The sequence below is a fragment of the Capra hircus genome, chromosome 11 (assembly GCF_001704415.2).
Source record: "Capra hircus breed San Clemente chromosome 11, ASM170441v1, whole genome shotgun sequence".
In the NCBI taxonomy this organism is placed as follows: Eukaryota; Metazoa; Chordata; class Mammalia; order Artiodactyla; family Bovidae; genus Capra; species Capra hircus.
This window is the reverse complement of record NC_030818.1, coordinates 30230829-30293318: the sequence shown is the minus strand read 5'-3', so window position 1 is coordinate 30293318 and position 62490 is coordinate 30230829. Positions and strand designations below refer to the sequence as shown.

Here is a 62490-nt window from a genome sequence, read left to right as displayed (position 1 = left end):
ACTTGCACACTGCTGTGGGAAGGTGCACCTGCTTTACAAAACTTTATTGTGGTTCCACAAACACACACAAAAAAACCAAAGCTGAACACAGAATTATCATATCATCTGGTAATTTCACTTCTAGGTGTCTACCCAAAAGAACTGAAAGTAGGGATTTAAACAGATATTTGTACACCAATGTTCACAGCAGCGTTATGTACAAGACCCAAAAGGTAGAAACAACTGAAATGTTCATCAATAGATGAATAGGTAAACAAAAGAAAAAGAAAGAGAAAAACAAACAAAACCCCAAGTCAGCAGACAAAAAGAAATAAAGTCATAGCACAAATAAATGAAACAGAGACTAAAAAACAATAGAAAAGATCTAAAACTAAGATCTGGTTCTTTGGAAAAACAATGCTTTCAAAAAATAGCCTTTAAAAACATTCTGAAATTAAAACTTTTATCCTTCATCTGTATGACTCCAGCTTTGTAATACTGGAAGGGAAAGTATATGTGTGTAGGAGTATGAAACCGCCTACATCTGTATTACCAACCCCCAAAAGACAGAGAAAGCACAAAAATGTTATAAAACAACATTTATTCTGTAATACTTTATCAGAGTGAATTGCATCTCTTTGGTAAAAATAAACTTTATAAACAATTTAATAATCAGAGATTAGATACAAAAACTAAACATTTGTTAAGTTGTTTTTAATATGAGCAAAGACTGGCAACTAAGAAGTGGTTCACTTAGACTGGTCATCTACTTACTGGCAGTTATAACTCAAACTCAGGGTAATTTTTATGCTACATTAGAAAAAAGGATAAGGACACAATTTAATAACTCAAATTTCTTAAATCAGAAACCATTCTTACACTTTCACTTAAAAATAAATAATAGTTACAATGAATTGGCAATTACACATTTTTATACACTATTTAATGGCAACATAATACTTTAAAATTAAGCACTTAATAAGAAATGTACAACAATTTTGACAATGGCATTGGTAGTCAGATGCAAAAAAAAAATGTGTGCTTTAAGAAAAAATGGCAGGTATAACATTAAAATACTTTGTATTTCAGAAAATAAATATTCTGACTACATCATTAATGTACTGAAGCAAACTCTGTTTAAATCAAAGCTTATATAACATTTCAAACCAAAGAAAACTATAAAGTATATATATGTAGACCAGAAAGCCTCAGTTTCTTAATTAAATGCTATGGTCTTCACAAAAGGTTGTTAAGCTACTGTAGTATTTAAGACAATAGTCTTTACAGCTTTGTGAAGTATTCACAACCATTGCTTAAATTGGTGAGAAAGGCCTCCTGGTCTACCAAGACACACACACACACACACACACACACACACACACTCCCCCCTAACACTTTCTCTAGCTTTGAATTTGTGCTAACATATAATTAACTGACCACCTAGTATGACCCTTTACACAATGCCTCAGAGAATAGGAAAAGAAAAAAATATGTATATTCTAAACTTTACTATATACAAAGAAATCAAAGTTAAGAGAAGTCATGTTGGTTATAAGAAGGATAGGAAAGGCTCAAGGTGGAAAAAAGGAGGTGATCCATCAATTCATTTTCCATGTAATGTTTTCTTTCTCTGAATTTGAAAAGTAAAATAAAACATGAACTAATTGAGTTATACATTGCACAAATAAATTTCAAAAATATATATTCATGAAACACTGATTCTATTTGGCATGTGAAAGATGAAGATTAATTGTTAAAACTTCTACTAGGGATCTGTCACAAACTGAGATTGGCTGTAACAATTTATATTGACTCAATGAAAATTATACATTAGCTTAAGTCACAATTTTAAAAGACTGAACCTTTCCAGGATTTCCAGGTTGTTTTTTATTACAGTAAAATTTGCTAGTAATATATTCTTAGAAATACAATTTCCAGTCCATAGGACTAGAAATGACCTCCCTTAATTGGGTGGTTATTAGCCATGTTTTTATCTCAATACACCTGAGGAATGGGATTATGTATATGGAAGTAATAAAGGGGGATGGTAATTAAGGTTCTTCCCCTTAAAAATAACTGCCTTGGAAAATCAGCACATGGAAAGTGATACAATGAATTCTATATAAGAATTCAATAAAGCATCCTGTAACTTATTCCTGTTAGCATTTAGTGTGAAAGTTTACTGACTTTGCTAGTGATGAACATAATTTTTAACTTTTAAATTTGTGGTAAGAGTACATGAAGAGGGAAAGAAAATCAAGTTTAAAAGTTATTGCTATTTATATTAAGACAAAAATAACTTTAAAGATCTTTATTTGAACTGAGAATGACTTTCTCCCTTCCTTATATCTTAGATCATTTTCCTTTACTTACAAAGACTAATGATCTAATGGACAAGAACCAGAGAGAACATTTGTAGTACAGAATTTCAGTTAGCAAAATAAAGTGAAACCAGATCATTAAAACACTGTTAATAAGGTCTATCCAGAGGACCACAGTAAACAGCTTAAAAATATTTCGTTATTAAATGATTTTTATAATCTGTGTACTATTTGTGTGTATGTGTGTGTGTCTGTGTGCTAGTCTTTCAGTCGTATTTGACTCTGCAACCCCATGGGCTGTAGCCCACCAGGCTCTTCTGTCCATAGAATTATCCAGGCAAAAATAATGGAGTGGGTAGTCATTCCCTTTTCCAGAGGATCTTCCCAACCCAGGGAGTGAAGCTGGGCCTCCTGCCTTAAAGGCAGATTCTTTACCACTGAGCCACCAGGGAAGCCCCATGTACTATTTATACTGTGATAAAAACAATTTAATAATTTTTGGTGTTATATTCACTGTGTATAGTAAAAGATGTTAACTTAGGTTAGCAATTTTATGCAGCAGATGTGATATATATGAAGAACAAAAAATTCAATACCTCATCCTGCATACTTGTTATCAACAAATTGAAAGATTATTACTTTCAACAGCAGCAATTCTATTACTGTGGCTACCCAGGTTCAACTACAATTAACATGGAAACAGGACAGATTAAGTTGTTATCCCTGGCTTAATGTCTTGACAACTGAAAAAAACATTTTCAGTATGCTTCTCATTTGACAGTTTTGCCCAAATAAGCTCTACAAGTTAAAAGAAAAATGTCTTTTTTTAAAATGCTTTATCATCATAGAAACAGCTAAAAGTAACAAACCAAAATCATAAGCTTATGTGTGTATGTATGTATATGTATATATGAAATTATCAGAAAATAAAAACAAGGTCATTTATGAAACAGGATGTAGCATGTGATAAGACTGAACTTTTAGAAAGCCGCTTTTGCCATTGTAAAAAAATACATTATGAATAAGTTTAACTTTATTAGTATCCTTTGTCCTTTTTGAATGATATAGTCAAGCTATATAAATGATATGAAAAAATGTGTATCATATAAGCAGATTTGTTCAAATACTGAAAAAGGCCTTGGGCAATACACATTTGGAAGAGTAACAAAATCTTTTAGGATGGATTTAATGGCACGTAATTACACTGCCTCCTTAAAAGGATGTATAAAATTTTATACAAATTTTAAAATCCATGAAGGCATTTTATCTCTACAGTTTTGTTAAATCCTTTAACGTAATTGGGTGCACATACAATTTAATTCATACAAAGCTTGAATAGAAGTTTTTTCCTAAATGATCTACCTTTATTTATGATGACATAAATAACACATATTCAAATGTTTATATTAGATTATACTCCATTCATGTAATTTTCAGAATGTAGTACATTTAACAAGCCAATGAAAGATCCTCTTATTGCAAAAGTGTGCCTAAATGGGACTCCATGGCTATATCCTTTCATTGGATACTTTCTCCTCAACAAAGACAGCTAGTGGCTAAAATCAAAATAATGGTTGCAAAGCACTTTGGCTCCAATAAATGGCTCCAATCAACACTATGGAATATCTAGGAAGTTAAAAATTTTGAAAAAATAATACTGTAACTGGAATTGAAGTTCTTAGATGAAATTACATCACAAAATTGCCTTTTCTAAATCTCAGAACTTTTTGCTATCTCTTTGCCAATGTATGCAAAAGGAACTTTCTAGACATTTAGGATCTTTTCCAACTTATATTCAACTTTGTTCATGTGTCAACAAAAAATACTTAAAAACAAAAATTAAGACAAAATAAAATATTCAAATCTCATCCTACTGGATTACACATGTCAAGAGAGGAGTATGGGAGAAAGAAAGCAGCAAAATTTCTAGCTGGATCGGCAACTATAGTTAATTACAGATAGGAAAAGAAAATGAAAAAAGAAGTTAGAGTTGCCAGTTCTTACACTTGGACATATTAACAGAACAAAAGACAAGTTTAAGACAGAGGCTCTGGACTTTTTTTTTAACATAAAAGTTCCAATCTTGAAGACACTTATCACAAAAATTATGCATTTAGGATTTCACATCATATTGATGATTGGGCATGATCCTAACAGCAACTATTTAATAAAAATTCAAAAAACAAAAATATTTTGAAATAAACAAGTAATTAGCACCCCTCCCCCACCCTAAAACAAAAGAAGTCCATTATGGCTTTGATATCCCTTGTAAAGAATTAAGTAGAAGAGTATTGCCACATTTAAAAATAATTTCACACTAGTAAGTATTTCTATTTTTTCCGCTGCTTTTGATTCTGTGTCTTTGCAGTACTTATTAGGGAACCTAGACATGTACGAATACCAGCAAGGTGGAGCAGAGATCCAGCTGCCTCTTTGAGCTCCTCATCAATTTCTTGACATGCTTGTTTTCGCATCTTTTTGTCTGGCTGCCCCTTTTCAGTCGTATCTGCACAAGCCTGCGATGCATAGCCACTGTCTCCAAGTGGATCATCTTCATAGTCAACATCTGTGTCTTCTTCACTGCGAAATCCTTCACTGCCATCACTTCCTACATGGCTACTCTTTGGGATAAATTCATACACCTCATCCACAGAAGACAGAGAGGACACACTAGACCTGGACGCGCAACGCTGCGCTGCCATGCTACTTGCACTGTAATTGTGGTCTTCTTTTGGATCAATGCTGGTGGCTAAAGAATCACTCTCATGTAATCGCACAGCACTGGGATGACTGAACGCATTGCTATAACTTCTCTTTTTTTGCATTGCTGTTTTAAGAGGCAGAGGCTTCTCACCTGTGGAAAATAAAGCTTCCATCAGTAAATCAAATGCATCTGACTACAGAAACAGGCCATTTAAAACTATTATATCACTCCTGAATAAGTGCGTTAGACTGGTGATGTTTTGTGGGTCTTTAAATTTTATGCAGACCATCATCCTGTAGGAATCAATCTAAAATATTTTTAAACCATTTAATGGTATATCTTGACCTTCCCATGGAAAATACAATTATTTTGAGCTGCTTGCAGAAAATGCCTCAATATTAATGTGTCACTGGTTAGCTAACAATTTACTTGTTGATATTTAGGTTGTTGCCAGTTTTTCACTATTACAAGTAATACTGCAATGAAAATCCTCTACATGCCTTTTCTTACACATATGGAATTTTTCTAGGAGAGATAAAAAGAAACAGAATTATAAGTAAAAAATATGTATGTTTTAAATTTTAGTTGGTGTTTCCAAATTGCCTTCCAAAATAGTTGTATCAATTTATATCCTACATTGCATGACAACACCCAACTTCTATACTTAACCTCTAACATTATCAATCGTTTTAATTTTTCATAATCTCATGACAAAAAGATATTATCTCAATATTGTTTCATTTTACATCTCCTTGATTTCTAGAGAAGCTGTATCTTTTCAGATGTGCGCTATCCATCTGTGTATTTCCTGCTCCGAGCCCTACCTATTCATATATTTTGTTGAACTGTTTTCTTATTTCTTACTTACAGAATCTTTTTATGTTGTGCACGTATGTATACTCAACATTATTCCTTTGTCTGCTATATACAGTGAAGAAATACGTCATCCCAGTACTATGCTTGTGTTACTTTTCTTACAGGTATCTGCTGTTGTCAGAGCTCTAAATAAGACTTTGATGTTTAATTAAATTTACACAAGCTTTTATGGATCTTGCACTTTGTATGTCAAAGATAGCTTTTCTCATTTCAAGGTTATAAGCATACTTTCTATGTTTTCTTATTCATAGCTTTCATTTTTACTTTTATTCATTTCTTTAGAATATTTATTTTTCTTTATTTATTTGGCTGCAGCAGGTCTTAGCTGCAGAATGTGGGATCTTCAACCTTTCGTTGTGGCATGTGAGATCTTTTGTTGCAGCATATGGGATCTAGTTCCCTAACCACGGATTGAACCTGGGTCCCCTGCATGGGGAGCACAGAGTCTTGTCCACTGGACTACCAGGGACATCCCCATTTTCACTTTTAAATCTTTAAGCTTAATTTCTAAACATGCTACTTATTTCTTCATTTCTTGGTCAATGTAACAAGAATTATCATAGCATTAACCTCAATTTCACAACTGCTCACATAAATTAAAAGAAAATAAAACAGAGACTATTTAGATGAAAACACAACCTAGTTAGAAAGAAGTAATTTTGCCTGTCCTAAATGACATCTGAAAGGTGCTCATGAAAAAGAAAAGCATGTTTGCTTACATTCCAAAATTCCTTGTTCTATAGAAGTATTTAAAAGCATCATTGCAGTGGCAGCATCAATATCAGATTCTAAAAAAGGAAAAGAGTGATAATATTAATGTTCTTTATAAAAAAGAGGCTATTATAGTATATGCAAACAAAGGTAACCAACATTAAGGTTTTGGTGTATTTTCTAGTAAAAAAGTGTATAATGTATATAACATATGTAATTTATACACACACATGTATATGGATATCATATATATATAGACACAAACACATACAGATAAATGTACAAAATGAGACTTATTATTTCGTAATCTCCTTTTGTTCACTTAAAATTATGAACAATATTGTGTAAAGGAGAATTGAGAGGCACTAGAAATAATGAAAGTTTTCTTTAATTATTCACAATGAAAATAAGAACCTGACCTGCATTTCAATAAGGATTGCCCTTAAACAGATTAAATTAGCTAAGAACACACATAAATATTAGCACTGTCTTTAGTCATAATTACATGCAAGCCTGTAAGTACTACAATTATGGATATTCCCTAAGAAAAATGGATTTTAATAGGCTGGTAAAAACAGCAGGTTCTATTCCAGAGGTCATTACACTCTCATATCTACTTCAGCACTAGCAGTTCCTCTACATCTTGGCAATCTGTTAGCCTTTATAACCATAATCAAATAAAAGTAAAATGGTACAATCTAAAATGTGAAGGAAAAGTTAGAAAATGTTTACAAATTTTAAAGGATAGGTTATAAAGGATAATTTATATAATAATTTATATATCCTTTAATTATAAAGGCTAGGTTTAAAACAAGACTCAAAAACATTCCATTTCTGCCCCAAAGGTGGAAAATTTTTATTATCCCCAAATCTTACATTCTATTTATATCTAATTATAAAATTATCTTAGATAATAAAGCCATGTGGATAGTTAATACTTTCCTCCTCATCTTGACCACAAACTCTGTAAAGGCAGGAAATGTTATGACCTTAAAAAATAGGTTTAAGTAAATCAGAAGATTGTTGCTATGAGAGCACATATTCTTCTCCTTTGAATACAGTGCAATCTCATTAATCACAGTTTCTATATGAATGTCTTTCCAATTAGACTGTCAGCTCCCTTAAGGTAAGAGTCATGTCTTATTCTCTATATTCCATAATACCTGGAACACACAGTAGTTCCCTGATAAATGAGTGAAGAATATACTGTATCTCTGCCACATCTCCTTTCTTTAGATTAAGCTGATTATCACCAAATTACTAAGCCTTTGGCATGTTCTAAGTATTATTAACTCATCTCAGTCTCATAAGTTTATGATGTGGTACTATTAGTATTTCCATCTTAAAGATGAGAAAATGGACAAAGAGGGATCTCTAGGAATGATAGAGATGGGATTTAAACCTGTGCGGTCTACCTCCAGAATCCAGGCAATTTGTAATCTCATCATCCCTCAAAACTTACCAAGTATCTATAATTAGAGTAGGAAATTTTGCAGGAAATTATAGAGTATAATGGAAATTCTCTGTTACTCATTCAATAAATTGAGTGTCCTATCTCACATTCCAGGCTGAAAACAAAACAGGAAAATCCCTGACTCTCAGAACACAAAGAAATACAACTTTTGAGAGACAAACACTAGGGAGAAGAAAATTGGAGGGAAGCAAGACAGAGAATGTGGGGAAAGGTAGTTGCAACTTTAAATACAGAGGTTAGGGAAGGCCTCAAGGAAAGGTAATAGTTGAGCAAAAACCTCAGGAAGGTGAAAGAAAGGAAACTATGAAGATATTCAAAGAAAAAGCATTTCAGGCAGGGAAAAAAAAAAAAAATCAGGTTAAAAAGAACTTGAATCAATGATTCCCAGATGCCACAGCCATAGACGCTAGTAAGACAAAGACCTTTCCAATTCCCATCTTTTAGAATGAGACTTGACTATAATAGAGTTCAGTATTCTAACATGTCTTTAAAGAAAAAAAGCTAGTACAGCTCTAGCCCATATTGTATCTCTGTGTGAACTGGAAAAAAAGCAACTGGCCTCCAGGTGAATGCTTCTCTAAACCAGGGCACACAGCTTGAGGACTGGGTATAGTCCAGTCCTTCTGACATCAGCCCACTCATTGTCTCAGCCAGGTGTCCTTTGTGCAGGGTGCAACCTGGCTGGCATTATACTAACAGAGAGACTTCTGTTCCATGAAATAATTTTGTTTTCTTTTAATTTAAAAAAAAATTTACTTTTTTTTTTTTTAAAAAGGGAGAATGGTGGTGAGGGAAAGAATCTAATACTGGAATGCATTATAACAAGTAAACAATTTCAGGAAATTTATTAATGAAGCACCTATAAATGTAATGAAGCACCTATAAAAGATTTTTAACTTTAAAAATTAGTATATCTTTATAGTGTGTATAGGGGCTTCTCTGGTGGCTCAGAAGGTTAAGAATCTTGTCCACAATGCGGGAGACCGGGTTTCGATCCCTGGGTTGGAAAGATCCCTTGGAGAAGGGAAAGGTAACTCCATATTCTTGCTTGGAGAATTCCATGGACACAGGAGCCTGGAGGGCAATAGTCCATGGGTCTCAAACAGTCAGATACGATTGAGCAACTAACACTTTCACTTTCTGTAACAGTAGAAATGACAGGAAAATTGTTCTTTAAATACAATTTCTTGTAGGAATTTGTTACAGCCAAATTAATTTGAATAGTCCAACATGAAATTACTTCTTTGCAAAAGGATTTTATCTACATCTGACTTTGTTTGATTTAGAACATTCGTTAAATATGCTTCCAACAACATCTTGTCAATTAACTTAAAAAAAGTTTAACTTCAATGTTAAAATAAGCACCAGAGAAATGATCCCATCTGGTAATCAAGAACACCTGATTATCCAACATGGCATTGGAAGTGTGGAGTCCTAACCACTGACCCACCAGGGAAGTCTCCTATCCAACACTGTAAATCAACTATACTTCAATAAACACCACCGCCACCTAATTATCAACTTCAATAAACACCACCACCACGTAATTATCAACGATTTGTCCAAAGTACATTCTTGAACTTCTTGGAACAAAAGCAACAAAACGGTGTAGATTTTACAGTGCTTATTTATAGTACCAAATCAGTTTTGGTATTAAAATTAAACTTAAGGCTTACTTATTGTCACAGCTGAAAACACTTTATAATGTTTTTTTCATTAATAAGTATAGGGTTGGTTTGTTCAGGTTTTTCCATAACATCTTACTGAAAAATCTGAAAAAACTTTTTGGTCAACTCAATACATTTGCAGTTTTAAAGATGGCTCTGTGTTCTCAATAAACATACTATTAGCTATATTATCTAACACATTCAGAATAGAAATTTCATTTTTTTATAAAGCCTTTTGTATATATTTTCTCTGACACTATTTAATCCAATAATTTACTTCCAGCTTAAAGTCATTTGTCATGAGAGCCATGAGAGCCATCCAAACAGTGAGTTAAATAATCACAAAAATGACCTGTTAAAAGTCATATTAAACAGTTCCCTTTTTATCCTTCGTAGTTCTGACTAGAGTTCCAAATTTGCTACTGATTTAGTAACTGGTTCAAATAAATCTCTGTCAAAACTGTTAACTTATGCTTCCTAGTTTATATTTTCTTAGCCTTGATGCTAAGAAATTATTAACAACAACAGAGAAAATTAAAAAGACTCAGTTTTAACTATGCGAAAGTAAGAGTTATAATAAGCCAAGTTTCTATTACCTGATTCTCAGTCGATTTGCTTAAGGAACGATGTAAGAACCACAGTGGCATAATTTAAATGATTATAAGCCAAGTATTAACTACAGCAGGATTTACTGCCTTTATCAAAACCAGTATACACATTTACAGAGCACCCAAACAAGGAAGCTGTTTCTCATGATTCTTAAAAGTAGGAGAGTGATTTCAATAAATTACTAGTATGTGAAGCTGTTTGAACTACCAGTTTACTTTCACTTTAATTAAGATACAAATTATGCAAATTTGTAAACTTAAATTTGAACTTAGATTTGCATTTAGTTCCTACCTTCATCATTAACTATCTGAATTTTATATTTGCTTGTAATACACTACATATACTTTAGTGCTTAAGTATAAATACTAAAATTTACTAATCAGAATATGGTTCCATTTTTGTCTTCTTTGTTCACTGATGCATCCTTGGTGCCTAGAGCAGTGACTAGCACACAAATGCACTCAATAAATATTTTTCAACACATGAATTTGCTACAAACCCACACCAAATCAAAATATTGACCAAAAAAGGTTTTGTTCTGCTATCTCACTATGAGATTTCTCTGCCTCCTGCTGCCTGTTATACAATACTGTAACACTGCTATTGGCCAGATGAGTCACGAGAGTTTAAAAAGGATAATTCTATGAAGTGACCGATGAATTTTATATTTGATTCTACTATTATTTTCTTGGGCTCCAAAATCACTGTGGACAGTGACTGCAGCCATGAAATTAAAAGACACTTGCTCCTTGGAAGAAAAGCTATGACAAAACTAGACAGCATATTAAAAAGCAGAGACATTACTTTGTCGACAAAGGTCCATATAGTCAAAGCTATGGTTTCTCCAGTAGTCATGTACCGATATGAGAGCTGGACCATAAAGAAGGCTGAGTGCTGAAGAACTAATGCTTTCAAACTGTGGTGCTGGAGAAGACTCTTGAGAATCCCTTGGACTTCAAGGAGATCCAACCAGTCAATACTAAAGGAAATCAGTCCTGAATTTTCACTGGAAGGACTGATGCTGAAGCTGAAGTTCCAATACTTTGGCCACCTGATGTGAAGAACTGACTCATTTGAAAAGACTTCTGATGCTGGGAAATACTGAAGGCAGGAGAAGAGGAAGACAGAGGATGAGACGTTTGGATGGCATCACTGACTCAATCGACCTGAGTTTGGGCAAGCTCTGAGAGATGGAGAAGGGCAGGGAAGCCTAGCATGCAGCAGTCCATGGGGTCGCAGAGTCGGATATGACTGAGCAACTGAACAACAACAATAAAGTTAGAGCCAAGAGTGAAATTTCAGTGATACTTACAAAACACAAAACTGACAATGTCACCCTATTCTTTAAAGACCTTCAGTAGTTCCCCTAACTCCTCATATCTGGTAGGAGTGCAGGCTCTGAAATCAGAGTTCCTTCTGTACCATTTGCTAGTTGTGTAACCTTAAGAAACTTACTTAATCTCTCCAAAATTCAATTTCCTTATTTGTAAAAGGGGGTAACAAAACCTCAAAGAGTTGTTGTAAGAATTAAATGAAATAATGCAAGCAAAACACTAAAGTCAGGAACTCAATGTAAACTAATGTTACAGTTACAGGAAGAAGTTCCAACTCATTATGCTAAAGAAGCTCTCCTTGATTTGGCTGCTGCTGCTGCTAAGTCACTTCAGTCGTGTCCGACTCTGTGCGACCCCATAGCCGGCAGCCCGCAAGGCTCCGCCGTCCTTGGGATTCTCCAGGCAAGAACACTGGAGTGGGCTGCCATTTCTTCTCCATTCATTTTGCTAATACCTGCTTAAACTTTTTCATTCGCCTTGCCCATGCTAAACGATCACATCTATAGCTGCCGGACCAAGGCTACTTAGTCTTCTACGTGCTTAGGTTTCAGCCATGCTTACCAACCTGCAGTTCCTAGCAACTGTCCCAGACCAAACCTCTAACCAAGGTTAAGTATCCGTCCAACTTTCGAGGCCCAGAGCTCAGGCATCACACTTTCTTCTTGAAGAGGCCTTTCCCAACCTACCTCTAAGCTTAATTTGCTACCCACTTCCTTTTCTCCCAGTGTATTCTGTACAATTCTAATCAATTAAACAATAATTAATTCTTTAATTAGACTGTATATTTTCTGAGACTAGGGCCTGGGTCTCTTTCTGCATATCCCAAGGCACCCAGAGTTCAGTGATTAGCACAATGGATGAATTCAACAAGTACTTGAATGTTTAATCAATTTATTGCTCTATTTTTCAAACTTTTCCCTAGAAATAATATCAAGAGTTAAGAAAAAGCAAATTTCCTCAGAATCTACGTATATGTGCTAAATCAACCTGATTTAAATATAAAATTTCTTCAAGTTTTTGTGTGGTACAGTATTTCATTTTCTCCTAAAACTTATGAGAGATGATGGATAATACATACAACTCATTAGATGAAAAAGTACCTATGCTCTCCTTGTGGAAGCTGATCCCCAAAGGAAGAAGCAGAATTCGGATGGAATAGAACAAGAACAAGAAGAAATTCTAAATAAACCCCAGAATTCAAGACAGAAAACGTTCTCAAAATGTGCATATGAGCTAAAGCTTAATAGACTAAGGGTCAGAATTTACTGAAGTAATAAAAAGAAAAAGGAAGTTTCAGCAATACCTAAACATAAAGAGAGCACATTTACTCATGTAGGTAACAGGAAAATGGGTACTTGCCTTATGTTCAGTCACAATATTATCTGAAGCAGACTCCTAATTCCATTAACTTCTTTGCAGAGTTCTCTTAAACTTTTCACACTCTTTCCCTCCCTTATTTTTACAGACCATCATCGTATGTTTCCTAGGCTTGGCTTAGTATAGATTTAAAGAGCCAAAATGTCTCTGATACACAGAAAGGCTTTTCATCTGATAATTTTTATTTTTATAGATCAGAGTAACACCTGCAAGCTCCAAAGTAGCAATGTGAGGAAAACTTATGTTAGTATATCACTAACCTATAATATTAACTATGAGTAGAGGAAAAAACAACTAATTCAAAATTTTGATCTACTTTTTAAAAGTCAACCAAGTTCAAATGTTAGCTTTTGAAAGCTTCCTAAATTATAGTTCTTTACACCGAATCTATAAAAGAATTATGGAACACCATCCCTAACTCAAAGGCCATAACAAAACGAGTGGCGGCCAGATTGGGCCCATGGGCCACAGTTTGTCAACTATTCCAGACCGACAGACTTGAAAAGATGATTCGGTACTTATCGCATTACTAAGAAATATTTCCCTATTTTCAAGGAAAAGTATACAATAAAAGGAAAATGAAAACAGGGATATAAAACAGTATACACAGTAAAATCTAAGTACTTGGAGAAAAAGTGTGTTTGAGAGGTGAGCGGTGGTATGTGCATGTATGGGCATGCATGCAAACATATCTACTCTTGTGTAAGGACCAAAGCAATTATATTAAAAATGTTAACAGCAGAGGGGCAAGATAGATAGGGTAAGAGATTAAGAGGTATAAACTACTATGCAAAAAATAACTAAGCTTCAAGAATATACTGTACAACACACGGAATACAGTCACTATTTTATAATTATAAATGGGGTATAACTTGAAAAACTGTGAATAACTAACTATGTTGTACACCTGAAACATACAATATTGTACACCCAGTATAGCCCAATTAAAAAGTTAACAGCAGAATAAAGGGTAAGTTTTAGTTTCTTTTTTATAAATGTTTTTTATTTTTTAAAACTTCTATAATGAACAGGCAATATTTTTATAATTAAAAAAATTAAATAAAAATTCTGATTTTAACCTGAGTTCTTATGATTTAAAATACTGATCTTTCACATACCTTTGAGAGTTCGCACCTGGTTCTGCTTGAGTACAGAGCTTAAGTAGTGAGGTGATAAAGAACCACTGAAAAAAGAGATAAGACAAGCACACTCATTAAAAAAATTTTTTTATTTCACATTTTATAAAACTTAGTTACAAATACAACTAGTTTTTACAATAAAAAACAGTTTTTTTACCTTGTTTTCTTTGCTAATACTATTCAGTTTAGCAAGAGTCTGCCAAAGCAGAAAGAGCATAAGATCCAAGTTTAAATCACAACTATTTGGGCGTTCTTAGGCAAAATAATTAACCCTTTAGTTTCTTCATCTGTAAAACAGGAATAATTAAAACTCCCACATAGGGTTGTTGTGGTAATTAAATATGAACATTAAATTTAAAATGCCCAAAACAACAGACAATACATAATAGTTACTGTTTGATTCTACACTGGATGCCTACATTTGATAAGATATTAATATAGGTGTTACTACAGAAATGAAAGTGTTTATCAAAACAATGTTTAAAAAGAAGACTGTATGGTGATGACAAAAAAAGAAAAAGTTCCTGATTTAATTAAAAATATCAATTACAAATTAAATTTTCTATATTTATGAAAGAGACCAGCAGTTTCTTTTTTTTAATTTCAAAAATTTTTAAATATTTTTGGAACAAACGTTCCTCTTCTCTGGAATTTGTGATAGTATTTAAAAAAAAAATCTGTTTGGCTAACTAAATTAAAACTCTATTTCTTAGTCACAGTTTCATATACACTATAGTTCATTCTCTTCCTCAGACTTAACCAATTATGGCATGAAAGGACTACACAAAGGCATGTCAGATGGAACTGTCATTTTCTCCAACAATAATATAGAGAAAATGTTTCTAAAAATATTTTAAAGTCAAAGATTACAACCTCTATGCTGCTGTTTATCTACCTGTTTTTAAACCACAAAATCATCTCTATTTAACATTTAAACATATAAAGAATGAAAACATGAAAATGTTTCATATCAAAGGCACAGGGAAGTATATTTTTGATGGTATACAAAAAAACTGTGCCAATTCTCCCATTTGATTTTTAATAAAAAATGGCATTGCTAAATAAAACATTAAAGTAGTATCAACAGAGCTCACCATTAGTTTCCCAACTACTGTTCTTTTAAACTAGGACATCTCTTAAGTACCAATACTAAGGAAAGTATCAATTCCCAAACAATGAGAATATAAACTCTGAAAACATCTTTGCAGAGTTGCATTTCATAAGGATAAACTAGTTCTTGTTATAATGATCCTTCTAATCTACTAATATGGTTAATAAGTTTAAAATCTCAATAAGTATTATGTATATATAATGCAGAAATTTCAACTTTAGGCTAATTTTTTAAACTGTATCAGCTACAAACACTCATCTAAAAGTTATATAATACTTTAATTCCTTAAACACTACATGAAATGTTGGTAACTGCTGCAAATGGGAGTTCACTCTTCTACTTTTGTGAATGCTTCAAATTTTTCATTTATTATTTTACTAAAAAGCTTTAAAAAACTTTTTATAGACTACCCTTAAAAGTATTTTGACAAAACTGTCATTTTCAACTCAAATGAATATATATAATAGAGTTTAAAAATAAAGATTCTAAAGGCTTCTTTCAAAGGCAACAGTCAGATTTAAAGTCATCATTTTCAGATTTGACTTAAAATGGGAAAGCTATAAGATCAATTTAATGATCACGGAGTTAGAAAACAAAAGGCCAAGGAAAAGCATATTTGCCAACAGAAACAAATCAAATAAAAATCCAAAGCATTATTTTACTTGACATTTCAAAATTTGAGACTTGAACATAATTTTCAAATATTAAACATGCTGTGAAGGGAAAAAATCTTAAAATAGAAAAATTAATATAAGTATATATATATATAAATGCTGCAAACAAACTACCTTATTTAAAAAATTTTAAATATACTTCTACTTTCTTGTGTCTTTAGGTCAGTACTAGTACTGCAGACAATGTAAACGATCTGATCTTTACAAAAAGGTTTCAGGTTATACCTCAATTCATATTATCACTATCTTCAGAGTTTAGTTAGAATATATTATTAATTATTAATACATTTTCCAGAATTTATGCTCTCAATTATGCAACATCTCAGTTCCTAATAAGCAAAAATGCCTTAGTCTAATGTCTTATCCGTAAATAATTCTCTATGTAATTAAAAAAAAAAAGATGAAAAAACCCCCACAACTTAAAAGTTACTCCATCTCATATAATGAAATCTTACATATTGCCACTGACATTTACATCTTAGATCCTGTACCTTTGCGGTGATGCAGGAGGGCTGTAAAATGTGGATTTTGAGGAGAAAGGTTGCTTCTTCAGTGCCTGCATAAGGTTGGGTTTATATTCTGGATCAACACACCATAAGGAACCTTTTCCATTAACCTAAAATAAATTACATAAGAATTAGTTACCTGGAATCAGACACAAAAAGCGTCTGAATGTTTTTCATAAATGTGTGGGGGAACAAAACCCAATAGCACCTTTTGAATACAATGCAAACACTGAAGTAAACTTGCTAGCAATGAACTGTGTGATTAAAAGCCCTGGAGGCAGACAGCCTGGGTTCCTATCTCCAGCTCTGCCATTTACCCCCTGTGTAATTTTAGGAAGGTTAACTAACTTCTATTTCTCTGGGTCATTATTCCCGTATTTGGAAGGTACGGATAATAACATTACCCACCTCACAGGGTTGTTCCATGGGTTTAATTACACATAGAGTACTCTGCACAGTGCATGGTGCACAGGGCCACAAGACCACAACACTCTAGGACACACCATTCACATCACAGTTTGTGAGAATGATACACAACACCAAGCTATGCAGAGAACAGCATGAAGGGCTATACATGATGGCCCTTCAATTAGGTGGTGTCATTCCCCCCAAAGTGCTAAACAATATGATACTGGGTGATGCATCCAAAAATAATTATTTTTATGGCATTAACACTAGTGTTTATTTTCCCATTTAAACTGCTTAAATTCAAAGCAAACAATTTAATGAAGATATGGCAAAAGTCTCAGAGTAAAATAAAAAACTGAGGGATGGAAAAGACTCTTGTAAAAGATAAAAAAGAGGAAAAAATACCATCCCTGCCCTCAAGATGGTTAAGTTACAACATTTGAGGGCCTTTTGGATAATAAGGTAAGGGGCACACAAGCCCAGATTTCATGGAAATAGTCATAAGAATCTAAAAATAATAGAAATGTATGATTATTGGAAACTAGAGAAAATATAAACAGAAGCACCCACTAAATGGCAGATGAGAGATGCCTCAAAGGATGGCTTGCCTGCTCCACAGTTCCCCTAATATGACAGAACAGCTCACCAGGAAGGTAAGTGGACAATATACCTGAAGAATATCACTAAAATGATCTAATGTGCAGGCGAAAGACCAGACCAGGAGATAATTCCTTCAAAGAGGTTTGAAAAATGTTGCATGTTTTACCTTCTTTCTGCTTAGAAGGTCACACTACGTATTAGCAGGTTGGTGGTGGTTTAGTCGCTAAGTCATTTCCGACTCTTGCGACCCCACGGGCTGTAGCCTGACAGGGTCCTCTGTCCATGAGGCTTCTCCAGGCCAGAACACTGGAGTGGATTGCCATTTCCTTCTCCAGAGGATCTTTCCGACCTAGGAATTTAACCTGGGTCTCCTACATTGCAGGCAGATTCTTTACTGACTGAGCTATGAGGGGTTCTAAGTAGTCTTGCTTTAATTAAACCTGTTTTGTATTAAAAACACTGATGTAACTGATGAATATGAATTCTTATAGAATATACTTTCCTAATGTTAACACTGAGAAATGGGTTTTTTTTTTTTTTGGTAGGAAAAAATACAAACATTGATTAGACCATGAAGAAAAATAAATCTTATTTAAAGGTCACTTTAATGCAAAAAGGAAAAAAAAACCCAATTGCAAAACTCTCTGACCACTTGGAAATTTATAAACGCTCTTGAATTTAAAAAGATATCCAAACTATAATTACATATTACAAAGGGCATAAGAAAAACATAAAAACTAAGTGGATGTGGTCAAATACACAGACATTAGTTGAGCTAGTTAAATGAAATAACTGAAGAATTTCAGGAGCTGTAACATCACCTGCTAACTCTTCCTTAAGGATACATCTATCCTATTTATTTAGCTGAACATCCATCCCTATCTACCAACCTGAACAGTCTGACTAGAAGAACATCCCTACAAATGTACCACATGGACCCACAGCTTACACATAGAAGCCCACAGCCATGCAAGAAGGAGGTTCAACTGCAAACTCATGCCACTTCCCCAGAGCTGAACACCACTTGCACAGAAGTTAAAGAGTATAAGCCTTGAAGAAGAATACCTACCTTTGGAAACCTGGCTCTGTCACTTAACAGCTGTGTAACCTTTAGAAAAATGTCTATGGTTCTCTGTGTATTAGTATGCTCAAAATATATATAAAACTGTACCTTCTGGCCATAAGTCCTTAACACCAAATGCTACTATTGTTATGTTTTATGTTCATTTTCTTTGCAGTTTTAAAAACTGTTCCTCTTTCTTCCAGTCTAATATCATTGTTTTTATTCTCTAATAATTTGTTTTCCTGCTTCTACTCCACTAGATACTGACATTAAATTTTAGTAAATATTTTTGAAGATATAAATATCAAAAGTTAAATATAAGGTATAACCTGAACCCTTCTTACCATGGTATACAAAATTTCCTCACAAGATTAGTGAAATTCAAACTGCTACTAATTTTTGTTTTTACATTACATCTTTTCTATTTCAAAAACCCCTTTTGAAAGTTTGAATTATACCTCACAACATTAACAATTATCTAGACAACAGTAAAACTGACCTGTGTCTTATTCCCCTGCTCCTTTCTGCTTGTATAAAATCCCATATGATGTAAGCTATTATGATTGCTGAAGATTTAGTGTGATGAATTCCAGGGTGCTTCCATTTCCTGAACTGTTTTCAAAGTAACATTAGTCTATTATTGAGGTTTTTTTTTTTAAATCTCTGAATATCATAACTACTCTAGCAGAACAGTATAATGAAAGAACGGTTTCACAGGTTTTAAAAGCGAAATCTTAAAACACTGCTTACTGACTGGCTACATGACACTGGACTAATAATTTAATCTCTATCTGTCCTCTAATTCATATTTTATCTGTAAAAAAACAGACCACTTCACTGAGTTGTGATGAGATTCAAATAAGATAATATTTATGTAAGTGACAGAGCTGTAAAGTAAATGAATACTGAGAGGTTATACTGAAAATGGCAGAAAGTCAGTTTACGTTCCTATTCTTTTCTTCTAAGAGATGAAGGAATTTTAAAAACATAAACAATAAGAACAAACATTAATTAATTTTGAATATGAGACAAAAGTTAGAAACAAGAATTAAACTGATAGGGGAAAAACACTTTTTTACCATACTATCAGATGAAACTTTTTCTGGCCTGTGGTAGCAAGATATCACATGAACTACATTGAAATTTTAAGTTTTTCCAAAGGAAGTCAAATTTCTACCCATGTATTTTTGAATTAAGTGATGGACCATTCCATCTTAAATTAGATGTAATTCCAATCACTTGGCCTAAGTGGTAAGTGTATTCTGAAGATGGAGAAATAAAACTTTAAAGTGATAGCACCCACAATATCCTTTGTTCCCAAACCACTTCAGTTTCATATAATTATTTTTTATATATAGATTAAGACAATTATTTTAATGATTCCAACCATGTTCTATCTTGGTATTCCTGAGATTATACTCCCAGAAGCTGTTTAGTTCAAGTCGACTTTTAAAATTCTATTGTGAGAGAACTGCAAATTGTTTTGATCATAGAAGAATCGGTATTTCCTTGAAATAGCAAATTGGAAGCACTAGTACTGAAAACTTGCAGTTCAGGGCAGTTAAGTATCTTGAGTAAGGTCTCCAAATAACCGTCTGTTTTGTGTTACCACGGCAGCACTTCCGTTCCCTGAGCCCGTTCACAAACTATCAGTAACAAGATAGAATTATGTATTTGCTAATCTGTGTTTTAGAGTCTAAAGCAAAAAACTTATTTTTAAATCTAAGTCTCAGTTAAAAACTATGCCTCTTTATTAAGTTGTGCTTAGATGATAGAACACAAATATTAAAGAGTTTAAGAAGTATTAAAGTGAATATGACTATTACAAGAAATGCTTTTTTTGTGCAGTGGAAACAGGAAATGTGCATTCTCTCATGTACTATTTTGCATTTTGAAACTCTAAGGCTTTTGGACATATTTGGTAAAGAACCACCGAAGGTTCTGAAGATATAAGGAATATACTGAGAATTGAACTTTTAAGGTTTATCTTAATGGAAGTTGTAAAGAACACTGGGAGAAGAAACAAGGTTCACTATTCCTGAAATGTTTTCATGTACCTGCACTGTACATTTTAATATTTTCCCCCCCGACTACCTTTTTCAGTGTGTTTTAGAATCGCTGAATTTAAAAGGGCATTCATAATTCTTGCTCATAGTGTGAACTTTTAATGGTGGCTTGCATGACTTCATTTCTTGGGATTCAGCTATTGAAGCAAATCACCACCATGAAAATGTACACTGTGAAATTGTACTAAATCAGGCAAAACTTCTGATTTCATGTTCCCCAGCTAAATTCTCACCTTAAATATTTTAGTTTGGCTTTTATAACAAAGTTTGAAAAACAAATTTTCAGACTTCAATGTTAATGTTCAAAACATAAAAACAAAACAAAAACACCTTGCATAGCTTTTCTGATTTTAAAATTCAAAATAACAAGCCAAGATTTTTAGGCCTATCTTTTGAGAGTGGTAACTATGGTATGGATGAGGGCAGGGAGCTAAGCAGCAGCCATAGCAAGTGACTAGGTATCTATATCAACCTGCAGTTTGACCTGGACCATTGTCATCTTGCTTTCTTTTTTGAGATTATCATCTCCAGACAATTACTCATCAGAAAAAGTGCTTTTCAAGGTTGCCAAACCTAATGGAAATAAGTTTAACTTACTTGCCTTTTGCAGGTTGAAAAAGAAAAAAATCAGTATTTTGAGGTACTGATTCAAGCAGTATTTTATTAAAAAAAATAAAAACAAACCACAAGCACTCCCAATCTCACTTCAATGTATCACTTTTTGTCCAAATTTTGCATTTAATGACAGAATGTTGGCAGCTTGAAAATGGCCACAATAGAAATATTTTTATCATAGGAATCGGCAAAAGTGATACCTTAACCCTCATCCAATTGTTAAATATTTAGCAATATACCACTGTTCATATATTTTTAAGTCTAATCTTTTGGCTGCTACTTGATACTAATCAAGTTTTTTTTTCTTTTTTTTTTTTCTTTTGGCTGTGAGATGCAGCATGTGGGATCTTAGTTCCCTGACCCATATCAGACCTGCACGCCCTGCAGTGGAAGTGTGGAGTCTTAACCACCGCACTGCCAGGGATATTCCCATTTCTAGGTTTTTTTGTGCAACATTTGACACTGTTGCTCATTCACACTTAAACTTACCCTCGCTGGCTTCCATTATACCATACTTTCCCTAGACCCTTCTACTAAAAACCAATGCTGATGACTAGTTTCTTTTATATCTTGCCATAAGCATAAATACAATAGGTCTAAAACTAGAAAAGAATTAACTGATACTGTTCAAAAAATAAAATCTAATGATGCATAGTAGAAAGAATATATCCAAAATTTTCAACACTTTCAGTCATCTGAAAGGAGAGTCTGACTGATAGGGGAATGTGTTTCCAAAATGACTTACTCATATGTATTTTGAGTCTGATCTCCTTGCCATATGGGTCTCTCCATAGGGCTGTTTAAATGTCCTTATGATATAGCAGCTGACTTCCCATACAGCTAATTGGCCAAGAACCCAAGATGGAAGCTATGTCTTTTACGACCTGGATTCAAAAGGCACACTCCATTTCCATAATATCCTCTTGGTTACACAAACCAGCCAAATTCTGTATTGAAGGGGGACTCTATAAGGGCACAAATACTGGAAGGCAGGGCTCATTTGGCGGCTACCTTGGAGGCTAGCTATAACAGATCGATCCTTAAAAATTGCTGAGGCTTTTTAATGGCCGAGCACATAGGTGGCCTTCATAAATATTCCATGTGTAGTAAAGAACGTGTTAAATACGAATTTATTACATAGCAATAGATAACTAATACAATCTCCTTTAATCATAAGAAAATGATGTGTCCAAATGCCTTGCTACCCAGGGTGTCTCATGGATTAGAGGCATCAGGATCACCTCAGAGCCTGTTAGAAATTAGAAAGCCTCAGTCTCCATCCTAGATTTGCTGAAGAAGAATCTGTACTTGAACAAGATCCCCAGATGATCAGTAGATACTTTCAAGTCTGAACAGCACTGTCCTATGAAATCCTTCAGTTATCTAAAGATTTAATTACTTGCTTTCTAAACTTTTATTCCAAATAAAAATTGGAGCTTTCTGCTATCACTTGGGTTATAGAAAACTACAAAAGAACAACACTCCTAGATTAACAAGAAAAAAAAACAAAATAATCTACAAAATCATAATTTTTTAATGAGCCTGAGAATTTAAGCTGCAAGAAGAATTGATTTTGAGGTGTGACAGGTCCTGTGAGGAGGGATGAAACATAAGAGCTGTTTCACTTTCGGTAGAGCATGGAAAAAGTGGCAGTCACGATAAAAAGTAAGAAAACAAAATACTCAAGGGGACCTAAGGAAGACACCCTTGGAGATGGAGATAGATGTGTTGAGCCGACTATGGTCTGTGGTTAGAGCAAGGTTATCAGGCAAAGCTCATTCATGCTCCAGGCCCTGAGTGAGTATAAGGTAAGATCAGGTGTTCGTCTGGGAGAGGCACTAAACCTGCCTAAACCCTGGACAAAGCAAATGAGAAGCAAAAGCTGCCTGCCACCGAGAGAGAGACAAAGTACCCTCCCTCACCCCAGTCATCAGCAAAAGACAGCTGCTGTTGGAAGAAAAGTACAAAACCCAGTTATCCTCACAGTTTACTGATACTAGGCAATGCAGTATACATCATATGGAGGACAGGAAATTGGCTCATGCCCAAATGCTCCAAAGATACAAAGCAGAGATCTGCTGCTCCTGGGAAATGGTCACTCACTTGTACCCAGAACTTCCCACTGATATTAGGTAACATTTACTTACCATGATGGGAGTGGACAAGAAACTGGCCTGAATGCTGGAAACAGTGCTGTTCAAAAGGAATTTATACAATGACAAAGTATCTTATATTTATTCTCTCCAGTATACCAACCACTAGCCACATGGAGGTATCTGGCTATTGATAAGTGCAGCTCTGGACTTCACTGGGTAGATGGGAGTCCGCTCATGGAAGAGACAGGGACGTCCCACACTTGAGACACAGGCACACAATAAGCCTGCCTGACACTAAAACTGGAGAAGAACCAAGAAACCTCTCCTGTTCACACCAGGAACCCTGCACCAAGTAACAAGGAAGAACAATCTATTGCTAAGGGAGGAGCAAGAGTAGAGAGAGATATTTAACTCCCCTCCCACTTCTAAGTTAAATGTGTCACAAACTGACAGATAAAGGTGGAGCAGAAAAGCTAAGAAAAATCACCTGACATTCCAGGCCTCACACTAAATACAAAGTATCAGCAGTCTCTCCACAGGAATGTAAAGACTATGGTATAGCAAAGGTAACTATGACAACCACAAAACCCACCCAACTCAACTGTTAACTAAATTGATCAATACCTGTCCATACTAACAACCTGACAGAAGTAGAGACGTATCTATTTCTTGATAGAAATATTCTTTACTTCAGTTTCTACCATTTTTTCACAGGCAATGTCTGATATTTACTGCAAAATTACGTGACACACAAAAGCAGGAAACAAAACAATTAACAAAACCAGACCCAGAGATGGTCCAAATACTGAAATTATCAGACAGACACTGTGACTATGATTAATTTAACAGACCTAGTGGGAAATTTTTAGCAGAAAGATGAAGACTATTTTTTTTTAAGGAAAATGAAAATACTTAAAAAAAAATGAAGATGATTTTATTAGGGTGATCATCAGAATGGATACAAGAAAGAATAAAACTATACACAGATCAACAGAAATTATCCAAACTGAAACAAAGAAAAAAAGAGTAGGAAGAGGGACGGAGCAATCAAGAGGTGAGACAACAGCAAATGGTCTAACATATTTTCACTTGGAGCCCAGAAGTAGGTGGCGAATCACAAGAAATATTTGAAGAGATAATGAGGAAACAAATTTCTAAGTTTAATGACTGACAACAAACCACAGATCCAAGAACGTCAGAAAAACCAAGGCAGGATAAAATAAAGAAAAACACACTTAGGCACATTATAGTCAAACTGCTAAAAAGTAGTGATAAAGATAAAAATCTTGAGGACAGTAAGGAAAAAAAACTACAAACAGAAGACCAAAGACAAGAATGTCAACAGACTTCTCATCACAAACTATGCTACCCAGAAGACAAGAGAATAATGTCTTAAAGTATTTAAATAGAAAACAAATAATGTAATGATAGATTTAAATCCAACCATATCAATTACACTAATGTAAATGATCCATATTCCAATTATAAGGCAGACACTGTCATATTGAATAAATAAGAATATATAAATACAGCAACAAGAACATTATAGAAACTAAGAACAGAAAGTTTGGACATTAAAAAAAACTAATTAATTAATAATCGAACCACTTTTTTGTACACCTGAAACTAACACAACATTGTAAATTAACTATGCTTCAATTTTTAAAAGTTAAAGGAAATAAAAAGGAAATAATAAACTAATTTATACCTAATTTGTACCTTTAGTAGACTGAACATAATTCTGCTAGATTTACATCAATACTGAAGAAATTTAAAAACATCTGAGATGAAAGCAAATGGTAGACAAAATTAAGTTCAAGCTGAAGTAATCTGACTTGACTATTTTTTGTCTTCCTTTGACTTCCTCATATTTTAAGATCTCCATGCTATTTTCCCCCACCTCCCTAAATATAGCAACGTTCATAAACACTGACCTTGCCATGGCTTCTTTCCACTTTCTGAAAACATTTATTCAGGGACAGATTATGTCGAACAGAATTCTTCCAGCCAGTTGGTGCAGTTGCAAAATACGGGAAGCGGTTCAGAATCCAGCTATAAATTTCTTTGACTGGCAAACACTTATTTGGAGAGTGTTCAATAGCCATATAAATGAGAAGACTAAAGGAGTATGGGGGCTTTGAAGTTGCTGATTTTTTTTCTTGGTTCTGATAGCACGATGGTCCAAAGGATGGCACGTCATCTCCTTCTATGTCATACAATGGACTAACAATTGGAAGACCTTCGCTTCCAAAGCTGAAGTTTGTTAGGAGATTAGTACTTTCGTGAAGCCAGTTCAAGTTTGTGAGTTCATCATCTGCTGACTCATTGTCCACTAGAGTGGCCTTTGGCCTGGCAGCATCAACAGCTTCAGGCAAGCTTCCCATTTTGTAAATCTGGCTCAATCCTGCAACCTTTTCAGCTCCTGGAGTTTCAGCTCTCTTTTCTGGAGTCATTCCAATTACTGGACCCATTTACTCTTACAGTTCTGTAACAAAAGAAACAATTATCAACCAATGTTATACTTAAGATTCATAAGCACATGGAAAAAGGAAACACAAATTTAAAAATCCCCAAATCAGAGAAATTTTACAATCAATATCCCATATAATATTTAAGTATAATATCTGTATAACAAATGCTAAAGGTTATAATACAGAACTTATTTCATGTTATTTGAAATGGCTATAAATAAAATGCCCCACTACAGCACAATATGTACAGGTGATATTAATAAAGTTGAATGTATTCTGAATACTTATTACAGTCCCTAGCCCATAACTGCCTAGTAAGTAATGTGTGCTATTACTAAAAATGAACAGATTATATCTTTGAATTCTAAAATTCTAGAATCTATTCATCTATAATTTCACTATACTTACAGTATAAGTCATACATAAGGCTCAAAATAGATAATAATCAAATTTAAAATAAGCTCAAACAGTAATTCCAAATAAACTCTTTCCTCAGATATGATTATAATACTATAAAGAAATAACTAATATTTTATAGTATATCATACTAAAAAGATAACATTTCTTAATCACTAAATTCATTACTAGCAAAATATATTTACTACAGATTTATTATTGTAAATTCCAGTATTTTTAACTCTTCCTTCTATATACTATCTCATCAAGTACTGATGGTGAAAGGCTGGAATTCTTAGTAAACTTTGAACTGTCATTGCATTTTCAAGGGGAGGAAAAAAAGCTGTTTCTAAGCTATCCTTTTGTATTTCTATTCTCTCAATGATTTTTTTTTTTTTTTTTACTTCTGAAACATACTTCAATTCAAAAATCTTACTATGGAAGAATAACTGACCAAAAGGGAAAGTGGCAGAACTAATGTGCCATTTAATTCATTTTCAATGGTTCATCAAGGTACCTCATTTCCAAATTCTGTGAAAAACCCTCTACGTATACTATTATTCTATTCAAACTTCTTATACTTATGTAAGTGAAATAAGAGAAGCAACCCTGGAATTTTACTTTATTGAAAACATAGCTGGCAGGTTTCTCTAATTATGAAAACTAGTCAATGCTGGATATAAAACAATCTGGATTCTTGTAGCTACTAGATGTCTCAGAATACTCAGTTATCAGTAGCATCTATCAGCTAATATTTGGGGTGTAAGCCATTGTACTAAATACTACATATTGTATCTCAAATGACTATCAATTAAAATGCATAAAATTTTTTACACTATCACTTAGTTCTACATATGGTCCTTTTCCCCCCACTGTGAATCCCATGATAAGAGTCTTTTACTTTTGTACTCCTAATACATCATAACAAAACACTGGGCATAAGGAAGCACTTAAATTATAATTCCAAACTGAAATGAACTTATAAGCAACAAATACCAAGTGCTGTGCTACCTGCTTTTAAAAGTTACTTTATTTTCAAAACAAATCATTAATGCTAGGAAATACCCCTACTAGTTATGATCAGAAAGCTGAAAATCACTGTTATGGAAGCCAAGTAAGTAACTGCCTAACATTCTAAAGCTAATAAAAAGTGAAGCCAAAATTACAAATTAGGCTGAGTTCAAGATTCAAGCTTTTTTGTCCATTTGAATATACTCAATTTCTTAAGGAACATTCATTTTTAGCAACACTACTTAAAACAGATACTGTTGACAGTCTCATCAGAAACTAATTCAAATGGTTGCAAATATGCCATCCTCTAAATCACAAGTTTAGAATGAAATCCCATTACGTTAAGATGCAAGACAATACTATGACAGCAAATGTGCCCAAGATTACATAAAGCATTGCTTGCTTGCTTACTTTGCCTCAATTGTTGTGTTCAACTCTTCGCCAGCCAGGACGGCAGCCCTCCAGGCTCCTCTGTCCATGGGATTCTCCAGGCAAGAATACTGGAGTGGGTTGCCATTTCCTTCTCCAGGGGATCTTCCCCACCCAGGGATTGAACCTACATTTCTTATGTCTCCTGCATTGGCAGGTCGGTTCTTTACCACTAGCGCCACATATAGCCAAGCAAAGTTAAAAAATCAAGTTGAAAGACTGACATCCTCTTAGTTAGGATCAGTTGTCACTCTGTATCAGTTGTCACTGTATTTTCAAGGAAAGAAAAAGCTGTTTTTAAACCATCCTTGACAAGTACTTTAGAATACCAAGTCCACCAAAATAAATAGGCAAATGACCTTTCCTTACAGATAAGTATATAAATAACAAACATATAGATAGATATGATAGATGGAGTGCTGATGAACTATGGAATGAGGTTCATGACACTGTACAGGAGACAGGGATCAAGACTATCCCCATGGAAAAGAAACGCAAAAAAGCAAAATGGCTGTCTGGAGAGGCCCTACAAGTAGCTGTGAAAAGAAGAGAGGCAAAAAAACAAAGGAGAAAAGGAAAGATATAAGCATCTGAATGCAGAGTTCCAAAGAATAGCAAGAAGAGATAAGAAAGCCTGCTTCAGCAATCAATGCAAAGAAATAGAGGAAAACACCAGAATGGGAAAGACTAGAGATCTCTTCAAGAAAATTAGAGATACCAAGGGAACATTTCATGCAAGATGGGCTTGATAAAGGACAGAAATGGTATGGACCTAACAAAAGCAGAAGATATTAAGAAGAGGTGGCAAGAATACACAGAACTGTACAAAAAAGAGCTTCATGACCAAGATAATCACAATGGTGTGATCACTCACCTAGAGCCAGACATTCTGGAATATGAAGTCAAGTGGACCTTAGAAAGCATCACTACGAACAAAGCCAGTGGAGGTGATGGAATTCCAATTGAGCTCTTTCAAATCCTGAAAGATGATGCTGTGAAAGTGCTGCACTCAATATGCCAGCAAATTTGGAAAACTCAGCAGTGGCCACAGGACTGGAAAAGGTCAGTTTTCATTCCAATCCCAAAGAAAGGCAATGCCAAAGAATGCTCAAACTACCGCACAATTGCACTCATCTCACACGCTAGTAAAGTAATGCTCAAAATTCTCCAAGCCAGGCTTCAGCAACACGTGAACCGTGAACTTCCAGATGTTCAAGCTGGTTTTAGAAAAGGCAGAGGAACCAGAGATCAAATTGCCAACATCCGCTGGATCATGGAAAAAGCAAGAAAGTTCCAGAAAAACATCTATTTCTGCTTTATTGACTATGCCAAAGCCTTTGACTGTGTGGATCACAACAAACTGTGGAAAATTCTTCAAGAGATGGGAATATCAGACCAGCTGACCTGCCTCTTGAGAAACCTGTATGCAGATCAGGAAGCAACAGTTAGAACTGGACATGGAACAACAGACTGGTTCCAAATAGGAAAAGGAGTACGTCAAGGCTGTATATTGTCACCCTGCTTATTTAACTTCTGTGCAGAGTACATCATGAGAAACGCTGGGCTGGAAGAAGCACAAGCCGGAATCAAGATTGCCGGGAGAAATATCAATAACCTCAGATATGCAGATGACACCACCCTTATGCCAGAAAGTGAAGAGGAACTAAAAGTGAAAGTGAAAGTGGAGAGTAAAAAAGTTGGCTTAAAGCTCAACATTGAGAAAACGAAGATCATGGCATCTGGTCCCATCACTTCATGGGAAATAGATGGGGAAACAGTGTCAGACTTTATTTTTTTGGGCTCCAAAATCACTGCAGATGGTGACTGCAGCCATGAAATTAAAAGACGCTTACTCCTTGGAAGAAGAGTTATGACCAACCTAGATAGCATATTCAAAAGCAGAGATATTACTTTGCCAACAAAGGTCCGTCTGTCAAGGCTATGGTTTTTCCTGTGGTCATATATGGATGTGAGAGTTGGACTGTGAAGAAAGCTGAGCACCGAAGAATCGATGCTTTTGAACTGCGGTGTTGGAGAAGACTCTTGAGAGTCCCTTGGACTGCAAGGGGAGCCAAGCATTCTGAAGGAGATCAGCCCTGGGATTTCTTTGGAAGGAATGATGCTAAAGCTGAAACTCCAGGACTTTGGCCACCTCATGTGAAGAATTGACTCATTGGGAAAGATTCTGATGCTGGAAGGGATTGGGGGCAAGAGGAAAAGGGGATGACAGAGGATGAGATGGCTGAATGGCATCACCGACTCGATGGATGTGAATCTGAGTGAACTCTGGGAGTTGGTGATAGACAGGGAGGCCTGGCGTGCTGCGATTCATGGGGTTGCAAAGAGTCGGACACGACTGAGCGACTGAACTGAACTGAACAAACTTATGTATTAGAGAATATTCAACTTCACTGATTATTAAAAAATACAAAACAAAAATGTGACATTAAGTACGATAATATACTTAGCATAGTGTCTGATAAACACAAATAATTAGTAACATTATACAAGTTTTGTTGCCCAATGTCAATGGTTTCATGCTAATGCTCAGTTGCTCACTTTTTGCGAACTCATGGACTGCAGTCCACCAGGCTCCTCTGTCCGTGGGATTTTCAGGCAAGAATAGTTGCGGGGGCAGGGGCCGGGGGCGGGGGGGCCATTGCGGGGCTGGGGGGTTGCCACTTCCTTCTCCAGAGCATTTTTCCAGACCCAGGGATCAAACCTGTGTCTCCTGCATTGGCAAGTGGATTCTTTACTGCTGAGCCACCTGGGAAGCCCGATCACCAGTTTAAAAAATTTATAATACACAATTTTGGGCAAGGACTTGGGGCCATTTTGAAAAACAAGATGGCAATATGCACCAAGAATTATTAAAAACGTCATATTCTTTGATTCAATGCTTCCACTTATGAGTCACTCCAGTGAAATAATCCTAAATCAGAGAAAATATTCTCTCCTTTTCTTTTACATACACACACAGATGTTTATCCAGGAATTATGAAAAAGAGGAAAACTATAAAGTTTATATATTTTATTAAAGAGAAATAGCCAAGTAAACAAAAGCACATCTATTTAATCTAATATTTAGTAGTCATTAAAAATGAAAATTATGAAGTAAAAATTGAAGATTGTGAAGTAAACAAAAAAACTTCCTAAAAACTTGGGGGAAAAAAAAGTAGGAAATATACAAGAAGTTAACAGTGGTTTATATAATAACTTGGTAATTTTTTTCTGTGATATTTTCCAGTGTTTAAGATGTTTATTACTTTTATAGTTTAAAATTAAAACAATATACTCAAGGCAGAAAAGGTTGTGTTAGATTATTTTTAGTTGTATTTCCATTTCACACAAAACAAAATCACAATCTGATCAAAGGCCTCTGTCAAAAACAGAAGCTACCTCTTATATTCTTAGCACAGTTTACTTTGTTACTAAGTTTTTCTGTAACACAAATTAGCTCACTGGTATGCAGGGCAGAAGATTTTAGTACAACGTGAAAGTCACAAAGGTTTGTACATGATTTTCCTCAGCCTATGTCTTTACACTGCTAAGTAATAAAAGCTAAACCTGAAATAAGCTAGCATAGTGGAAAGCAGTAAGCTGCTGCTAACAGAGCGCTGTACACAATTCTCATTCAACCCATTTTCCTCCTCTTGGCACAGCTTGGCCATGTGCATTTTCTAGAAAATACTTAATGAAATCTCCTCTCCAGATCTTTATGCATTTTACTGCTTCCTTAACCCTGTAGCTTCAATCTTTCCTGGCACACCCTTCAATCAGGCTATTTTCGTCTTTTTTTAAACCTCAGGTTATCTGTAATATTTCTTTACTTGTAATAGATTTAATGTATCTTTTAAAATATTCTAGCATTCTTATTAAGATTTACTTCTGTTAGTGTTCTGGTTACAAAGCTTTGCAAGTTTTGGGTGTGACCCATACCACCTACGCAAAATTTCAGTGTTTTCAGAAATATATAATATGTAATACTGTAACAAAAGGTCTATATATTCTACACCAAAATCAAGAAAACTTTTAGCTTTAAGTTTTTATGAAACTACTTCTTAAAATGAACTGGAAATATTCAGTAGCAGATAATAATACGCATGGAAGTTTGATTCATAAAGCAAAATAAGTACAGAAATAGAAGGAAATCTGGACTAGTGATGTAATACTTCAAGTAATCTTTTAAGAACAATACTTCAATCAACCAAACATAACTGTTACACATAATAAGTGTCACTCAAAATAGGCAGTTAGGCCTAGAAAATGTGGGATTTGAAAAACCCGAGGCTCCCCTGGCGGCTCAGGGGAAGAGTGGCCACACGTCTGCATGCCAATGCAGGAGACAGGGGTTCGGCCCCTGGTCTGGGAGGGTCCCACATGTCAGGGAGCGACGTAAGCCCGTGTGCCACAACTGCTGAGCCTGTGCTCTCGAGTCCTGGAGCTGCCAACTACTGAGTCCACGTGCTGCAGCTCCTGAAGCCTGCATGCCCTACAGCCCATGCCCAGCAACACGAGAAGCCTCTGCAATGAGAAGCCTGCCTGCACATCACACTACAGAGTAGTCGCTGCTTGCCAAAACTAGAGAAACCCTGCGTGCACCAATGAAGACACTGCACAGCCAAAGAGAAAGAAAAATGTGTCCTAATTTATTAGGTGTGGAACTAACATAACTCAAATAATGAATACATTCACTATAAACCGATTTCTAAAACCAACACTCTGCTACAAAAAAAAAAAAAAAAAAAAAAAAGGGAAGTAAATGTCCAAGACAATTTAGCAAAATACACATTTGTGGCTCTAAATCTACACTTCAGGAAAGAACAGAATTTCTTCTCACAAGGACAATTTTCAAAGTGGAGAGTTCAAATAATCCCAGTATTATCTGAGCCCCTGCCTAGAGTCCCACTGTGTGATGGTCACGGCAGTATCTTGAGAACAGGGCTCAGTATTAAAATGCACCACATTTTTTCCACAACTATGCAGCTCATGCATCTCTAAAGGGGTCTAACAGGGAACTGCATGTCTGCATATCATGTTCAATGATACAGTGATACTCAACTTCAAACAAGATTTCATCTTGAAATTCTTAGATCACATCTCAAAATGTTAGAGGAGAGCACTTTTGCTCAGGTTTGTATTATTAATAATACTTGTCTGAGAGGAAATGCTTGACAGAGAATAAATAAGGGAAACCAAGGCAGTGAATTTTCAGTTTTACAAGGTGCTGAATTAAAGGTATTACAGATCACACTGAGAGCTTTTTTTTGGCCCAAAATAACTAGGAAACCTCCTAAACATACAGTGTTGTTTAAAAACCACATAGATTTTTATGCTTTAATCTGTTCACATTTTAATTGACTGTATCAAAGACAAAGCAACTGAAAATTTTTTCCTTTATAATTAGAATCCTTGAATATTATACTACTTAGCCCTCTAAGTTTTTCACACATCTTACAAAATTGAGTTGTCCTGAAGCTTGTTTTCCCGTCCACCAAATTCATTAACATTACTGCAGCAGGAATTCATTTGTTTTTTTATAGATGACTTACATTCTACTTTATGAATACACCACAATTTATTACACTCTTTAGACATTTATTTATGTTTATGTTTAGGGCTATTAAAAGTAGTACTGCTATGGACATCCTTGTTTATATCCCTTGGAACACAACTGTAAACAAGTTTTCTGAAATTCTAAAAGCACAATACATGTCAAGCAGCAGGGTTACTGGGTCCGAGTACTCTTTTCTTCAACTTTACCTGCTAATGACAGATCACTACCAGGAATGTACAAGTATACTGTTTGCTCCATGAACCCATCAAAAAAATTTTTGCCAACCTGATGACTGTGAATTTGTATCTCCTTGTCCATTCTGAAGATCAGCCCTGGGATTTCTTTGGAAGGAATGATGCTAAAGCTGAAATTCCAGTACTTTGGCCACCTCATGCGAAGAGTTGACTCATTGGAAAAGACTCTGATGCTGGGAGGGATTAGGGGCAGGAGGAGAAGGGGACGACAGAGGATGAGATGGCTGCATGGCATCACGGACTCGACGGACGTGAGTCTGAGTGAACTCCGGGAGTTGGTGATGGACAGGGAGGCCTGGCGTGCTGCGATTCAAGGGGTCACAAAGAGTTGGACACGACTGAGCAACTGAACTGAACTGCGATATAATTTGCATCGCCCATATTACTAATGGAGTTGACTATCTCTTCACGTACAAAAGAAACCTAGAAGGCAAATGTGTATATATATATATATATAAAAATACATATATAATTTTCGTGTGTGTGCCCCTTTCTATTAAGTGTCTACTGAAGACATTTGTATTGTTTGGATACTAATTTTTATATGTAATGCAAATATCTTTCCCTATTTATATGGTTTGTCTTTTTGTTGCCTATTACTGAAAAGTTCTCAACTTTAATAGGGTGAATTAACCCTTTTTTTATATAGTTACTATAGTTTGTTTCTCATTTAAGAATTTCTTCTGTATACAAAATTCATAGAAGTTTTATCCCATACTGTCTTCTATATGCATTATAGCTTTTACCTTTCACATTTAAGTCTTCAATTCACCCCCAAAATGTATGGATGTATTTTTTAAAATTCAGTTTCACCTTTTACATATGAATACACAATTGTTCCAGCATCATTTACTAAAAATTTTGTCCTTTCTGTTGGGAGAACCAATCCATCATTGGCTCTTAGCACTCGAACATTCTCACCAGGTATGCCAAGAATGAAAGACCTTTATGTGGCCCATTTCTCAGGACTGTGTTAGCCACACGCAAAATTGAGGAATGACTTAACACTTTCTAGACAAAGGGCAGTAAGAGTTCCATTAACATTTCCTTTTTCATACGTAAGTTATTTAAAAGAATATATCCTAATTTCCATGGGATTTTTTTTTTTCTTAGTGATTTCTAACTCTAATGATTTATAGCATACTAATCCTCTGAAATTTGTTGAAACTTGCTTGATGGTCCAGTTGGTGTTGATTTTCATGATGATTCAGCTGATGTTTCTACAGTGATTGGATGCAATATATGTCCATTGGATGAAACTTGTTAACGATATTGTTTAAGTGTTCTATATTCCTGATTTTTTTTTGGGGGGGGGGGTCCTGCTCTCTTTACCAATTAATGAGGAAGATATATTACAATCTCCCACTACACTGGTGAAACTTGTCAATTTTTCCTGGTGGTTCTATTAATATGTTTTATTTGTGGTTTTGATTATTAGTTGCATAGAAATTTAAAACTTCTATATATTCACAGAGAAGTGAAACATATACTATTGTGTATCAACTCTTTTATCTCTAGTAATTCTACTTGCCTTAAAAGTCTATTTCAAATGATATCCCAGTTTTCATTCCATTAATATTTGCCTGGAGAAGGCAATGGCACCCCACTCCAGTACACTTGCCTGGAAAATCCCATGGACGGAGGAGCCTGGTGGGCTGCAGTCCATGGGGTCGCTAAGAGTTGGACACGACTGAGTGACTTCACTTTCACTTTTCACTTTCATGCATTGGAGAAGGAAATGGCAACCCACTCCAGTGTTCTTGCCTGGAGAATCCCAGGGATGGGGGAGCCTGGTGGGCTGCCGTCTATGGGGTCACACAGAGTCGGACATGACCGAAGCGACTTAGCAGCAGCAATATTTGCCTGTTATATCTTTTTCCATCATTTTACCTACAACATGTTTTCCTTTTGTTTCTTTGTTGTTTAGCCACTAAGTCATGTCCGACTCTTTGCAACCCCACGGACTGTAGCCCACCAGGCTCCTCTGTCCATGGGACTCTCCAGGCAAGAATACTGGAGTGGGTTGCCATTCCCTTCTTCACTGTTTCTTTGTGTCTGTACTAACTCCCATATAGCTAAACCTTTTGAAATGTAAGGCACTGATATACTGGGATTTACTTGTATCATCTTATTTGTTATTGCATTCTGTTTCCTTCTCTCTTATCCCGCTTGCCTTCTTTGGGATTATTTTTTTCTGGTTCCACCTTTTCATCATCTACTAGTTTGGAAGTTATGTATTTCTATTCATTCAATATCCTGTGATAAACCAGAATAGAAAAGAATATGAAAAAGTATATACATATATGTACACCTGAATCACTTTGCTAAAAAGCAGAAATTAACACTGGATCAATCATACTTCAATCTACCAAAAACAGCGGTCTGCTAGTGAACTTTCAAATTTCTCTGAGCATGTCTTTACTTTGCCCTTGTTCTCAAAAGTTTTTTTTGCTAGCTATAGAATTCTGGGTTGAATTAGAGTAGTTCAATGGCATCCCACTCCAGCATTCTTGCCTGGAGAATCCATGAACAGAGGAGCCTGGCAGGCTACAATCCACGGGGTCGCCAAGAGTTGGAAATAACTGAGGGACTTAACAGTTTCACTTCAGTTTCAGAGTAGGTCAGTTTCTAGATTTATTTCCACTGAGTTTATTATTTTCATGGTCTCTATTTCCATTATTGCTATTGAAAACTGATAATCCTTTCAAGGTGATCCATGTTTTCTCTTAAATATTTCCCCTTTATTAACCTCTTTTACAATTTTCATTTTCTTATCTCTCTGTATTTCTTCAGGTTTATCTTTTGTTATATCATTTTTTTCTCCAATGGGGTCTATTTGCTTTTATCTATCCCTTGCATTCTAATTTCAGTTACTATATATTTCCATTTCTAGAACTTCTGATTCTTTTACAAAATGTTTGCTCTTTTCCTCACTGAACATATTATATTCTTTTATCTTTTACATCTGATAACCCCAAGACATGATCTAACTGTAGGTCTGATTCTACAGATTCTCTTATATTGTGCCCTATTTCCTTAGATGGTTTGTAAACTTTTATTTTAAGCATCTCATTTTTTCATTAAAACTTTACCAATACAGGAATTCTTTCACGATTATGATTTGTGCTACTTCTGTCAGGCCCCTGGGAGTAGCAACAATCCAGGATCAGTTAAAATTCTTAGCTTGCGGTCTAACGTGAATTCAGGCTGCAAACAAGTGTCAGGGTTGGTGTGTGGTAACAAATTTTCAATAGAGATTTATTTTTCCTGTTCACAGCAATATTCTAGAAAGATAACTTTCTTTGTTGGGAAAGAATTTCTAGATCACTCTTATACCTATTTTCTGTTTGGTAAAAAGTGATATTATCGGGGACGACCTAAATGTTTTTACTTTGGCTGGCTCTGGGTTTTGATTCATGATCCCTGAGCCCCTACAAGGCCATGAAAACAGAAGCTCACTTGATTTGGTAAATATCTTCAAGGCAATAGCCAGCTTCAGTACTCAGCTTACCTCACTGGGTTTCCAATTAATGTTCGGTTTAAACAGTCTTTAGTTTTGGGCCTGAGTACTGATGTATTTGATCCAGCACTTTAGGTTGTTTTCAGCAGAAAGGCTGGTCCAGGTACTTAGTTCGCCATGTCGCTGGAAACAGATGTTTACATTAGTTTCTGATGGCAATTATCTCTGAAGTATATTATCCTGTATTTCAGGGCACTGGTTCTTAAGTTTCTTCTGCTTCCCTACATTTGAGAACTTTGACTATCACTAAGAGTTGCTTGTAATGACAGTGATTGCCAGCTGGTAGTAGGTAGAAGCCAGTTCCCTGGAGGGGAAAGATAGTAATTAAAAGTCATGTGTACATTTTTTGTTCAAGAGGGTGCTTCTTCTCATCCCCTTTAAAAATCATACTTTTTAAATATAGAAGAAGATTTTAGCCCCTTCACTACGATTCACGCTGGGGGCCCCTGATCTGCGCTGGGGCCCCACTGGCATGTCTTGACTCAGTCTACCTTTGTGTCCTTTCCTCTAATGACTCTCATAGTTGAGGCAGATCTAGAAGCCTTAGGAGTCAAAGGGAAAATGTGGTTCCAAGTGGAAGGTGAGGTTTAAGCCCCACTTCAATGTTTGTATTGTTTCCATGGCACCAGGTCACAGAACACCAAAGCGAACAGGGGCCGAGATACACTCCAACCCTTTCATTTTACTGTGGAAGAAATAGCCTCAGAGCCAGTGATTTTGCCAAAACCATTTCCTGTGAGGCAGTGCATCCAGGACAACACCTGAGTTTTCCGAAGCCCACTCTCTCCATCCCAACCCTGCTCCACTTTCCTCTCACCTCTTCATCCAAATGCCAGGCTGTCTGGCACATAGCAAAAATACTCAGTGTTCAGAAATGCTTGGTGGCTTGCAAGAAAAATCATTAGCCTTCCCAACTCCACTTATGTTCGTATATCTCCTAGTTGCATATATGAAGGGCTTCTCCCGGGGCTCAGTGGTAAAGAATCTGCCTGCAACGCAGGAGCTGCAGAATGGGTTCGATCCCTGGGTTGGGAGACCCCCGGGAGGAGGGCATGACGACCCACTCCAGTATTTTCGCCTGGAGAATCCCATGGACAGAGGAGCCTGGTGGGCTATAGTCCATAGGGTCACAAAAAGTCGGACACAACTGAAGCAACTCAATACATACATGATTCAGGCCACTGTAAACAAAGATTTGGCAAAGAATAATACTCACAAGGATTGTTCAAGTATATAGGACTGTTTGCCACTTTCTCAGTATTTCTCAATTAGTATCTGCCATAGATAAACTCTGGGGGACACAAGTTTTAAAAATTTTCATTTTGTGCTTTCATTTTAGAAGCAATATAAAGGAAAACAATCAAAGAATTAAAAATAAACTTACTTCAGATACTAAAGTCAGTGATTCTAAAAATGGAATCTATAATTATTTTCTTTAAAAGAGATCCCTGTATTATTCCAGTTACAAACACTGCTTCACACTGAAAGGTCTCACATTTGCTACACTTGAGTTACTGGATTAATCTTAGTTCTATATCCTAGTTTTCAGTTGCACTGTAGTCACTGTACCTGATTATACAGGTATATGATCCCTTATCTAAAATCCTTGAGGGCAGATATATTTCAGAATTTATAGAGTATTTTGGATTTTAAAAAGGGACTACGATGTTAATGTGCTATGTTATATGACGTGTCATTGAGGTCTGAGACAGGACCCCATAAGAAAGATGTTAATATTTCTGCAGAAAAATGTATATCCACACTAAGAAGGGAGTAAATAAAGGTCATCAATAGTCTTCTAACAGTTCAGATTATGTTTTACTACTCAATGGGTTAAAAGAAAATTTGGCTTTCGGAGCATTCTATTAAAAACATGGAAATACAATTATAGAAACATTATCTGCTATAGACTGGAAAGCCAGCTAAGTTTCATTAGAATTTCATACAGATTTGATAAGTGCAAAGAGTCCACCTTAGGGTACATGAATTTAGTGCATAAACTTTGAAAGTTTTTTCCCAACTACTTAGGAGACCCTTTTTGTCTACTTATAATTTAACAGTTGAGGATACAGAATAAATAATCTCCTGTTAAGCAGGAAATGTACTATAATATGAACTCTAAAATGCCAGAAATATCTAAATGCATATAGGAATTTTAAATATATTCCAAAGATAACATATTAGCTATACTGGATTATGAGTATAATGTCTTTACATAAAGTAATGTGATAAAAGAGAGAAAGAGAAGTATAAAAGTTATACTATTCAGAATGCTCTCTCCTGGTCCTTCAAGAAGAAACCTTTTATTCCTACTACACTTAAGGCTCCGTTGTCATAGTTGCTAGCTATATGGTAAAACAGTGTACAACTATACAATGAAAGGCTTCTTCCTTGAGAAAGGAATAAATGTATGTAATACTAGAAAACACTGAATAGAAACGTGAGGAGGCAGTACATTTGAAGTTACAACTGTGAAAGATAAGACAATTTCATATTATAAAGTCATAAAATAGAAATCACTATTATTAATATTAGAATCTGGTGGCAGTGAAGCAGAGGGTTTAAGAGGAAGCATCAGTCGTGAAGAGATACTCCTGGGTTCAAATTCCAGCTCTGCTACTCAACAGACTAGAAGGCCTATCAATGCAGAATTCTAACAGTACCTACATAGGATTGTCAGTACAAACTAAATGAGAATATAAAGGACTTAGAACAGAGGTAGAGAGTAAGGACACAATGAATACTAGCTGGTAATTATTATTACTATTAATAATTTTTAAACTATTATTAGGTTTCTTTCTAAAGCAGTGTGTATATATATATATATATATATATATATAGTATCTCTCAAATTAAAAAAATAGAGTATAAGATCCATAACAATATTTTATGTTTTAAAGTTTACAAATTTTAAAAAAGTTCTAACATTAAGGATGGGTCTCCTTTGAAACTAAGGACATCTGCTGGTATGGCACAAATTAGGACTTCTCAGAAGATTGCTGCAATAACAGTTTCATCATTTTCTTTATGATGTGACTTTCACTTCCTTTTACTGTTTCCATGAACTTTATGTTATGTCAATCTTTTACCAGTCATGCCACATGACAAAATCTTTCTTCAAACCTTTCTAGTTTAATAATCTAAAAGAATTAAACCATATAGAAACTTTCAGAACTTTTTAAAGTTGATTGCTATTAATAGCCCCTGAAGAGTTTAAGTTCCTTTATTAACAGCTCTGCCTAATGCTAACATTCTAATACATAATAAAAGAATTTATATATATAAAAGAAACAAACCAACTACACTACCTATGAAATAAAGTATGCTAAGCTTTCACTAGTAACGACATTCTCAATAATAAAAAGATGCAGTGGCAATATAATGCTATAATCAAAACAGGACAAGAATATAAATACATACATGTTGTTGTTTAGTCGGTAAGTCATGTCCGACACCTGTAGTTCCATGGACCATAGCCCATCAGGCACCTCTGTTCACGGGATTTCCCAGGCAAGAATACTGGAGTGGATTGCCATTTCCTTCAGGTATCTTCCTGACCCAGGGATCAAACCTGTGTCTTCGGCATTGGCAGGTGGATTCTTTATTACTGAGCCACCAGGGAAGCCCCATCTACATACATAGTTTTATTTATATCCAACTAGTTCAGAATCTACTATCCTGAATCTACAGAATTCTCACCAAGTTAAAATATACAAAATAATTTCTTTTAAGATATTACTATATTGTAAGTTTCTGGATAGTATCTATAGTACCTTAAAAATATGGACTCATGTATATAAAATTAAACAACCCCCCAAATCAGGCCCTCAGTCCAGCATTTCCCATGAACATAAAACCTTTTTCATGTATACCTTAGTAAAATAAATCCATAGCAAATAAGGAATTAATTGCAATTAATTCAGTTCTATAAATGTGTTTAATACTTTTTAAAAGTCCTTTTCAAATTACTCTAGAGTTTCATGTTACATTTTTCAATTTTAACTGTTTTTATCTTCCCTATATCATAGTTCTTAGAACCCTGTATCTGTAAGTTGTTTGTGAGAAAATTTTTTAATTTTAAATTTATATTTAATTCATTATATCATATAATAATTGTTTTTAGGAAATGAAGAGTAGCACTGAAAAAAGACATCAAAAAATAGCTAATTTTTGATGTGCGTTTATTCGTGTTAATTGCTCAGCCATGTCTGACTCTTTGTGACCCCTATGTACTATGCCAGGCTCCTCTGTCGATGGAATTCTTCAGACAAGATTATTGAAGTAGGTAGTCATTCCCTTCCCCAGGGGCTCTTCCTGACCCAGGCGTTGAACCTGGGTCTCCTGCATTGCAGGCAGATTCTTTACCATCTGAACCACTAGGAAGCAAACTTATTACAATTTATTTTTTTCTTACACCCCTGAACATCATTGAATATTTCTCTCCTCATTATACAGAAAAGGTAAATGAGAAAAATCACTTTGCTGTTTCTAAAAAACTTTTACTACACTGGAGTGAAAAGGAACCATGCCATCTGTTATGTTCTACTAGAACTGGAAAGAAGTTGAAACTCTCTTGAGCAATCATACCGAGAGGCCCTGAAGAAGGCTTCCAGTCAGTCCCATGCTTAAAGCAAGGGACGGATAATCTCAAGCTATATGGCGGCATCTGAACTACAAATAAAGTTGTTTCTCACCATTTTCACCCTACTAGTCTAGCTTCCTATTTAAAATCAGTCTCACTATAAATACTTTAAACATCTAAATTCCTAAAACTTGTGACAAATGAGCATATTTGGTTATATTTAATTTTGTACACATACAATATCTAATTATGTCTTTTTACACGCTCTTAAGACATTTGGAAACATGTCTATTGACTTGTCATTTTACCTCTCACCAAGAACTTATTATCAGTAAATTAAACAATCTTAGAAGTGTCAAAAGAGCAACCAGAGAGTAGGCCCCTTCTCAGACTTGTGGTTTTTCCATCCAATCACCTTAAAGTAACCAATATAAAACATCATCTGACAGGCTACGGCAACCCGAGCAAGGGGAAACAAGCTGTCACTTAGCTCAGATGACTAAACAATGCTTTCCACGGAAAATATCTAACACAGAGATCCAAGAAGTTTATGAATTTTATCAGAATTGCCTGGCAGTTACTTCAGTTCTTTACTGTGATTTAAGCTTGGTCTCTGATTAAGGTATGCTATATAATAAAAGGAATTTCCACTCAATTTCCCCCTCCTTTCCTCATCTTCATCTCCTTAGGAATAAACCATTTTTATTAATTAATTATAAAATGTACCACTACTCAAGACTGAAGTCACAGTACTACATTTACTAGATTGACTCAGCAATACAATAAGCTTACAACAAGCTCACCATTAAATATTTTAGCAGTTTACAGATACTATTTCCAAAATCTCAAGTTCATCATTTTTAAATCACGAAAACAATTTTCTTGCTAATATACCACACTGGTAGTAATAACACTGTAACACTTATTGAGCAATACTATTTGCAAGGCATTGTGTAACAAATACAACGCTAGAAACTTTAATATTCTACTAGCTCACATTATCTGATAACTTTGGTAACTCTCAAGTAAGAAAAAAATAAGCCATATTGAAGGAACTCACAACCTTTTCCTACAATACATTCTTTGTTTTAAGGTTCTCTGTTATAAACATGGACAGGGAGTCCTGGCGTGCGGGTCTCAAAGAGTCGGACACGACTGAGCGACTGAACTGAACTGATCCTGTAAAATCCAATATTGAGAGTAGAGGGTAGGTTCAAATCCCAAAAGTACGGCTGCAAAAAGACGCATGTTTGGTTATAATGCTACATGATGTCACATATCCAGGACAACTGAAGCATTTCGGTCTCTGAGGGATAAAACTGCCTCTTGGTCACAGATTTAGGTGACACAGCATGTGATCCATTGTCTCTAAACAAAAAATGTGTGCAGCTGCATTTGCCAGTCAAGAAAGGGAAAGGGAGGGGAGGATACAGAATACAAAAGGGTCAAAGATTTGTCTCATAGGGAAACTGTTTTTCAAATAGGGATTTAAAAAAAAAAAGAAAATTGAATGAGGGAAAAACCTTTGACCAACTCATGCTAAATGGCAGAAAACATTAAAATCAGGGAAGGGAGGGGGAACTGGTGTGGTAATCTTCCACCAAATTCACTTATCTCCTAAATCAACTTGCCCAGATACATTGTGTAAACCATGGTTCAAATGCCACTTCTATCTGAAAAATTTTGTGCTCTTTGTACACAGTATAGAGTTTCCATACACACTGTTGCAGAACTTGTCTTTAAAAAATTAAATTAAAAAAAGGGTCTCAGTTGTTCATTTCTTTCTTGGAGAAGTTAAAATGAAGCAATAGCTTTATAAGTTAAAAAAAAAAGAAAGGTGTTAGCTTCTAACCAGTAAGTTCAGTTCAGTTCAGTCGCTCAGTCGTGTCCAACTCTTTGCGACCCCATGAACCACAGGCACGCCAGGCCTCCTTGTCCATCACCATCCCCCGGAGTTCACTCAGACTCACGTCCATCGAGTCCATGATGCCATCCAGCCATCTCATCCTCGGTTGTCCCCTTCTCCTCCTGCCACCAATCCCTTCCAGCATCAGAGTCTTCTCCAGTGAGTCAACTCTTCGCATGAGGTGGCCAAAGTACTGGAGTTTCAGCTTTATCATCATTCCTTCCAAAGAAATCCCAGGGTTGATCTCCTTCAGAATGGACTGGTTGGATCTCCTTGCAGTCCAAGGGACTCTCAAGAGTCTTCTCCAACACCACAGTTCAAAAGCATCAGTTCTTCAGCACTCAGCTTTCTTCACAGTCCAACTCTCACATCCATACATGACCACAGGAAAAACCATAGCCTTGACTAGACGGGCCTTAGTCGGCAAACCAATGTCTCGGCTTTTGAATATGCTGTCTAGGTTGGTCATAACTTTTCTTCCACGGGGTAAGCGTCTTTTAATTTCATGGCTGCAGTCACCATCTGCAGTGATTTTGGAGCCCAGAAAAATAAAGTCTGACACTGTTTCCACTGTTTCCCCATCTACTTCCCATGAAGTGATGGGACCAGATGCCATGATCTTCCTTTTCTCAATGTTGAGCTTTAAGCCAACTTTTTCACTCTCCACTTTCACTTTCATCAAGAGGCTTTTTAGCTCCTCTTCACTTTCTGCCATAAGGGTGGTGTCATCTGCATATCTGAGGTTATTGGTATTTCTCCTGGCAATCTTGATTCCAGCTTGTGTTTCTTCCAGTCCAGCATTTCTCATGATGTCCTCTGCATAGAAGTTAAATAAGCAGGGTGACAATATACAGCCTTGACGTACTCCTTTTCCTATTTGGAACCAGTCTGTTGTTCCATGTCCAGTTCTAACTGTTGCTTCCTGACCTGCATACAGATTTCTCAAGAGGCAGGTCAGGTGGTCTGGTATTCCCATCTCTTGAAGAATTTTCCACAGTTTGTTGTGATCCACAGAGTCAAAGGCTTTGGCATAGTCAATAAAGCAGAAATAGATGTTTTTCTGGAACTCTCTTGCTTTTTCCATGATCCAGCGGATGTTGGCAATTTGATCTCTGGTTCCTCTGCCTTTTCTAAACCAGTAAAGAAACCTGATATTCTCTGTATAAAGACCAAATTACCCTTTTTCTTAATGAACCCTAGCACATAACCCGCTTTTCACAGAGAGACACTGGTTTCAAAAAATAGTCCACAATAGATCTAAGTTGAGTGAAAATTTTCTCTGTTGAGAAAAACAGGTATTTCTAACCCTTGGATGCAAGGAGATCCAACCAGTCCGCTCTAAAGATCAGTCCTGGGTGTTCTTTGGAAGGACTGATGCTAAAGCTGAAACTCCAATACTTCGGCCACCTCATGCGAAGAGCTGACTATTGGAAAAGACTCTGATGCTGGGGGGGATTGGGGGCAGGAGGAGAAAGGGACGACAGGGGATGAGATGGCTGGATGGCATTATGGACTCGATGGACCTGAGTCTGAGTGAACTCCAGGAATTGGTGACGGACAGGGAGGCCTGGCATGCTGTGATTCATGGGGTCGCAAAGTCGGACGTGACTGAGCAACTGAACTGAACTGAATAAATGCTTTTAAAGGCTTCCTTGGTGGCTCAGACAGTAAAGAATCTGCCTGCGATGCAGGAGGCCCGGGTTTGATCCCTCAGTTGGGAAAATCCCCTGGAGAAGGGAAGGCTACCCGCTCCAGAATTCTTGCCTGGAGAATTCCATGGACAGTTGAAGCCTGGTGGGACTGTGAGTCCCAGTTCACGGGGTTGAAAACAATCAGACAAGGTAATGACAAAATAATTTCTAACTTTTATTAGTATCTAAAACACAGCAGGAGTTTATCTTACATGTTATGAAACATGATAGAAAAAAAAGCTCTAGTAGCTTTTGGTGTAAATCTAGCTTAAGACGACCCATCTTCTCAACCTTTGGGATGACGATCAATGTCATGTCTGAAGAAAAGTGCATTAGAAGCTGAAAAAAACAGTACAGAAAAGTAAACAAAACACTAATGGAAGGAAAATACCTCTACCATGTAGAATGAGAAGTAATATCACCATATTGTAACCAGGAAGCCAACCAGCACTTCAGTTTTTCGATAGTGCTGTAACTGTACTTGAAAAGCTATTTTGAAAGGAACAAAGTTTCAGAAACCTGAAAAATCAACAGATCAAATGTCCTAAAGTAAAAAGATAAATTTGGTTGGCATGAGAATAGAAACAGGTGGTATTCTTTGTCACCAAAATTTATTTATGGGTAATATGGCTTTCAGTGCTTTGAATATAAGCCATAATTAGTCAGCCATGCAGTAAGTACACAGTAAATTAAATTGTTCCACTGAAAATAAGCATCTTTTAAAAGCACATTCACGATCAAAATAAATTTAATAAAGGCAAACAGTGATATCTTGCATTACTAATGCCCCCATAACAAATTTGGAAAGCAAAATTAGAACTTAAGACTGTATATGGCTGATTTAATATACTGTTTTTTTATGTAATTCTAAAAACAATACAGGGGCTCCCCTGGTGGTTCAGTGGTAAAGAATTCGCCTACCTGTGCAGGAGACACAGGTTCAATCCCTGATCCAGGAAGATGCCACACACACCACTAAGCTCGTGTACCATAACTACCTTAGCCGGTCCTCGAGTGCTGGGAGCCTCCACCACTGAGCCCACATGCAGTAACTGCTGCAGCTCGGGCTCCCCAGAGCCTGTGCTCCACAACAGGAGAAGCCACTGCAATAAGGAGCCGCACACCACCACTAGAGAGCAGCCCCTGTTCGCCACAACTGAAGAAAAGTCCATGCAGCATCGAAGACCCAGCACAGGTAAAAATAAACAGGCAAATAAAAACAGACACCCCCACAAAAGTAAGTGACCATAAAATTAAGTCCTCTTTAAAACAGGACTAAGCTAACCTTATATGAACACTTACTGACGTCAGATATATTTATGCTAAATTATTAAAGATATATGTTATTAAACAGAATATCTGCTTTCTCCTGCAACATCTGGATTGTTTACCCTCCCTACCACTATTCAGTCAAAACCCTAATATTTATGGCCTCATTTAATGACAATTCCTCCATGTAATTCCCACCTGAACTTCTCTTAGGGATTTTCAGTCTCTCTTAACAATGTTCTAAATGTGTTTATATGTCCTCTTTTTACAGTGGTTATTTGTGTCAACAGCGCAAAAGAAATAATCAACATGAAATCCCTTTATAAACACTAAAGTTCTATATTATAAAGTAAATAAAAAACTAATAAAACCCAGAAGAGACTAGGAAATAATGGGCTCAACACACCTAAGAAGAGTACTTCAAGCAAGTACAACTTGGTTCTAACTTGCTGCCAACTAGACAAGAAACACAAAGGTAAAATTATATTTAAATTATACTGCAATGATAATATTATGTTAGATACTATGTTCCACTATGCTCTGTGATCTTTTCACTTCCTAAATTTCACTTCTCTACTTAAGAAATTTTATCACAAAAGAAAACTTTAGGACATCAATTATTTTAATTCCATGTGAACAATATGCTATTTTGAAGTTGCAATTAAAGGAAGCCTACTGTTAATCCATTTGTATAAAGAACTACCAAAGGGAAAGTCTGACAAAATAGGGAAGATGAGTTATTAAAGGTACTGACACAGCATTAATAAAGCCCCATTATGACTATGAAACCCACCTCACTATATCCCATTCCTTGGGGAAAGTTCTCACTCTGTTTCCACAGCACCAGAATCTACGTCTAGAAGTGTATGTCTCATACTGCAATTATTTACTTACATGCATCTGATTCTTAGTACTTAACCCATTTTTGCTCCATAATTTAAGAACGGTTCTAGGTGTATCACTGTATGGTAACCTAAATGTAGGTTAGCTTTTAAATACTGGAAAAAGCTAAAGCATTACAAGTCAAAGCACGAACACTTGTATACACGCAACAGAAAGGCAAGCCCATGACCCTTTCACAATTAAAGGATCTTTAATAGATTCTTAAAGGCTCTCTTATTACAAATAAATAATCACGGCAAAACAACAGGTTCAGAGTTTTGTAACATGTACCTACAATCAGTGGACAGTATCAAGTGGCAATAATTTCAGAAGAAATGAAAGTTTTTTGTTAAGATTTGAGGGGAAAAAGACATGCGCACTCCCCAAATTAAATTAGGAAAAGGATTTTGAGAAGATAGTAACTTTGGTGGTAATAAATTTTGATTCCTTGAAAATCTTCACATAAAAACAGAGTGAGCAACTAGAGAGCAAACCCCAAACCCACGGGTAATACGGATATCTACAAAACTATGTTTAACAAAGTCTCCCCACCAACCCCAAAATACAAAGGGCTTAAACAAATCACCAACAGTCCACAGTCTTAGTTTCTGTCAGTGTCTGGGAGAAGACAGAGGAAAGCAAGGAGGGACTTGAGAACAAAACGACCTGGAAACTACTGACAGGCGGTTTGTACTGAACAAAAGCTGAAACTAAATGCAAGGAGACTACAGTAAGGCTACAGTTCCTATAAGCATGGAACAATCTAGTCCGTTTGAGCATTCAAAACTTGACATTTGGGGCTCTCTTCTAAGACAAACTCTAAGCTTAAGAGGAAGTACTAGAAATGGCAAAAAAAAAAAAAAAATTAAGCAGGATAGAGAAAAAAAGAGATAAAAGAGAGTCCAGACAGAATACCAGAGTAGAACAGAGCTGGGAAATCTCAGAAAGCCATTCACCATTTTTAAAATAATGAACAACAACAACAAAAAAAACAGGAATGTGAAGTTAAAAGAGTTATCAGAACCAAGCCTCCTCCTAGAAGTTCAAGAAAACTAGTTTCATGTAAAGAAATGATGAAAGGCATTGAGGAAGAATATCACACAAAGTTACCATAAAAGAAACCGAAAAACAGTTAAATTCGGAAGCAGACGGGAAACAGGGACCATGGGTAAAAGTTTCCATCACACAAAATGAGTATGTTCAATACTAGAGATGTGCTATACAACAGAGCTTCTATAGTTAACAATACTGTATTGTACACTTAAAATTTTAAGAGGCTAGATCTCATGTTAAATGTTCTTGCTACAGTACAAACACAAAAATGAGCTTAACAATTACATAAGACATGAAAAAAAACATATATCAGAATTAGAAAAGCTCAGAAATAAAACAGAGCTCAAGAAATAATCTGAAATAAAAGAGGGGGAAAAAAACTTTCAGAAATGAAGACCTAAGTAAAGAAGAGAAAAAATAAACATACAAAGCCTTAAGAGAAACAGAGGATGAAAAGGAAGAAAAGTTAATCAGAAAGAAATAAAGAGGAAACAGGCTACCCATACTGTATAAGAATACATAGTTGGGAAACTTAAGTGATTCTCAGAAAAGCTAGAATACTGGTTACATTTTGAAGAAAAGGAGCTATGCTTTGGAATAGGCATGTAAAAGGGCAGCTAAAGTGGCTGGCAAAATTCTATTCCTTAACTTGAAGGATGGTTACATGAGGGTTGGCCTTAGAATAATTCACTAAGCTACACATTTCTTGGGTGGTTTTTAGCATGTACATTTTAACAGTAAAAAGCATTAGAAATTTTAGAAAATAACTATCAGTTCAGTTCAGTTGCTCAGTCATGTCTCTTTGCAACCCCATGGACTGCAGCATGCCAGGCTTCCCTGTCAATCACCATCTCCCAGAGCTTGCTTAAACTCATGTCCATCGAGTCAGTGATGCCCTTCAACCATCTCATCCTCTGTCATCCCCTTCTCCTTCTGCCTTCGATCTTTCCCAGCATCAGGGTCTTTTCCAATGAGTCAGTTTTTCGCATCAGGTGGCCGAAGTACTTGAGTTTCAGCTTCAGCATCAGTCCTTCCATGAATACCCAGGACTGATCTCCTTTAGAATGGACTGGTTGGATCTCCTTGCAGTCCAAGGGACTCTCAAGAGTCTTCTCCAACACCACAGTTCAAAAGCATCAATTTTTCAGTGCTCAGCTTTCTTTATGGTCCAACTCTCACATCCATACATGACTACTGGAAAAACCGTAGCTTTGACTAGACGGACCTTTGTCAGCAAAGTGATGGCTCTGCTTTTTTAACATGCTGTCTAGGTTGGACATAGCTTTTCTTCCAAGGAGCAAGTGCCTTTTAATTTCATGGCTGCAGTCACCATCTGCAGTGATTTTAGAGCCCAAGAAAATAAAGTCTGTCACTGTTCCCAGTTTCCCTATCTGTTTGCCATGAAGTGATGGGACCAGATGCCATGATCTTTCATGCACTGGAGAAGGAAATGGCAACCCACTCCAGCGTTCTTGCCTGGAGAATCCCAGGGACGGGGAGCCTGGTGGGCCACCGTCTATGGGGTCGCACAGATTCAGACATGACTGAAGTGACTTAGCAGCAGCAGCAGCAGCCGTGATCTTTGTTTATGTTACTACTTCTAGCTATCAGTACAAAACATAGTAACAAAAACATCTTGGAATAACCTTCAAAATGACTTAATAAAATTACAGGACAAACCAAGAGACAGGCTTCCCAGTGTTTCATCCTGATGTTTGGCAACCAGGACAACAAATTAAAAAGTCCACCATCTTATTATACAGAACTGATGTGATCTGTTTTTCACATGTAACACATGCTCTAAAAGTGTTTGGCATTTACTCATTCTTAGGGTAAATTGCAATACTTAAAACATGCAAAAGATTTTTTCCATTGAGAGATACTCTAAAACTGCCAAGAAAACTCACCTTTGAGAAAAACAAACATGGTGATTTTAAAAATAAACACAATTAAATTAAACAAGCATTCACTCAGCATATGCTATGTGTGCATGTGTGATAAGTCACTTCAGTCATGTCTGAATCTTTGTGACCTTATGTACTGTAGCCCGCCCAGCTCCTCTGACCATGGGATTCTCCAGGCAAGAATACTGGAGTGGGTTGCCATGACCTCTTCCAAGGGATCTTCCCCACCCAGGGATCGAACTAGTGTCCCCTGCATTGGCAGGCAGGTTCTTTACCGCTAGTGCCACCTGGGATGCCCATGTTATGTATGAGGTGTTTACAATTCAGTTGAAGAAATAAGTAACACAGATAAGAGAAAGCTATATACAGTAAGTGCTCTGAGAAAGGTACAAAGTACTATGGAAGAAAAGGACAGAAGTAGAAAAGGACATCCCGCCTGCTTAGTATTTTAACCAGATGCCTCTCATACTCCTCCAATTCATCTTCCCCAATTCTAGCAGAATGATCTTTCAAAGACCCCAAATCCTTTTTAAAAGAGGATTTTTTTCCCCTTTTTAAAAGGGATTTCACAAAATAACAGTACACAGCAGACAATTCAAAAGCCTTACAAGAACCAGGCAGGCAACAAACAAGTAAAACTGGTCTTCTGTAAGAAAGATGGACACTGCCAAAAGAGGGCAGTTACTTATAAGTTTCAGCCAATCAAAACTATGAAACCAATGCTGCCACAATATTCATTTTTTCCAAGGGACAAAAGAACTCTAGATTTTTGTGTGAAATGCACCAACATTTAAATATTAGCAAATAGGCGAAAAAAAGTGTTTTTTTGTTTTTGTTTTTTTAATATTTCAAGCCCAACAAAACACAGCTGGAGGTAAAGGTTGCAAACTTTGGCTTACAGAAATACTAACGTTCCAATAAAGGGCCCCTACTGTCCTCAAAGTTGAATAACGGTTGTCTTCAAATTCAAAGGAAAAAATGAACAATTTTCTCATAACGTTTTCTTCAAACTTTAGCACCTGCTACCATCAGTCTGCTGGCAATAGCAAAAATGCAAGAAAAAATAGAAAAGGAACATTTGATTGTCACCTTAAAAATGCTTCACCTTTTTTTGGTTGTGATCAACAGTTGTGCTCACATCATTTTATACTATATACCTGTTACATGGTCAAATTTTCTGTTCCTAAAATTGTTTCTAGATTATATGACAGAATCAAATATATTAATATATCTGTTCTTTAGCAAAAGAATGCCATGAGGTTTCAGAAAAACCATGGGCCTAATAAAATCTAAAATCTTTAGCATGGTGGCTGACAAATCCATACAAAATCTGGCTTCTGTTTGCACCGATTTCACACCTCCAAGCTTCCTGAATATCCAGTGCTCTTTTACTCCTTAAGATGTATTTCAGGCTCTCCACCCTATGTTTCAGAGACTCAAAGTTCTCTCTCTAGGAGCCTTCCTTGAATTACTTAATTTTTCCAATCATGCTTCCTCAGCATCCTACTTAGAGTACTATTACAGAATTTGGGCTTCCCTGGTGGCTCAGACATATAGAACTTACTTGCTACTTCTGATTATTCACCATTATTTGCTTACCTTTCTGATTCAGGCACTAGACTAGTAGTTTTCGAACTTTTGATGCTACCCCACAATAAGAAATACATTTTTATAAGAGAACCATGACATGCTTACATATATAACTGAAACAAAATGAAGTAACACTTTTACCCTTACCACATACAACACACTCATATTTTCTATTTGATTGTATTTTTTAAGAAACTTTGGTCACAATTTACTATATTGATTCTCTATCATCCATTTAAGAAATGCTGTACTAGAATATAAATCCTTGAAGGCAGAACAAAAATACATTCATTTTTATTCTCGGCCACATACCATAACATTTAGTAAGCAAATGTTTAAATGAGTAAATAAAGCAGCATTCTGTACTAGAAAAGTAAGAGAGTAATAAGGCTTTGAAGTCAAGCAGACCCATAACCTACCAACTTACTTATGTGTCTCTGACAAATGACTTCACCCCCTTACATCTCAAGGAATAACACTACTTATTTAATTCACTATGACAACAAAGTAGTGGCCTTCATATCACAAAATGTGCTAAGTCACTTCATTCCCGTTTGATTCTGTGTGACCCTATGGGCTGTAGCCTGCCAGGCTCCTCTGTCCATGGGATTCTCCAGGCAAGAATACTGGAGTGGGTTGTCATGCCCTCCTCCAGGGGCTTTTCCCAATCCAGGGATCAAATCTGTGTCTCCTGCATTGGAAGGCAGGTTCTTTTACCACTAGAGCCACCTGGGCACAGAATAAGCATTGTATAAATATTAGTTTGCTTTCTCTAAACTGTATTCTTCCTTATTTTTTCCTGGGAAAGAAACATCTATCTAGAAACATCTATCTCATCCTGGCAAACATCCATTTTTCAAAGACTTCAGGTCACAGTACAAAGAATATGAAATTTTAAAATCTGACAGACCTGGGTTCAGCTCGGTATTTACATAACTTCTGTCTCTTTACAAGAATAAAATATATCCTGCCCAGTCATTATGGATAATTATATATTCATGTGTCTAATATAATACCATGTCAGAATATAGCAGGCACTTGATAAAAGGTAGGAATTGTTGCTATGATTATTAGTAAGTGTTGCTCACTCAGCACAGATGAAGAATTTAACCTGAACTTTTAAGGAAGAATTGGACAGAAAGTTAGGGCAGACAGATGGAACAGTAAAATCTCAATTTACAAGAAATCTCTTCCTTTTTTCCTGTAATTCCTCTTTTAAGACAAATAAACCACAAGGATGTAAGTTCATCAATTTCCTCAATTCTCTACTTCTAAGGTTCTATAAAAAATTCAAAATAACTGTACTCTGTGTCAAAATTCTAATTTAAATAATAAATTATGCTCAGTCAGCTGAACATTATAAAATGTGAAAAGTGTAAATGTATTAGCAATGCATTTTAGAGAGAATTTCAATAAGAGTTCAACGTAAAAATGCTTTCAGTTAACCCAGTTAAACAGAAAAAATTAACTTAAATTCTTACTCAACATTATCTTTCAAAGCACTTCTGAGGGGGAAAAAAAACCTCTAAGTAGCAAAAGCAGCAAATATCTATGAAAATACAATCAAGAAGTAAAAAATTTTCTTATACAATGTGCAAACTTGATAAGATAGGAAGATAATTAATGATAATTAAACTATTCTAACTTAACAATACTACACCTACTTGGAGAGAATCAAAATAATTTTCCATTATTCATGTTGGTAGCAAAAAGATGGCTATTTTAATAGTATACATATTTAACTTTTACAATAACAGCATATTTCTACATGGCTACTTAGCTTTATTTAGCCTTTTAGGCTTACAGTAATACTATGTTTACAACTGTCAATGAAATAAGACCTATATAGGTGAGCGGATATATTCTATTTTATGTTCACATCAGACTGATTCCAGAAGGGTAGAATGATGTCTCTTGTTCACCACAAGAGATATACTTAAATACAGTAGATGCTCGGATACTTAAATACAGCACTTAAATACAGTAGATGCTCGATAAACATTACCAAGTTTAATGTTTATTTATGGATAAGAAAATTAGGTTGAGGGAAATTAAAAAATACACAAATCAAAATTAGGTCAAGGCCTTGAGCATGAGCCTTGCTTGGCAACTTGACTCCAAACAGCTGAGTATAAATGGGTAGGGAATGAAACCTGACAAAGACCTCAAACAAGCAATCAAAGCCTGTTAACGTCAATTTTTTGTTGTCAGTATGTACCCTTGATATGCTGTGATAAGAATGGCACTTCACCTCTGTGGTCTTCCTCCCTAAAACCCATTACCCATGTTTACTCATGAGGAAAACATCAAGTAATTTTCAATTGAGGGATGTTCTATAAGATTTCTGACCGGTACTCCTAAAAACTCTCACAATCATCAAAAATAAGAAAAATGTGAGAAACTAGAATTCTCAAACAGAAGAAGGACACTTGGGAAAAACTACTGAAGTATGCAATTTAGTGAATAGTAAAGTAGCAACTTTGTTTCCTTAGTTATGACTACTGTACCATAGTAATGTAAGAAGTTAACAATAGGGTAAATTGGGTGAGGTATACTCTACTGTCTGGCTACTTTCTGTAATTGTAAAACTATTCTAAAACCAAAAGTTTATTTAAATTTAAAAAAAGGGCAAGGGAAATAAATATATGAATCAAAATCCTTTGGAAGTGAATGGTGATAAACATTTTTTTGGATCCTTTATATTTGGTAGCACTCTCATACAGTGTAAATTAAGGTTTTGAACAAGTCTACAGTATTAATTATGAAGTCACATATGACCAAAGCAGATGCTCCTTTTGTTTTCCAAAGCATCATTTTTAGGCCTCCACACTTCAATTAGTAACTCTGTAACAAAAAATTGTAACATCAGCTGTCATCTCTATATTGAATGAACTATCTCATACCTCTAATCTCTATAGTCATTAAAGATTATATTCACCTTGATATCTTCTACTCACATTACACTCTAACTAAACTCACCATCTTCTTGATTATGCTCCCTTTCCAAACCTCATTCTCAAAGTTATTCCCCTTCCATAGTCAATAACTAGCCTTGCACAATGCTGTCAAATGAACCTTCCTCAAATAAGGACTTTATCCCCTCATTCCCAGGCTTAAATGACATCTTTTTTTTTTTTTGATTAAACCATGTTTAAATTCAAAAGTGATGTTTGCAACGCCATCCATAATTGGTTCTTCTTTCGTACCCTTCATACATACTTTCAATCCATCTCTCTACCTTGTAAGTGCTGCCTTTCCTTTATTCAGAAAATAATCAAATACTAAGCATCTATCTGGGGGCGGTGGAGGCAAGACTCCTCTGGGTGGTCAAAGACTTTAATTTTCTTGGGATGAAGAATAGGGAATCTGTTTTGCAACGCTGTAGCCTTAGTTCCCATAACAGTGCCTGGCAAATGGTAGGTGCTCGAAAACTATTTATTAAAAACCACACACAAGGTAGTATAGCATGCTACAACCCAAGAGAATAAGACGTTTCCACTGGAGAGGTGAAAGGCAGATCTAAAATGATTCCAAGGCTCTCAAGACAATTAACATTTTAACCAAGCCTCAAGTTTGAGTAGATTTTCAGTGGTTAAGAGGACCTGTATAGGTGCATTTCCAACAGAAAAATGTTGTATCACCCAAGGGAAAAAGAAGTAAATTGTTACACCATGTTGAAGCAGTAAATAATGAACAGTTCCTGTGGAAGATAAGATGGGAGACTAGGTCCAAATTTCAAAAACTCTTCAGAAGAAATTTGATATTACTCTTGATATAAGAGGTTTTGGTCATTAAGAGTGATATAATCTTTAGGAAGATTAATCTAGTGGGACTTCTGAAAGCAAAAATCTTACTCTCTTCAAGAAGTTACCCCTCTATCTTACTCAAACCTTCTAATTTCCTTCTCAACTCTTACAGTACCTGCCTGCATCATACAATTTAACTCCTAATTACATCATCTCACACTGTAATTTTTTTTTCACATGTATTAATCATGTCTCTTCAACCCAAGAATAAGGATCAAATCCTAGAGTACTTTTTCTTCCCTAAGAAATGAACAAAGAATTGGGCCCTTTATTCTGGAGGACCTTTTTGCAAGTATGCAAAATCCAGTTGCGAAAATGATAACAATCCAAAAGCAAGGCACACATACACAAGCTGCCACAACAACAAGATTAATCCTTGTTTGGATGGCACTTTGTAAAGTTTTATTTGATAGCCACATCCCATAACTATTAATGCAGTTATCTCCCAGCATATGTTTTCAGTATTTCCTCCATTATATAAGTACTTTTTCATCTCATTTAGTTGTCTTTCTCAACTATGCACTGGTCTCAGTGGTCACCCCACATATTCACTTCTCAATTGCATTGTCTTTTCTGCACTGAAGCCTCTCCAATCTTTTTAGCTATTAGCTTCCCTGAAAACCATTATTATGGCATATTAAAATTCTAATGAATGGTGCTGCTATAACTTTTACACATAATTCTAAATGTTTCCTGTGGTTTAGCACTCTTCAAATAAAACTGACGCAAATAAAAACATATGTTACAGAAATAATTCAAATTCGCCAAAACATTTACAAAATTTAACATGATGAAATCAAAGATTGCATGTACTTAAATCATATGTATTGATACCTAAATTCTGAAAACTCCAAACTGTCCAAATATCTATCTTCAACCTTTTCTTAACTTATCTTACTTTAAAATAATTTAATAATATATTTATTTTGCTTTTTCTTATTTTTGATCTTCAGCCCTTGGTCTCTTACTTTTATATATTCTAAAACAATTTCATTTCTTTAAAATCTGTTGATGTTAACATCTATACTAGCTGTTAATACTTTCCCTTAAAAAAAAAAGAAAAGTGCCCATGCACAAATCAAACAAAGTATTTTATCTCTGAACAAGTATTTCCACTAGTAATACATCTTTTCAGGTCATAATGAAACTATCAAAGACAAATCCTTCAGAATGTGATTACTTCTGATTACATTAGAAACTTATTAACCACTCTGAAATTCAAACGGATTTCCCCCCCCCCCCCCGAGTTGAGAAACTCCATAATGTACTCTTCTGTTCCCCAACACTCCTTAATGGTACCAAATACTGCTTAGATTTTAAATATGAACCATCAAAATAGGAGAAAGCACCTTACACGGACTGCAAGAAAACAGGGAGAAGTCGACTTGGTTTGAACAGAGATAAGAGAGTAACAATTCAGCTTTTTCCACTTCCCCATCTCAGGAAACACCACATGTGGGTGGAAAGCAACTACAGGGCTACAAAGCCCCTGGCTGCCACTGAAGCCTCTGCTCTAGCGGCGCTAGGGCACTCAATGACACTCAGTCGGCCACGTGGCTGTCACAATCAGAAGACAGGATCAACAGCGTAAACTAACCTGGAAATAACAATCTACCTCTTCCCAAAACCTCAGAGTTGGGGTGAAAGAAAGTTGTGTGTCATTTCCTTGCACGCTAAGGCTTTTATCTATAAACAGAAAACGAAATACAGGGGCTGCTTTAAAGAGATTTTAAAGCAGAAAATCAGGTCCCGGAAGATTCCCGAGAGTGTGCCCGCAGTGAATTAAGACACGCTAACTCTCGTGAGCGGCGATGGGAACAGAGGCATTCTGCAAAGGGGTAATGGGGTGGAGTTTAGTAAAATAGAGCACTATACATTTGGGCGGCTTTCCCCTGACTCCCACCTTCTTCCCGGGTTCCAAACTCTTGGCTTTGCCGCGGGGCGAACTCAGAAGGGCTGAGGGACCTCGCACACACCCTCACGACCTCTCGCCTTCCCAGTAAAAAGAACTGAAGGGCAGAGATAGAGGGCCCAGGAGAAGCGGCGAACAGGAAGTGTCCATATTGCAGAGCAGAAACACTAACTCCCACCCCGAGATAGCACCCTCGGCGGACCCCCGGGCGCCCGCTGGAGGAAGGGCCCGAGCGTGCCGAGGTCTGCCACCCCCACATCCGGGACCCAGCCCTGCCCACCCCAACGCTCGGCCGCCCGGCTGTTCGGAGTTCACTGCCGGCCGCGCCCGGCGCCTCCCCGGGCTCTACTTGGCCCGGCCCAGCCAGTCCGCCCGGGGCCGGACGAGAACTCCACGCCCGGCACGTCTCGCTGCACTTCAAGCCGGGGGAGGGGGTTCCGGCAATGACTCCCGACGGGCTTGGGGCGCTTCCCTCAACAGTAGATTCGCCCCGAGTCGAGCCCGAAGAGTCCTCGGGGCCACCTCCAAGCCTTTCCGAAGCGCCGGCAACACTAGCCGCGGTTTCCGCCGTGGACACCCGCTCCCGGGCCGTCATTACACCCCTCAAGAAAAACTCCTAACTCCTCACCGGGCCGCACTACCCTCAGTTCGCCGCCCCCCGGGAGCCCACAAACCACCCAAGCCACGCGCAAGGGAAGACTCCCGTGGCGGCGCCAATTCATCACGGGACAAAAATGTCCGGGCGCGTCACGGGACAGCCACCTCCGCGCCCCACGCCCGGCGCCTGCCGCACGCGCTGTCCCCGAGCCCGGGAGCCGCGGGCAGCTCGGGGCCGGGAGCACGGACGCCGGGCAGCGCCGGCTGGGGAAGACGCCGCTCCGCTCGGGACTCACCGTCAGCTCGGCCGCCGCAGCGGAGGGGCGAGGTATGGGTAGGGGAAGACACAATATGGCAGAGCACCACAGCTGCTCTCGGCCGCTTCCAGTAGCCGCCTCCGGGAAGACGCGGCCACAAGCAGGCAGCGGCAGCTGCGGTGGCGGCCGCAGCAGTACCACATCCCCCTCCCGTTCGCTTCCTCCCCTCCCTCCGCCCTCCCTCGCTGCCATGGCAACGAGGCGCCAAGGAGATTAGCCCCGCCCCTCCCTCCAGTCCCCGCCTCCAGCGACTCCTCGGGAGGGGGGCTCCGCCCGTCCCTCCCACTCCCCTCCCACCTCCTACCCGAGGCCCAGGCCTGGGAACTGGCAGGCTGCTGAGGCGGCAGGAGGCGGAGGAAGGGGGATGCGGTATCCGGAAGGGCGGGTCTCTCACGGAAGGCAGGGCGGTGACGTTGTGAGCCAGTCAGGTTTCGGGCTGTGGAGGGGCTGGAGAAGGCGGGAAAATGGAAAGGCCTCGCCTGTCCGGGAAGGACCTATAGGAGTGAGGCGGGGCGCGGGGCGGCCGCTGAGTGGCCGTGATGGGGAGGGGGCGGGGCGAGGATGGACGCCAGGCTGGTCAGAGAAGCTAGTGCTGCGACTGCAGGGACCGCCCTTTGTAACCCGAGCTCTGTGTTTCCTCAGGAGCTTTCCGCCATTGGCCAGGCCTTAATTGAAAGAGCTTTAAAAACAGTAAAACACTAATAGAAATTTACGGTAGTATCACCCTCGCTTGACTGAAAGTTTATGTGGAAACTAAGCTCAAAGTGAGATTAAAAAAAAAAAAAGGGGCTTGGGAATCAGACCCAAAATTTAATAAGGAGCTCCGGAATGCGCACTAAGTGCTATGGACTAGTCTAAATTCTTTACAGGGTTACATTGTTGTAACCGTAATGCTAAAATAGTATTGCTAGATAAAATACAGGTGTGTCTAGTTAGAGCCGAATTTCAGCATAAGAATGTTCCATTTGAGAAATACTTCCTACTTTGTTTTGTTTTTATACGAAATCTGCCAACTCTCTCCTAACTCCTAATAATTCCCACTTTACAGTTAAGGAAACTGGGGCATAGAAAAATAACCTGTCAAAATGGGTAAGTGACATAAGGCTCCATTTTACCGTTACCGCTTTGATCCTGATAATTAAAATTATGAATTCCCTATACTACATTTTCAAAAACTAGAGTAGCAATACCTATGTCGCAAATGTGTTGAATGGCTTTTTAAGAAGTGAAGTGAAATCGCTCAGTCGTGTCCAACTCTTTGCGACCCCATGGACTATAGCCTATCAGGCTCCTCAGTCCATGGGATTTTCCAGGCAAGAGTATTGGAGTGGGTTGCCATTTCCTTCTCCAGGGGATCTTCCCTACCCAGGGATCGAACCCGGGTCTCCCGCATTGTGGGCAGACGCTTTATCCTCTAACCCACCAGGGAAGCCCAAGAGTATATGAAATAAACGTGGACAGTAACTGAGGCACAGTAGGTGCTAACTGAAGTTCATTTCCTTCCTCAACAATGAATGTTAACAGTATATGAGCCAGGTTCTAAGTACAAAGTGGGCAGAATATGAAACAAGCTGCCTGCTGAAAACAAGCCAAGCTGTGGGGATGATAGAGATACAGAAGAAGTATAGTATATACTTCACCGTATATAATCACCATATATAGTAACCATATATAGTAACAAAAATGGAAATGTTCCCCTCATTCCATGGATGAAAACACTTTTTATATGAGTTGTTCAGTCATCTACTAGTTCCACTTGCTTTTGATTACACTGTCCTAGAGGGCCTCATAGCTGCATTTAGAGTTAAAAGACCACAGGCAAATGTACAACATGCTTCGGTTGAAGTAAGAGTTGCTTCGGTTGAAGTAAGAGTTGCTTCGGTTTCTCCCTTCAGTGCAATCACTGTTGCCCCCTCAAGTGGGCAAATTCAAGGAAGTTTTAGAGGAAGAGTTTAGCAGAAAGGGAAAAGAGGTAAGCAGGAAGTTTGAGAGAAGATGGCTTCTGGGGAATGACAATCTTCTCAGACCTCAGTCTTGTTTTATCTCTGCTGGTCATTGTCGTGGTGGCCACTGACATAGGTCTTCATCTCCCTACAGATTATTGTACTAGTGTTTTACTTGAAATATGGGACTTTAGTTTCTCTTTTTCCTTCTAATCTATTTTAAACCCAGATGACCAAACAATCCTCCTCAACTCCAGAAGAATTACAGAATAAGAACTGGAAGTTATATATACTTTAAAGATATTTCATCGAGGAGCTCAATCTATCATAGATGGGAAAACAAATCCAGAAAAATGATGTAACTTGTCAATGATCAAATAATGAATCTACTGCATCTATATTCAATAAGTTTTCTCTACTTGTCCTCTCTACTGATTGATTCACCCCAGAGAAGCTGGAACATTTAAATAATTTCTGTGGGTGAGGCTCATGTCTCTTAGGAAATCTGTCACACTTAGTTCAGAGTCCAGGGACACTTGTATACTTAGTGGCTATTTTAGAGGACTTTGAATACCTACCAAGGAAAATCTCTGATTAAAAATAACTATGATTTAGAGTGAGTAGCTTTTCCCCAGAAGCTTACAAGAGTAAAAAGGCTAAGAAACCAGAGCCTAACTCTTTAGGAAAAAGAGAATCCTGGCATTTAAGATTTCCTGGGTGGTGCAGTGGTAACAGGAGACACAGGCTTGATCCTACAGTCGGGAAGATCCCCTGGAGAAGAAAATGGCAAGCCATTCCAGTATTCTTGCCTGGAAAATTCCATGAACAGAGGAGGCTGGTGGGCTACAGTCCATGGGTTTGCAAAGAGTTGGACACAACCAAGCAACTGAGCACACAGCACACACAAAGCTTATATTCTTCTTTCTCCAAAATATTTTACAGGAACATAGTCATTAATAAACTTTACTGAAGACAAATTTTAAAAGTATGTTGTTTAAAATGTCCTCATGTTTAGGTTAAAAAGTGACAGTGATCTGGGATGGCCTCAGCCTGCAGCAGCTTGAAGCAGGCTTTCAGTTTCCAGCCAGAGTTTGAGGTGAGACAGTGTCAGGGAAAACGCTGAATCCTAGCCACTAGGCCACCAGGGACCAGTTTACAATGACAAGCTGTGTAGAAATGAATTTCCACATAGAGATGAAAAGTAGTGAAGCAAGTAAAGAATTTATTAGGAGAAAAGAGAATACAGTATGTTTGGATAGACACATGGGTGGGCTCAGAGAGAGTCGCACTCTTCTGGTGGTTTGACTCACTTCTATGGTGGCTCAGATGGTTAAGCATCTGTCTACAATGCGGGAGACCCGGGTTTGATCCTTGGGTCTGGAAGATCCCCTGGGGGAGGAAACGGCAATCCACTCCAGAACTATTGCCTGGAAAATCCCATGGAGAGAGGAGCCTGGTAGGCCATAGTCCATGGGGTCACAAAGAGTCGGACACAACTGACTGACTTCACTTCACTTATGGGGCATATCTAACAGATTTCCTTTGACCAATTTTCTTGTTTTGCCTGGTTCTGAGTCTGTATTTGGTATATCAAGGTTGGTTCATGACATTGTACTGGAGACAGGGATCAAGACCATCCCCATGGAAAAGAAATGCAAAAAAGCAAAATGCCTGTCTGGGGAGGCCTTATAAATAGCTGTGAAAAGAAGAGAGGTGAAAAGCAAAGGAGAAAAGGAAAGATATAAGCATCTGAATGCAGAGTTCCAGAGAATACCAAGAAGAGATAACAAAGCCTTCTTCAGCGATCAATGCAAAGAAATAGAGGAACAGAACAGAATGGGAAAGACTAGAGATCTCTTCAAGAAACTTAGAGATACCAAGGGAACATTTCATGCAAAGATGGGCTCGATAAAGGACAGAAATGGTATGGACCTAACAGAAGCAGAAGATATTAAGAAGAGGTGGCAAGAATACACAGAAGAACTGTACAAAAAAGATCTTCACGACCCAGATAATCACGATGGTGTGATCACTCACCTAGAGCCAGACATCCTGGAATGTGAAGTCAAG

The 62490-nt window shown here is 36.9% G+C and overlaps 1 protein-coding gene across 1 annotated transcript; it reads right to left on the bottom strand.

Moving 5' to 3' along the window:
- FOXN2 (forkhead box N2) lies at nucleotides 2708–58765 on the bottom strand. Its single transcript, XM_018055206.1, has 6 exons — nucleotides 58457–58765; nucleotides 25265–25815; nucleotides 16468–16592; nucleotides 14171–14235; nucleotides 6600–6668; nucleotides 2708–5154 (listed from the first exon to the last, which is right to left on the bottom strand). Exons 2-6 carry the CDS (start codon nucleotides 25799–25801, stop codon nucleotides 4631–4633), a joined length of 1320 nt encoding a protein of 439 aa, XP_017910695.1. The 5' UTR covers nucleotides 25802–25815; nucleotides 58457–58765; the 3' UTR covers nucleotides 2708–4630.

Coding starts and splice junctions, on each gene's coding strand:
- FOXN2 (XM_018055206.1), bottom strand. CDS start 25,801: ATGGGTCCAGTAATTGGAATGACTCCAGAAAAGAGAGCTGAAACTCCA. Junction 16,593..25,264: donor TGGAAAGAAGCCATGGCAAG/GTCAGTGTTTAT, acceptor AATTTATTTTAG/GTTAATGGAAAAGGTTCCTT. Junction 6,669..14,170: donor CCAGGTGCGAACTCTCAAAG/GTATGTGAAAGA, acceptor TTCCTTTTTTAG/AATCTGATATTGATGCTGCC.